The sequence below is a fragment of the Lottia gigantea genome (genome assembly GCF_000327385.1).
Source record: "Lottia gigantea unplaced genomic scaffold LOTGIsca_230, whole genome shotgun sequence".
NCBI classification, from domain to species: domain Eukaryota; kingdom Metazoa; phylum Mollusca; class Gastropoda; family Lottiidae; genus Lottia; species Lottia gigantea.
In genome coordinates, this window is record NW_008708646.1 from 43,194 (window position 1) to 102,524 (window position 59,331).

General features: G+C 34.9%; 10 protein-coding genes across 10 annotated transcripts; 4 read left to right on the forward strand and 6 right to left on the reverse strand.

Annotated features, from left to right (window-relative positions):
* Window positions 1-11,330: 11,330 nt before the first annotated feature.
* On the forward strand, window positions 11,331-12,858 carry LOTGIDRAFT_174973 (hypothetical protein; the record flags this gene model as incomplete). The annotated part of the gene is made up of 2 exons (XM_009055065.1): window positions 11,331-12,122; window positions 12,265-12,858. 2 exons carry the CDS (start codon window positions 11,331-11,333, stop codon window positions 12,856-12,858), a joined length of 1,386 nt encoding a protein of 461 aa, XP_009053313.1.
* A 912-nt stretch (window positions 12,859-13,770) lies between these two features.
* On the forward strand, window positions 13,771-14,598 carry LOTGIDRAFT_174974 (hypothetical protein; the record flags this gene model as incomplete). Its single annotated transcript, XM_009055066.1, has 1 exon — window positions 13,771-14,598. One exon carries the CDS (start codon window positions 13,771-13,773, stop codon window positions 14,596-14,598), a length of 828 nt encoding a protein of 275 aa, XP_009053314.1.
* Window positions 14,599-15,595: 997 nt separating this feature from the next.
* On the forward strand, window positions 15,596-16,102 carry LOTGIDRAFT_174975 (hypothetical protein; the record flags this gene model as incomplete). Its single annotated transcript, XM_009055067.1, has 1 exon — window positions 15,596-16,102. One exon carries the CDS (start codon window positions 15,596-15,598, stop codon window positions 16,100-16,102), a length of 507 nt encoding a protein of 168 aa, XP_009053315.1.
* A 2,561-nt stretch (window positions 16,103-18,663) lies between these two features.
* On the reverse strand, window positions 18,664-19,248 carry LOTGIDRAFT_144286 (hypothetical protein; the record flags this gene model as incomplete). Its single annotated transcript, XM_009055068.1, has 1 exon — window positions 18,664-19,248. The coding sequence occupies one exon, from the start codon at window positions 19,246-19,248 to the stop codon at window positions 18,664-18,666; it is 585 nt and encodes a 194-aa protein (XP_009053316.1).
* An 11-nt stretch (window positions 19,249-19,259) lies between these two features.
* Window positions 19,260-19,754, reverse strand: LOTGIDRAFT_174976 (hypothetical protein; the record flags this gene model as incomplete). Its single annotated transcript, XM_009055069.1, has 1 exon — window positions 19,260-19,754. The coding sequence occupies one exon, from the start codon at window positions 19,752-19,754 to the stop codon at window positions 19,260-19,262; it is 495 nt and encodes a 164-aa protein (XP_009053317.1).
* Window positions 19,755-20,105: 351 nt separating this feature from the next.
* LOTGIDRAFT_174977 (hypothetical protein) lies at window positions 20,106-21,133 on the reverse strand (the record flags this gene model as incomplete). Its single annotated transcript, XM_009055070.1, has 2 exons — window positions 20,106-20,144; window positions 20,276-21,133. 2 exons carry the CDS (start codon window positions 21,131-21,133, stop codon window positions 20,106-20,108), a joined length of 897 nt encoding a protein of 298 aa, XP_009053318.1.
* Window positions 21,134-21,595: 462 nt separating this feature from the next.
* LOTGIDRAFT_174978 (hypothetical protein) lies at window positions 21,596-22,786 on the reverse strand (the record flags this gene model as incomplete). Its single annotated transcript, XM_009055071.1, has 1 exon — window positions 21,596-22,786. One exon carries the CDS (start codon window positions 22,784-22,786, stop codon window positions 21,596-21,598), a length of 1,191 nt encoding a protein of 396 aa, XP_009053319.1.
* Window positions 22,787-31,891: 9,105 nt separating this feature from the next.
* On the reverse strand, window positions 31,892-32,554 carry LOTGIDRAFT_174979 (hypothetical protein; the record flags this gene model as incomplete). Its single annotated transcript, XM_009055072.1, has 1 exon — window positions 31,892-32,554. One exon carries the CDS (start codon window positions 32,552-32,554, stop codon window positions 31,892-31,894), a length of 663 nt encoding a protein of 220 aa, XP_009053320.1.
* Window positions 32,555-42,710: 10,156 nt separating this feature from the next.
* LOTGIDRAFT_174980 (hypothetical protein) lies at window positions 42,711-46,515 on the forward strand (the record flags this gene model as incomplete). Its single annotated transcript, XM_009055073.1, has 2 exons — window positions 42,711-43,919; window positions 46,207-46,515. The coding sequence occupies 2 exons, from the start codon at window positions 42,711-42,713 to the stop codon at window positions 46,513-46,515; spliced, it is 1,518 nt and encodes a 505-aa protein (XP_009053321.1).
* Window positions 46,516-57,492: 10,977 nt separating this feature from the next.
* Window positions 57,493-58,146, reverse strand: LOTGIDRAFT_65733 (hypothetical protein; the record flags this gene model as incomplete). The annotated part of the gene is made up of 1 exon (XM_009055074.1): window positions 57,493-58,146. A coding segment is annotated over one exon (654 nt), but the record flags the coding sequence as incomplete, so codon positions are not given.
* Window positions 58,147-59,331: the final 1,185 nt, after the last annotated feature.

Here is a 59,331-nt window from a genome sequence, read left to right on the forward strand (position 1 = left end):
ATCGTTTGTAACATCGCTACAACACCACCAAAGACTGTCCGCGTAGTAATCGTCCAAGAGTTACCGCACACAGTCAAGACCGGTACATGATACGCCAACATCTGCAGAACTGATTCCGAATGGCCACTGGAACAGCAGACCATTGGTAAGCACGAATGTGCCATCACTGATCGTACAGTCCGACCTGGCCTCACTGCCAACAACATCTTCTGCCACCACCACCAACGTGATTTGTATTTATATTAGCATTCTGTCTATATCCTGTAAATTTCTGATCGATCCATTAATTAGCTAGAAAATTTCCATATTTTTCATGCAAATATTTTCTCCATAAAAGATTTCAAAATTGTAACTTTTGCCTAATTGCATCCGATACAGCTTGTTGCAAAGAAAATAAAAAAAAGAAACCCGAGGTAAATCTGTCAACACTTGAACTCTGCAGCTTCCAAATCAAATTTGTGCACATTATGCAATATATCACTTCCGGCTGAGCACAATTGTCAATTAGGATTCCAGCCAATTAAAAAATCTTTGGTCAAAACAAAGAAACTTTACCATTTTCAGTTTATGGTAGAGAGAGATGTTTCTGAAAAAGGAATCGATTGCATAACAAACCATGACAAATCAATGTTTATTATCAGTTTGCATTGTTATGATTAATCCTGTAATTTGGTGTTAATTAATTACTTAAGAAGGAACTGTAATTAAAATTACAGAATGCCAATATACGGGGACACAATATTATTTCTTTTTATGATTATCATTATCTTAATGACCGAAGTTGACTTGAAATGATTGGTTTTGATAATATACTAATTATGTGGTTTCAAGTAAAGCAGTGAACAAATAGTATGCAGCAAATGTCATATCGCATTTGTGTCTGCGGGTTTTAAATCTTAGGGCAACGCAAATCCCCCTGAGTGAGCTTCAACTATTATGTATGATGTCTCACTTACATTGCAAATTGAACATTGATATATAGTCTGAATGCACACCATGAGGCTTCGTATTCATAAGAGACGCCTTTCACTCCATGTTCAACAAAGCCATGAACACAAAGCGGTGTCGTCTTTCGAGTATTTGTTACAAGGCTGTGTTACATTTTGATGATGAAAATGCTTATAGGAGCCTGTAGTCGAATACGTTATTAATACGTGGGAAACGGCAAATGCATAGACATACGTAAATATGCTTTTCATACATAACATAGTTATGTTTCACGTTGCGCACACCTAAAGTAATTAAGCGGCGATTGCGTGATTCAACATAAACCAGCATGCTTCAGTGGGCTTTTATCTTAACAGAAAAACGTTGCCAAATCGCCAGGGTGTGACAAGACTTTAAGGGGCAGAATGCAAAAAGGCCTTATTTTGAAGTGAAAATTAAGCTCTCGAATTGTTAAAATTCATCTCAGATTATCTACAATCCGCATGTAATATATTCGGAGGGGCATATGCCCACCCGTAGATACGGGCTCGTCAATAATTAGTATTACTTTTTAATATCAAACCAAAGGAATAGCCATACCCAACATCTTTGATAAGATAAAAGTCATCACATTCAGTGGCGTTTCTAGGAAACATCAGATAAGGGGGTCGAGCAGGGGCCATGCCACGTATTTAATATTTGCTGTGTTACACTTATTTGCTGAACCCTTACCACGGATATTTAAAAAATTTCACACTCTTACAATGCATAGCCTGTTATATAATATGTTTTCTCTATATTTCTACGTCATGCTTTTTACCCTATCATATCAGTGTCCGTCATTTATTGAACTTGCTCATCGATAGGAATATGTCTATGTAAATTTATTTTTCATGTCACAATCTAACAGGAAATACAAAATGTTGAAGATCAAATGTCATTAAGAAAAAAAATAACTTACCGTGTATAATTATAAATAAAAATATCAGTTTTTTGTCCATATTTAAAGAGTAGATTATCGTGGGGAAACTGTTGTCACCCTTCAAAATTTAACCTGACATATTTATCTCTTTTATTGTTCATAGTCACGTGATCGTCTTAGGTAAACAATTTTACCTGACTTATTTATTTATTTTATTAAAGGAGAGTAAGGATATTTATAATAATAAGTTATATGAAGAAGACTCGCTATAAATTTTTTCTTAGGATTTTAAGAACAGGATGTTTAGTGTAGAAATGCACGTTGTCACTACAAAATATCGACTTTGCTATGTTTGTAAATACTCTTTCAGCGATACATCCGTATTGTTAACGTTTTTAATCGAATGAATGTCGCAATTTCAATGTAAAATATAACAAAGGAGGAAACATGTACAGAAAAGAACACTCAACGTGAAATAAATTATGAAATATTTCTGTTGTTCCATAACCGTGAGTGTATTCATGACTTTGACTTTCTAATAATGGTTTTCGAACTATTGCCCTTGACTTAGCTGATACACGTTACATTTAGATATATATAAGCTGCAATGACTAGGACCAGAAATATGAATTTTCTTGCTACGCGCTATCACAAACTAATCATGAGTCATTTTTTTAAATGTTCATATTTTGAGTTATTGTACATACGCTTTTTATCGGAATTTCTAGTGTCGACATTCATTTTTTTAATTTCTTTTTTACGTTTTAAAATGTCACTTATTGTTGTTAAACCTAAACTATAATTAGCAGATAATGTTTGCTGCGTATAGGGCACGGAATTTTTTCAGTCTGACACATGAAATGAAATATCGAAGCTCTTGCAAAAAAATGGGGGCGCGGTAATTAGGTCACAGGAAATTCGGTCACCGGAACTTTGGTCACAGTAAAAAGGTCACACGGTAATTTGGTCACAGTAATAAGGTCACATGGTAATTTGGTCACAGTAATAAGGTCACATAGTAATTTGGTCACAGTAAAAAGGTCACACGGTAATTTGGTCACAGTAAAAGGGTCACACGGTGATTTGGTCACAGTAAAATGGTCACATGGTAATTTGGTCACAGTAATACGGTCACACGGTAATTTGGTCACAGTAAAAAAGTCACACGGTAATTTGGTCACAGTAAAAGGGTCACATGGTAATTTGGTCACAGTAATACGGTCACACGGTAATTTGGTCACAGTACTAAGGTCACACGGTAATTTGGTCACAGTAATATGGTCGCACAGTGATCTGGTCAAGGCAAAACTAGTAAAATGAAATTACTGGTAACTGGTGTAGTGATATTTATTTCATAATGCATAATATAGGGTTCTGCTTGCCCTCTGCCAGAGATGGATGGACCTTGTAGGGCCCTGAACGGTCGAACAGTATTTGGTATACCTGTCAATCTGCAGCTGTATAGTTATTGCTGATACAACCCGCCACCGGTCTGCCTTTTAAGCTTGCAAGCCATACCACCGTTTAACTTTTGCCGACTCTCACCATTCCAAATTACAGAATTCTCACTCACTGAATGCAGCCTGTGAAATCATCCAGTATTGACTTCATCAATGAAGTTGATTTAATATGTGTTTTATATATAGTCTCCACTACTCATAAATTTCCGTGCCTGTACCAATAACGTGAGCGTTTCAAAGCAGATTCTTTTCGATTTTCGGGTGGGGGTAGGGTGAGATGCTTCGCACGTATCTCACGTATCTGAAGGGCACCCATCTCAGCCTACCCGAAAATTGAAAAACGCTCAGGTCATTGGGACAGGCGTGGATATTTACGAGCAACGGTGCTAATATATACGAGCGGACGCCCACAAGGCTATACGCCAACCAGCAGCAAATCTCATCGCGGCTTTCGCCTTTTTAATAGCATCACTACTTCCATGTAGCCAATATACACAGGTGAACTAGGTTTCAATCGAATCAGAAAAATAAATTTCAATTAAAAGTCAATTTCAATAAATTTTGTGCTAAGTCGGGAGCCATAACTCGGAAGAGGTCAACGAAATCGGACATACATCAGTGGGTATTGAGATGCTACCAATATACACAAGCATGCCAAGTTTCAATCAAATCCGATAAAAATTGTAGTTTCTATCTTCTTAAGCCAATTTTAACGAATTTTGCGCTAAGTCAAGGGCAATAACCCGGAACAGGTCGGCGGAATCGGACATACATCTGTGTGTAGTGAGATGCTACCAATATACACAAGCATACCAAGTTTCAGCCAAATTCGATAATAATTGTAGTTTCTATCTTCTTAAAAAGCCAATTTTAACGCATTTTGCGCAAAGTCAAGGGCAAAGTCACGAACCTACTTAAGTTGTGACATTGCCCGTCCTCCACCATTTATTGAATCTAGTTATCAACTACAAGCGGTTGATGTGAATAAGATGACCAACACCACTGCAAATGGGTAATTTTACTGTGACCAAATTACCGTGTGACTTTTTTACTGTGACCAAATTACCGTGTGACCTTTTTACTGTGACCAAATTACCGTGTGACCTTATTACTGTGACCAAATTACCATGTGACCTTTTTACTGTGACCAAAATACCATGTGACCTTTTTACTGTGACCAAATTACCGTGTGACCCTTTTACTGTGACCTGACCAAATTACCGTGTGACCTTATTACTGTGACCAAATTACCATGTGACCGTATAACTGTGACCAAATTACCGTGTGACCTTTTTACTGTGATCAAATTACCGTGTGACCTTATTACTGTGACCAAATTACCGTGTGACCTTTTTACTGTGACCAAATTTCCGGTGACCGATTTACCTGTGACCTAATTACCTACATTCAAAAAATGATGTCTCTTTCATTTCAATTGTTATATCATTTCAGGCTCTTATTGCCTGTACACAAATACCAATGACTGGTGCATTAGGCTACAGCTTTGCTTTGTTGATAACTAGATTATAAAATGTGTGTTCTTTTAATTTTTAACGGAAACACGGTAAACTAAATCCTTTACAGTTCAAGTCGAGGTGGTTTTGGTACGGGGTGAAACATTTGAATTTTTTTATTTTGAAGATGCAATGTGAAAATAAAATAATGATTGACATTGCAAACGTACAATTAGGTTTAAGGTTGGTCAAGAGCGCTGATCATTTCATTTCAATAGATAAAAATTTTAATCTTGAAATTAAAGTCTTATTTTCGTCTTATTAACATGAATTAAATGATAATAGAATAAAATATTTTTTTTTTATTTATCATGGCCCAAGGACGCTTCCGTACCTTTCATTTCAATTAAAAATTGCACATATCTTGAAATTAACGTCTTACTATTTAACTACTTCCTTATAAACAAATATAAAATGAAAATAGAAGAAATTTTTTTTTCATATATCATGACCTCAGGACGGTTCCGCAGCAAAGACTGCCCTTTCCCGAATTATTATTATTTTTTATTGTGTTATAGTCACTGTATTCTTTCATGTTACAAATAAATAAAAAAGCAGTGCGTTCGATAAACTGCAATTAAATACTATTTTTATCCAGATAATATCAGATACCCTGGTTCCGTACTTTTTTAATTGGCTTTGCGCTAATTTCTTCTCTAAGGAAAAAAAGGAAAATAAACTTTGTGTGCCTTAAACTGTGCATTGCAACAAGATAAAGATACCTCAATAGTTAGAAATAAAGATAGCTTGCCAGGCAAGATAATATACGCCCACTAGCAGCTTTGATTTTAAATAAAGATAGCTTGCCAGGCAAGGTAATATGCACCCACTAGCAGCTCTGATTTTAAATAAAAATATTTGACAGTACAGTATAACATTTACCAGTATGAAATATTCAACCTTCAGACATACTTTTGAACTTTTTGAGGCGATACTGAATAATGTTACCAAGTTTCATCAAAATCTATCAAGAATTGGATCTTCTAGAGTGTTTACAGGAGAAAACTTGAAAGTGTTTTTAAGAACAAGGACAATAACTCATGCTAAATATTTTTCATATTTGGGTGATTACATACACTCACAACAAGTTTGTCAAAATCCACCAAGAATTCTGCCTCCTAGATTGTTTACGTGCTACAAATTGAATGCATTTTCAAGTACAAGGGGCAATAACTCATACTAATTATTTTTCGATTTTTCTGATTTTTAATAGGGCTCATCCTTAGGCGACAACAAACAGACACACCAAGTTCCGTCAAAATCTGTCAATAATTGAACCTTCTAGAGCGTTTACGAGTTAAAAATTGAACACGTTTTCAAAAACAAGGGCAATAACTCATACTAATTATTTTTCGATTCTACAGATTTTCAATAGAGTTCTCATTGGGTGATAACAAACACTTACACCAAGTTTCATCGAAATCAGTCGAGAATTGCGCCTTCTAGAGTGTTTACGAGCATTTCAAGAACAATATTAATATTAGTTTCAACGAAATCAGTCCACGATTGTGCCTTCCTACAAGCTTACAAGCAACTTTGGACGGACGGATGAAATGGGTGACAGAAATATACGCCCCCATTTTACATTGCCGATGTCCAGGAAAAATTTCCTTAATTACAGATAGCACCATGAGCTCAGTCAGGTGCAGGGAGTATAGGACAAAGCTTTCGTCAACCGGAAATGAAATGCATTATGGTGTATCAGCACCAAAACGGTTTATAGCACCTAAACATGTAAGATTAACTATGTAGAATTATAATGGAACAAAATCAAGAGACAAAATACAAGGCTGCAAAACATAGCACAGTCAACTGTAAAAGTTGGAACCAGGAAGCAAAAAAAAAAACAAAAAAGTCATAATTACCCACTAATCTGGCTCGCAACAAATAGAAATTCGGAGCCGTTTGTAATTGCCAAAATTCATCTTCAGCTAGTTTTCTCTGTCGTTGAGCATAGCATATACTTAAACTCTTTAAGGGATAGTTGCGCCATTTTGAGGGGTTTGATATCAGTCTTGAATATATGTAAATAGTCTTCATAAGTACTAGAAATGTACGAAAATCGCATATTTCCTTCAAAAATATCAAACTATAGGAATTTTAATCACTATTTCTATATATGCACAGAGTATCTTAAAATGACGAGTCGTCAACGAGTCGCCAATTCTGGCCACACATGCAATTTCGACGGGAACTGTTAACACTATTACTGCTTGCCTTAGCTAAAAAATCCCATTTTTAAAGTATGAATGGTGAAAAAGAATGGCGCACCAGTCCCTTTGAGAATGTTCTTTAAATTGTCCCATCATACCAGTGGTTCAGTCTCAGTGGTACAAGGGGTATGCTGCAGATGATTTTATCATGTTACGGATTTTAAAGCAATACCCAGGGTCTTTTAGAGAAGAATTATTGAATACCCAAACACCCGATCCTTTCTTATAATTTCAAAATTCAAAATTACACTAATAAAACTATGGTCACTAGAACTGTTATGCGAGACAAAACAATAAAAGAGTGTTTCACTACAACGCAAGATAAAAATAGTCGTTTCGTGATTGTTTTAATTTGCCTTGAACAAGTTTTTTACGCTTCCAGGTCACACAATGAATGATCAATTTTTAAAGTTAGCGAAAGTACTATCACTTTTGCCATAACATGACATATTTTCTGATTGATCAGTGAAGGGATTCAGAATATCATTAAAATCACAACAACATTTTCTGAAAGAAGTAATCGATCAGCAACGGACCGAAAAAAATTCACGAAGCCCTGTTTCATCATTCGGCGCATAAATACCAAACAATAGCATTGCAATCCAGAACTTTACCGTTCTGATCAGCATATACTACCTTGAAGCTACAATCGCTATTACTGTCTAAAACTCACCATCCCATAAGTGATAATAAGATTCAATAAAACAGCTAGAGCCACCCATGGCACAGGGTGGGAGTTTGCCAATGTGCCAATTTACAAGGGAATCTGAAAAAAATCAACCTTCTAGGCTTATTAGATAACGTGCTAAAGCAGTCAAAATTTTTCCAAAAAAGTGTCTTTTTGGAAGGTTGTGAAACGGGAAGTATACGCCAGAATCCCGATAGTATCAGCACTCAGATATACAGGGATTATACCATCACAGATTTTCCCTGTTGCTCTCTACGGTTTCCTATTTACAAAGTTAAGATATAAAAAGTTATATAAAAGATGGTGCGACTTAACCTTGTGAATGTTACAATATGACCGTATTGTTAGTTCTTATTAAAATTTAGAATGTTTAAAATTAATCGAAATTAGGAGAGCAAATCATCACTTTGAGCCTGGTATCGGGTTCGATTCCCGGCCGACGCAAGATAATTTTTGATCTTTGAATATGTGCACGGCTTGTTTTCAAGCTTCCTTCAGTTTTCTTTCGCCGAAAATACATCAAAAAACATCCTGCAAAATTTTTTTATCCGTGGTATGATCCCACTACATTTCGAACATTTTAAATAATTCTGTCACTGTATCTAAAACCCGGCGTGGCAAAAGCGATGTACGGTCCATTAACCCCCATCGGCGAATCTCTCGAACAGGAAATTTGTCATAAATTTTGAAATGTATACCGATTACATGAGACAGTGGCGCATTCAGTCGCATGAAACAACCCGTTGGAACAGTTGGGGTTATTGTTCAATAGAAAACAGAAGGAAAATTATTTGTCAGAAGTGGGGGTGAATGGCAGCGAAGGAAGATATCCTTGAATCTGGCGCCTTTTTTATATCTTATTTTATCACAGGAACAATATAATCACAAAATACAAGTTATGAAAAGTTATAAAATATTGCACACAAAGTTAGAACGTAAAAAATCAGAAAAAAAAAATTATTTATTTAAAATTGACATTTACAGTGTCACTAGTTATTTTTAGATATGGATTAGAAACAAAAGTCAACATGAATTTATTGGCATAACCTCTGGATTTCAAAATTTGTTGTATATATTTGATTTGATTGGTAAACATAGTTTTGAACAAACCTACTACATTGATTAGTTTCCCTGACTTAACATACATATCTCTCCTCTTCATAATAGCCAATATAACAGTTAAAAACACTAAAATAAGTAATAAATTGTCAGAGGTATATTTAACAGGATACCCAAATAATAACCACGTATGGAAATCATGGTTGTTATAACCAGTTGATTGCAAAAAAAAAACTTCAATCAAAGCTGATATTAGATTTAACAATTCAATTATGGATGGACAAAGAATGAATATATGTTGAATTCTTTCTTCCTGAATACCTATATAATAATGTCTTATAAAGTGTTGATGTTTTCAAATCATCAACCTCAAAGAAAAGTTTTACATTAACCTCATTCCATTCCATTTCATTTCATGGGAAAAATCCAACCAATCTATGAACTCCCAAAAAAACAAGACCTAAATTCCCTACATTTCATAAATTCCCTACATTTCATAAATTCTTACAGCAAAACACCCTACATTTCATAAAACATCCTAAATTCCATACATTTCATACACTAAAAACATCTTCAATCAATATCCTACATTCCATCAAAGAAAAAGTATATTAAAAATACCCTTATATAAAATAACATAACATTTTTAATAGCCTCGTTTTAAGTAATGTTATTTTTAGTCTAGAAACTTTTAGAAGGGAGATAACTTTTTTTGGATAAAAAACAGACTAAATTAATTCATTTAAAAATAGGATGAGTTTAATTCTAAAACACGAACAACACAGATTCGAAGATTATTCGGGCGACGGTATCTTTTCTTCATTATTTTCTCTAGGTAAAACAATAATTCCAAAAGTAGCTAGCTTTGTTTCAAAAAACAAATCACTCATTTCAAGCGGAGCGAAAGCCGTCGACTCAATCGCTGAAGCGGGAAAGAGTATAAGCGACACAGTGAAACAATCTAACGAGTTGAAAGAATTAGAGCTAATAAGAGAAATTCGAAACAGGAGATTAGAAGAAAGGAAAGGAAAAGGTTTTAAAGTTATAGGATAAAAAATGATTGTCGCTCACGCTCCAAAAACTTATTTCGGTTCAGGAGATATACAAAAATCATTGGGTTCTCTTCCTGGATTTCCATGGGCGAAATATCCCGGAGAAAAACATCTCCCAGGGCACAATTATACAGGTCCCGGCACGAGATTAGATCTGCGATTAGACGAAAACGATAAACCCAAACCAGGGGAAGAACCAGTCAATAGAGTAATATTCCAAATCCAACTTTCAAAGAGAGAATGGAAAGAGCATTAATCATTAAACTGTTAAAAGCAAAGATGAAATTAGGTATGGGATTGGCGGATGAAATTCATAAAGAATTTAGAAAAACTAAAAACTTTTTAAAAGTCAAAGTGTTTGAAAAAGATGAAATATGGTCAGCCGATTTAATTCATATGCCAGTCGAAAGAGGATTTAAATATTGTTTAACAGTTATAGATTTATATACGAGATATGTATGGGTTATTCCTTTGAAAAACAAAACGGGATTATCAGTCAAACACTCATTTGAAACAATTATGTAACAATCTAACCGTCATCCAGAAAAACTATGGGTAGATAAAGGAAGTGAATTTTATAACAAAAATATGAAATCTCTGGGATTTGAAATTTACAGTACTCATAACGAAGGTAAAGCTGTAGTTATTGAAAGATTTAACAGGACTCTAAAAAATAAATTATTCAAAAAATTCACTGAATTAAAATCCGAAAAATGGCTTAAAATATTACCAGATGTTGTAGATGAATACAATAACAAAATTCATTCATCTATAGGTGTCACACCAACACAAGCCTCGAGTAATCCAAATATTATAAAGTCAATTAACGCGCATCATAACTACGAAAATGAAATAAAGAATTTAAATATCAAACCCAAATTTAAAGTTGGAGATCGAGTTCGTATTTTCAAATATAAAAGTAAATTTGAAAAAGGTTACGTTGGATACTGGACGAACGAAATATTCATCGTTGATAAAGTAAACACCACATCACCTCCAACATATGAATTAATCGATCAAGACAAAGAACAAATCATAGGAAGGTTTTATCAAAACGAGCTTCAAAAAACCGACTTTTAAAAATGAATGAATTTCTCGATAAATATGGAACCGATACAACCACAAACTTTCAACTTATGAGATGGGCGAATGAGTTAAATATATCACCGTTTTATTATTGTATGAGAGATGAAATAAATAATCTGAAATATAAGAAAGGTAAATTTTACGCTATAACAAATATACATACTTCCGATCAAAAAGGAGTTCATCATTCTGCTTTGTATAAAGACTCTGACTTTTATTTCTTCGATTCTTATGGATTAGAACCCACTGAAGAGATAATCCAATTGACTAATAAACCAATCAAATGTTCAACATTTCAAATTCAATTACCGGGACAAAAGTTTTGTGGTCAACTTTCACTTTGGGTTTTATATCAGTTGAGTTTAGGAAAACAGTTTGAAGAAATTGTAATAAATTTAACTCAATAAAAATGGCGAATAAGTTTGGATTAGGTTCTTTATCTTTAGAAACTAAAAAACCTAACACTACAGCGTGGATAAATAAAGCAAAACCTTACTTTGTGGATCAAATCGGAGACACTCTTCAAGGTGATTTAGATATGAACAATTTTAGCATAACTAATTTAAAGTCTCCGGAAAACGATAATGCCATTCACAAGAAATATTTAATGGAACAATTAAATTTAATTGAAGTAAATAAAGACCATTTAAAAGAAAGAATAAATGATGTGAAAAGATTCTTCAAACGACAAATGAAAAATAAAGATTTTATTGATGATACTAAATTACAACAAGAAGTAACAAGTTTAAAAAGTTTTATTGAAGAACAATTAGTCAACGTAACGAATAAAACTGAGTTACAAAATTTAATTTCATTAATATCTAAATTAGAGGATAAGATTACAAAACAAAAATTAGACATTCAACAATTGATAGATAACATTCCAGATGAAAATACGTTTCAACAGGAATTAAATGCTCTGGAAACTAAACTTAACAGTGAATTACAAAAAGAATTAACAAATATTCAACAACAAATACAGAACATTGATGATAGTGTTATTCAACAACAGATAACCACTATTAATAACCTAGTTTTAAAACAGGACAAAAATATACTCACATTAGAAAAGCAACTCAAGCAAGAAAATAAATCATATTATTTCAATCTTCCATTTAGAAGTTTGAGACAATACGTTACTTCTATTACTGATAATATTGATAAACCAAAAGACTATGAATATAAAAATTATGGATTTACAGTAAATATTAGAGTATATTCTGTTCCAAATTATACTATTCATCCCATAAATATTTTTGTTCTAGATGATGATGTACCTCAACAACCAATATATTTTAGATTTCGAGGAAAAAATTACAATTGAAATAACTTTTCCTTTTCAGGTAAAAGTTGATTCAATATTCTTCAGACAAAACTCACATACATTTAAAAAATTTAACGCTCGCAAAGTTCTTCAGTTTATCAATGGTACAAAAAATGTAGAAACTAAAGAATTAGAAATTAACGATGAAAACACCAAGAGAGATCACTTATATGAAATTAAAACGAGTGGAAAATATATAGATAGGTTAATCATACCAGATAATGAAGAAGAAGATCTTTCATTGAGTGATTTTGATATGATATTGGAAACGGAAACTCCACCATCAACGAATATTATTAAAAATCCAGAACCGAAAAAAGTAAGAAACAATTATGAGTTTTTACGAGCAACAGACTTTGAATACGTAAAACTATATTTTGTTGATAATGATGCATTTACCTCAATTGATATTCATAAAAGTCAACAACAACAAATTTTTTTAATAAGAGATGATGTGTATTTTTTTATATTAATCTCTATTGAAAAACCAAAATTTTCAGTTCATCTGAATAAGATTAATGATTCGAAAGAACAAATATCGTTAGTATCTGTAAAACTTTTTTTTGAAGATAGTAAACACGAAGTAGCTTTATCAGAAATTCACTTAATTTAATTACCTAAAAATGGAACTCGAAAGTAGACAAAACTACATGATAGAAAAACAAAATGAACTAAAAGAAAAACTAAAACAATTCAACAAATGCAGAAAAACATGGAGTAGAATTGATTCTGTTTTCAAAACATTAAGTACAGTTTTAACAATAGGGATAACAGTGGCAACAGCCATAACCGGTGGATTAATGCTTCCAATAATTGTCCCAACTGTATTAGCCGCGTTCAACGCCGTTCAAACTTCATCTTGTGGTTTGATTACTTTAGGTTTTACATCAAAACAGAAAGCTCATTATAAAAGGAAAACAGAAATTTTAAATACATATCTAAATAAATTGTTTATATTTTTCGAAAGATCGAGAGAGGATAAGAACATAACCATTGAAGAATTAGAAGAATTCAATGAAATTTTTGATAAATTTGATGTAGAAATATCATCAATAAAAGTTAAAAATTCCTAGTTAAAAATAGTTGCTTTAAAAATATGAATAAAATTGAATTTATATCAAGTGAACTTTTTATCCAATGTTATTGAGCATATCGCTGACGAATTTTTATCATTTAACGGACAAATTGAAATTGAGATGGAAAGATAACTCAAGATGGAAAATACAAACAAGACATAAAATTTGTAGGTTTTGATACCATGACTTTTGTCAATTTCTTCATTGCGCTGGATAATAAATTGAATGCCTCCGATTGGTATTTCACAGGAAAAATGATTTTCCGTAAAAAAAATTTCAAAGAAATAAAAAAGGGTAGTGGTGATCTTGTGGATTGATCACTTTAGGTTTTTTACATCAAAGCTCATTATAAAAGGAAATTTTAAATACATATCTTAATAAATTATTCATTTTTTTCGAGACAAGAACAGTTAAAAAATTCCTAGTTAAAAATAGATACTTAAAAAAGAATGGATAAAATTGGAAATTTAAACGAACCATTATCTAAAACATATTTTTCATTGATATTCAATTCAATACCTAATATATTTTCAACCAAATTTAGTGAAAAAGATACAGAAGAATTTGAATATATAATTGATGATGTAGCTGAAGTTTTTGAAAAAGAGGAGAATGAAATTAAAATATCAACCTCAATTATGCTTTTTTCAGAATTAGTCAAGAGAATAACTATTCTATTTAAGGATTATAAAATTAAAGGCCAAATTGAAATAAATGGTCAAATAAATCAAAAAGGAAAACACAAACAAGACATGAGATTATCTGGATTCAATGCTCAAACTTTCCAGATTATTTATCCAAAGATGCATGAAACCTCTGATACATCTGATTGGTATTTTACAGGAGAGATTATTTTGCGCAAAAATAATTTTAGAATAGTAGAAAGATCAAAAAAGGGAAGTGGGGTTAACCTACTTAAAAAGATAAATGAATACATAGGAAAAAATTGTTACATACCAACCGATTGTTATTGTTTTATAAAGTGTGTAAATTACATCACGAACACGGATTTAACAAGGGAATTTCAAGATTTCATCAACAGTTTTCAAAAATCAAACAGAAAAGGAGTTATGACAACTGCTAGAATTTCTAAATTCAATAAGAAATTTAATACTAATTTTCAAATCTATAACCCTAAAGACAGTCATTTTCAACCAAAGAAAGTAACCGAAGAATTAGATTGGGTTTTTTATTTACACAAAGAACATTTCTGTATTAAAGAAATAGAAGATAATTACGATGAAAATGTATGGAGAACTTGTAAAGATGATGTGTAATGTGTTTCGCACAGTTAAAACTAAACGTTTTTTCGAACATATCCGATAACTGTTTATACGCGTGGGATTGCGAAACCTATTGCGAAAAAGAAACGAATAAATCCATTCCTTATTGTTGTACTTTAGTCAATTTGGAAAAACTGAGGAAAAGATTAGATGATTATAATAATTATTTAAGTGATTTAAGTGAGACTCTAGATTTTAAGCCGTCAGATCCCATTTCAGAAGAATATTACAACATACTCATGACTAATATAGTAGAAATATTTGTAGGTACAGATTGTATAGATCAAATGTTACAACGTTTAGGAAAAGTAGATGAAAAGAGATTAACATTGATTTCTCATAACGGTAGCGGTTTTTAAACTGGATTGCACTTCAAAGCGTTAAAAAACTAACACAATGTCCACTAGTAGTAGATAATAAAATTCTTTCTCTTCCTTTATCTAATCCATATACAGAAGAAAGATTGCAGAAAAAATGGAAAAGACCGAAAGAAATAATGAGTAACTCTAACTATTTACAAAATATATATCTTTCACTTGTTCATTTAAACATCAAAGCACTAGTTTGGCGGCATGGGGAAATTCATCTAATCTACCGATGAATTTGAGAAATATCACCGATATTAATATTGCAAAATTCACCAAAGAAACCTGGGAATCTTTAAGACCCGAATGGGAAACTTACGCTAAAAGAGATACATTGTGTCTCGGAGCTTGCTTGATAAAATACAATCAAGCCATGAAAAAAACTGTCTTCCAAAACGATTCCAATAATCTAACGGCTCCTTCTTTATCTTTAAAGGGTTGGTATTATTTATATCATTACAATAAAGAAATGGTATGAAACTACTAGAATGGTTCCGAAACATACGGAAAAACAAAACGTAGAAAAAGTTTACTCACATACTCAACCTTTTATAAGATATTTTATCAGACAAAGTATTAAAGGAGGGAGAGTCTCTGCTAACAGAAAATCATTTGAAACGGATAAAATGAATGAGATCTGCGCCATATTAAAAGAATACAATGAAAGTGACACTGAAGGAATAATAGATTTATTCAAAGAATACAGTGTTAACCCAAAAGATAAAATGGAAGTTCACGCTAAACTCAAAGAACTGGACTATTCTAAACTGATGACATTTGACGCTAATGGGTTGTACGCTTCCGCCATGACAGAAGGTGAATATCCTAAAGCGGAAAGTGCAAGAGCGTTTCTACCAGAAGAAGAAAAAGAATTTGTAAAACTCTTCAATAAACAAAAATTCAGACCTAGAACTGCTATTTTAAAAGTCTGGTTTGAATATCCCAAAAACATGTTCTTTCACCCCATACCAGCTAAAGATAAAATAACTTTTACGAATAGAATAGGTAAGAAGGAAACTGGGAGTAAAATCAGGTTCAGAAATGGTTTCTGTCACGACGTTTTAACATCAGTTGATATTCAAGAAATAGTGAAATCCGGTGGTAAAATTATTAGAATATCAGAAATGGTATAGTATACGAAGAAAATTTTAAAACTCCACCATACAGAGATTATATTTTAATTTTGAAGGAATTAAGGAATAAATACAAAAATAATTGCATGAAATTATTAGGTAATTCCTTATACGGTAAATCTATTTAGAAGGATATAAATACATCGAGACATCTATGGAGTGAAGCGACTTTTAAAGCCAACTATGATTCACACGTCAAAAGTTATGAAAAAGTAAATGAGACCCAATATATCGTTCAGATTAAATACGAAGTAAAAGAGTTTGTTCCTCCAAAGGATTTTACTAGATTAACACCCACTCATTTAGGTGCATTTATATTATCTCACAGTAAAAAAATAATGAACAATTTCATTCACGTAATAGATGGATTTTTAAGCCGGAAATATACTATACAGATACTGATAGTTTATACATTTTGTCTAGCAATTGGGATAAATTAAATGAAGCTGGGTTGGTGTCTGAAAACGAAAGGGAAGAATGATTACGGTGATGGTGGAATTATATTTGGTTTATATTTAGCGCCAAAAATAAAATACAATATCATTCTAACTTCCGACGGTATTCTAAAAGAAAAGGAAAACGTTTAAGGGTTACTCTAACTATAAGATTAAGGTAGAAGACTACATTCAATTAGCTAGTGGACATGACGTAACGAATGAATTTGATAAACCTTGGGTAAAAAGTTTTACTGATGGAATAGTTATTCCCAATGAAAAACAAAAGAAAGTTTTCAGAAGTTATCTGAATCTCGTTAAGAGAAAAGCACCAAACAGTGAAGGAATTATGTATCCTTACAGCAATAAAGATAAGATGTGTTTGGATGATGATTATGTATTTGATGATTTTGATTATTTTACAAATGAATCTAATGATGATCCATCAGAATAAATTTAGTTCTTTTGTTTTAAATGAAGTTGAATAACAATTTCCTCGTTACCAAAATCTATAACCCTATTTTTACCATCTTTGATTTCCAGATTTATATCTTTAATCATAAAGGAATTAAATGGTAAATACGTCGTTTGAAATGTTTTCTCTATAATTCTATATCCAATAGGAACAGTGAATGTTGGAAGACTGTAAATAATCTGACGTTTGTATTTATTGAAAAATCCACCGTTTATTAAATTGCAATGTATATTTATCACATCGATATCATTCTCGATATTAGCTTTGTGTGGTGCTAAAGTGGATTGGGTGTATATTTTTTTTAAAGCCTAGTAAAGTATTCAATGAATTTTCTACGTTGAAATCAACTTGACTATTATCTCTTAATATCAATTTTATTTTGTTTAGATTCAAATTACCTTCGAATTCAATATTGTTTTTACCATTGACGCTTCCTGCGTATTCAGATAAGTATTCGTTAATGGCTAGACGTATGGTTTTGAACGTAACTCCGTTATCTGTTGATATTTTTATTCGGTTATTTTTTTCGTTGATATTTCTAATGGAATTGTAAACAGAGAAATACTTTAATCCCTATTCATATTCTTGATTGCGATCGAGTTCATACTCATAATCTAGAGATAATTTAATGTCTGATTTATTCGAGGTGATGACGAATAGTTGTTCTTTATTTGACATTTTTAATCACGCTTTTATAATCATTTTTATCTATGATACCTTTTTCTATGAGTCTTTTTAATATACAATTCACTTCATTATATTGTGCGATCGATGTCCTTCCTTCATGGCCGCTAATATTACTCGTAATCTATTAAGTAGTTCCTCGTTGTTGTCGGATAAAAACGTTATACCTTCTCCAGATACCATATCTTCGAATTCGTCTATTTCTTGTGTGATTGGTGGATAATCACCTAACTCCTCTTCATCACGTTCAATTACTCTTTTATATATTTTAACTTCTTTTGATCTTCTTGTTTCGGGTCCTGACTTTCTTATTGCATCTAGAAATTTTGAGTATGCTACTAAATCCTTGTAATCGGCAATTTCAACATCCTCGTTATTCATTAAATCTATTAATCCTTTCGTTAATGTGTATATATAATCTTTTGTATCGATTATAAATTCGGGGGTATTTGCCCTAAATCTTATTCTAAATCCATTAAACCGTAACCCTGCTTCATCAATGATTGGTGAATGCTCTTTGGTAAATCTGGGTCAGGGTTTGAAAAATAATGTTTTACATCATCTACTGTCCTAATTATAATACCATGATATTCAATCGCTTTGGGAGGTTCTATAGGAGGTGTAAGTTCTATAGAAGATTTATATTCTAATTTCCTTTTAATATCCTCTTGAGATTTTAATATGGGTTGAAATAGAGTTTGTAGATTTTCCGTTAATCCGAGTTGTTGTTATCTGTTATTTTCAACTTGGGTCTTTATTTTATTCTTAGCTTTGATATATTCTCTATTTCTTTTTTAAATATTATTCCAATCGCTACTCATTTTTAAAAAAATAAAATTAACATATATCGTTCATAACTCTTTCACCCGCAGGTTTTCTAGTATTTACAAATACATATCCATAATCATCTGGATTTCTCCATTGAGCTTTACAAACTTTTTTGAATGTATCTCTGTCCATTCCGTGATTTATCGATTGAACGATTTGAGATAAATCTTTGTCGTTTCAAATAATAAAAAATAATTCGCATTTTTTCTAATGAACATAGAATCCATCCCGTAAAAAGATTGGGATTGGTATATGCAGTGACAGTTGTGATGTCTTCCTTTCGTGAAGAATTCTTGTTGAACGGCTTGATTTCTTTGCGCTACGCAGTCGTCAAACACTAGTAAGTTCTTTCGCTCGCTATCAATTTGAGACAAATCTAGATCATTAACATTTTTCGTAAGAAAAACTTTTATATCCGTTGGTTTCTTTCCTTCGATGTAATTATCTATGAAATCTTTTAATTCCACTTCTTCTTCGTTTTCTTTGTAATATTGAAATAGGTCTTGAACATCTTTCTTTGGTAGATATTCTAAAGCTTTGAGAAATTGATAATACGATTGCTCTGGTGTTGTTGTGTAGATACACAAAGAATCGAAATCTAAAAGGTTTGGTGTTGTCAACATGTTAAAAGTGAGATGAGTTTTCCCAGAACCGGAACTACCGCATATACACATGAGCATTGGGTTATTAGGAAATATTTGTGAATGATTAATTTTTTTACCCATTTATTATTATTTTAATTTGTTCCAAAAATAACTCCTTCTCCTTTATACTTCGAAAGATATATTCCTTCTCCGGTGTGTATATTTTTTAAAAATATTCCATTACCCTTATGTTTGACTTTGATTTCTCCTGTGTCAATACTATCTACTAATTTATTTAATCCTTGTTTAACAGTTATCTTGGTTTCTTCACTAAATCTTTTTCCAAATTCTTTCATTGTGCCTATCATTTCTCCCACTCCTGAACCTTTCTTTTCCGTTTTAGGTTTTTTAACCTCTGCTGCCAACTTTTCCATTTTTAAATTATGTCTATGTTCTTCGGCTGCTGTTACTGCAGCTGCTATCTTTTCGTTGGCAACGCTTACTCCACCAGCTGTAGCACCAGCTATTGTACCGGCTGCAATAAGTCCACTAAATATTAAAGGAAGGGAAAATATAAATCCACCTTTAGTTGGTGAAGCTGTTTCTATAGCTTCTATTATTTTCTTGACTAAAGTTTCTGGTTTCATTTTTAAAGGTGTATTTTTTACTCAATTCTTATCATTCTTCTATCTGCTATTTTAATTAAATGTTTTGCTTCTTCCAATAATAAACAATAACCTGTTACATCTCCTTGTGTTTTTTCAATATGAATATTTATGTTCACTCCTGTTTTGAAAAGATCTTCTTGGTGAGCTGATAGATCAAAACAGAAGATTGGATGATTAAGTGCAAAATCTACATATTCAAACTGAGGTAGATTTCAAAATAATTCACACATATTTTTATAGTTTCTATACAATTCATTATAATCCTTTGTGGTTGGATTAATTGTTAAAGGTTGGTTAGGATAATTATCGTTGTTTAATCTTACTTGAACTTTATGGATTAAAGGATCTTGAGTTTGGTTCATTGCCACTCTAAAGACAATATTGTTATTCGTTTGAGAATCTGGTAAGTTCTTGAAACCAACTATTAAATATCTTGCTGGTTTAATAGTGTTAGTGATTGGCCATGTGGTGGATTCTCTAGTTAAAGTCATGCTACCTACCGTGTTACGATGAAGAAAAGCTATTTCAATATCTTTAGTTAACGAGTTGAATATTCTCGTTTCTACTTCAATTGATGGTGTTATTACTGGTATGAAAAGTTGGAGATTCGTTATTTCTAATTTTGCATCTGAACCATTCTCTCCAAAGAATATCTTATCGTCGTTTATTTCTCTTTGTAGATGAATTTTATATGGTAAGCCTATGGAAACTTTTTTATGTTCCAACAGACCGAATAAAGGATATAATTTCCAATTTACGTAATTACCCCACCTATTATTCTCAACAACATTATTATACTGTAATACTCGTTTTTCGAATCCATGATTAACTGCTCGCCCTACTCTTTCTATCGTGTTTCGAGCAACAACTCTCACTCTAGCTAAATCGGCATCATTTGCAAGATTTCTTATCGGTTCCTTTAAAATACTTCCATCTCCAACATCGGGTATCCAACCTGAGACTGAATCGAAATCTTTAGGATATAAAACTGTTTTCAACATTGTGTTGAATTCCCCAGGATGTTTGATTGTTTCTATCGGATTTGAACCAGCTTCCAAAACCATCTCGGTAAATAAAGATGGAAAGAAATTGTTTTCTAACGTTGTATTTGTTTGTGGAACACGATTTTCATTGGGAGTTCCATCTTTAATTTTGAAATCGCATCTGTAATAAGCATCGGAAAGAAGCAACCAATTCGATAATGAATTTATTTCGAAGGTAATTCTACCACCATCATTCAATTGGGATTTAGAACCAACAGTGGGTGAGATGATAATATAATCCTCTTTTTTCTTGTTAAATGAATAACAAATTGGATCGTATAATCTAAAGATTGGATCTAGTATTTTATTTGCCATTTTAAGGTTTAAAATTTGAGTAGAAAATTTCAAAAAAAGAGTTATTTTAATATGCTTTTTTGATGGAATGTAGGATATTGATTGAAGGTGTTTTTTGGTGTATGCAATGTATGGTGTTTAGGATGTTTTATGAAATGTAGGGTGTTTTGCTGTAAGAATTTATGAAATGTAGGGAATTTATGAAATGTAGGGAATTTAGGTCTTGTTTTTTTTTGGGAATTCATAGATTGGTTGGATTTTTCCCATAAAATGAAATGGAATGTGGAAAAATCCGAACAATCTATGAGCTCTTATACTACTGTTTATATGAGGCCATAAAGTTGGCATCCCAATGTGTCTCTTGAACACACAGAATATCTAATTGTTTAACTCCAATGTCAGCGATCAATCCATTTATATTTAAAGTGGCTACTTTGACCATTATATTTATATATAGTAAATATAGACGTATAAAGTACATAGTTAGAAAGATTTATTTTTAACAGGAGTTAAATTTTTCACCGATTTATCAGATTTTTTACCGACCGTTTTCTTGAATTGTGAAATCGATTGACTATTCCGCAGTTTCATAACTGACTCACTAATAATGGCACCTGATACTTTTTTACGCTTTGGATTTTTAAACTCAGTCATTTGACCTTCTTTATTAATACCACTGTTATCTGTCTCCATCTCATTGACATCATCAAAAACAATTGAAGTTACATCTTTCCTCTCATCCACACCAGATATTTGATCAATGGGATCAGAAATTAAAATAATAGGCAAACTTTGTGCAGCACTTTCTGCACTCTCATCAACAGGAATTTCAATATCAATACTATTTTCCACATGTAATTTATCAACAACGGACTCCTGAAATTTATCAACAACAGGCTTATTCACACCACTACTGTTATCAGTGACTGGCTCATTGCCAACACCAAAGGTACCTTTACCGTTAGTGCTCGTGCTGGCCTCTTCACCTACACCAGTTGTTATTTCAAACACCGCATCTGCACCACTTGCGACGCACTCACATTTCCAGTCATACAAAGAACACCTCGGACACAAAACTGCAACACATGACCTCTTCCCATGACCAGGTTGTTGGCATTTAAAACATTTTAACTCTGGACATTGAGAAATAATATGACCCGGCTGTAAACAAACGAAGCAAACTTTTTCTTGATCATTGTGTCGAATTGAATACGACAAACCATCAAAATTAGTCGCATAAGGCAAACTGGATTTAGTCGGAGGAAATTCCACCTTAAGAAAGCGAGTACCATCATACTTTCTTTTCCCATTAAAATCTGCCGTTTTCCTGGTAAGTGGGCCTGCTGGCTTGACACCCCATGAATCTAATTTAGCAAAGATTTCTGCATCATTAACATATACAGGAATATGCATAAATGACACGACCTTAATTCGAGAATCTACAAATTTACAATGTAAACCATCATCACCATTAATTAGCCCTTCATTGACTAATTGACTCGCAATTGTTTTATTGATTAATGTCACATCATAAGAGTTGTTACAAGCCAAAACCGAGTGCGTGCCAAGTTTATTTTCAACCAGTTCAATGATGTCACACGCTCTATATTTCTTACTGTCTTGTATAAACACCTTGACAGTGTTGTCCTTCAACAACATGCCAACACCTGCCATCTTGGAAAGTTTGTATTCAGTAAATGGATAAAACAGGGCCGAAGCCCTCAAACGGCTAAAACTAACCAGAAAACAAGAAAAAGTTACCTCAAAAACACACAAAAGCAACCTTAATTGTCTTCTGTACCAAATAAAACGAACAAACACTTCGATTAAATGCGATTTTCATAGAATTAGTAAAACACGTCTACATCCTATCAAAATCAAAACGGAAGTCCACTCTAGCCACTGAGCTATGGAGGTTTGAGAGCGACAGCTGTCTCAGGGTTTTGTGCGGTCATTGCATCACATACAACATTCTCTAGGTTATTTAATGGATAGATAAAGATTTTACTGGTTTTGAATAATAATAAATGATTGCTTACTTTGAAAAATATCTGCCCCGAGTGAGGATCGAACTCACGACCTTCAGATTGCTCTTCTCTTGAGTGGATTATGAGACTGACGCGCTGCCTACTGCGCTATCAAGGCATGGAAAGGTAAGGCTGTTACATGAAAGTCATTCGTTTATTTTCTCTCTCTCAATTTTATATTACTCGACACCCTCCCCTTCAAGCGAGCGAGACAATGATAGTTTACTGCAGTGTTATTCGGGGGTGGAACGGTACCATATTAACATTGCTGGATATGCTTAAGTCGATTCATTTATACTTGTCAAAACATGGATTAGGTTTTTATAACGAGTAAAACAAGCCCTTTTGTCGGCGTCGGTGGTGTAAAGGTTAGCATGGTTGCCTTCCAAGCAATCGATCCGGGTTTGATTCCCGGCCGACGCAAGATAATTTTTGATCTTTGAATACATGCACGGCTTGTTTTCAAGCTTCCTTCAGTTTTCTTTCGCCGAAAATACATCAAAAAATATCCTGCAAAATTTTTATCCGTGGTATGATCCCACTACCTTTCGAACATTTTAAATAATTTTGTCACTGTATCTAAAACCCGACGTGGCAAAAGCGGTGTACGGTCCATTTACCCCCATCGACGAATCTCTCGAACAGGAAATTTGTCATAAATGATGAAAAGTATACCCATCAATTGACACAGCCTCAAGGGAGGTTCGAACTCCCGACCCCTGGTTTACGAGTCCAGTGCTCTAACCACTGAGCTATTGAGGCACCGTTCGCAGTAGAAAACTGCATCTGTGGCGAAAATCCTGCATGTGTTGAATTGATCCCATGCAAGAAAAACTGTGCGCCGCCCGGGAATCGAACCCGGGTCGCAAGAATGGGAATCTTGTATGATACCACTACACCAGCGGTAGGGTAGGTAAGAACCAGCTCTTTTCAAAGGTGAAAACACAGTTTTCAGATTGAAAATATCTCAATTAGCTCAAAAGTTATGGCAGTTTGAAGTCGAAAAATCGGGGGTCTTTTTGTCTAAAATGCTCCTTCTTTGGTTCAACAAAAAGGTCAAAGGTTAACGGCACAAAAAGTGAGAGTTTTAATGAAATAAAACACACTTAAATGCAAATAACTTTTTTAATTTTCGAAATATTTACAAAATTTTTTCAGTTTCGTAAAATTTTGGACCATTTGCAACGAAATCGACTACAAAAAAAATTTCCGCGGAATTTAAAGCGGCCATTTTGTTTCTAAAAGGCGTAAAAATTACTGTTCTTCATAATTATTCCCACTTTAATTCATATTTTGATGTTGTATTTAACATTAAATGTCGAAATTCCAAGACAATTTAGAGAAATTACCATTTTAAGATTAAAATGTACATGCTTCGTTTCCATGGCAACTATTTTCATTCAAAATGGCCGCCACTTCGACGCGATGATGCAAATAGTTCCTAAAAATGAACAAAAAATTTTTCATTCACTTAATATACACTTGTAATATATCATTTTAAAGCTCTTTTTTACAGGATTCTAATGGTACCAGAATTAATCACATCGAACCTTGCTGTGTAATATTAGAACCCCTGAAAGAATTCAAAGAAAAAAATATATAAAAAAATTGAAAAAAAATTAAAACAATATATTAAAGTCCTAAAAACTAACTTGGTCACAGGAAATTGTCTCCCTTTGACCACAAATTGAATTGAAGTCACATATCACTTTATAATCAAAACTTAGAACCTCTCAAAAATTTCGATCAAAAAAATACATTAAAATAATCATAATAATTCTCAAAAAATATTTAATAAATTTCTTGAAATTAAAAAAAAAGATTTTTAGGCAGTGAATTCTACCTTGGTCAAAGACAGCGCTGCAAATTTGACTCTATGTCAAGTTGACCTGTATTTACATATCACTGAGCAGTCCAAAACATAGCACTCCTGAAATGATAATAAAAAAAAAAAATTAAAAAGTTTTAAAATTTTGGGTGCTAACCCGAAACCTAACCTAGGCTTAACAAATTATCTCCCTTTGACCACAAGCTAATTACAGAAGTCAACTGAAGAAAATATTTCAAAATATGCAAGTGAAAAATTTTTTTTTTTAATTTGTCAATTCAACCTCCACAATCGGTGAACAATTTTTTGAAACAATATTTACCTTATTCTTGATGCTTTACACTGTTTTCTGTTTTTCCTTCTCCATCTACAAAATAAAGAAAATGAGGTTTTGAGTAGCCTACATAAGATGTTAAAAATCTATGGGGAACCTATTTCATTTAATCGTTACCGGTATCAATAAAATATGTTTCCCTTATTCATGTGGGTTTTATTTTGAATTAAGCTTAGGTCGACTAAACTAGATCTACTGTCACTTATGATATTTAATTCTGTCCCATTAAAAAATTCACTTACCTTCACATCTGAGAACTGATTATTTAATTAATATCACATAAAACATTGATTTTCTGCATCTGTAATAAAATAAAGAAAATCATCAAAATAATTCCATGTAGATTATATGTCTAAGTAAAGGCCCCAAATATTTGAATGGTAATATCTCAGATTTTCTAGTTTTAGAGTAGATCAAACTAAGCCTATCCTATGCATATGGACTTTAATGATGTCCAACCAACTCCCTACACTGATGTTGGAAAGAAAAATTGGAAAATATGATATAAATGTGCCAAGAATGATGTCGATTGCTTGATAAGATGATCTTATTCAATTCAAAGAAAAGGTTGAGAGTGAGAGAAATGAAAGTAAACATTCGTGAATCAATTCAAATATTTCTGGAGGAGGAACTATAAAAATCTGGACATTTGAATGCGAATGTTGAATTACATTTATTGCAATGACTAAGCAACTAAATTTTAGCAATATTCACGATGATTTTTGAATGTTATTTATCCAATTTTAAACGAAAAATAACTTTACCGTTAATTTTCTGAGACTGCGGTTGAAAGGTCAAAGTTTTTAGTCAAAGTTATCCAGACGTGTCGAGTCATTAACCACACCACTGCCATTTACGTCTTATTGATCAAACATTATTGTGTGTACACATGCGTATCACGTGACACGCAAGTTTTTCGGCGTAGTTGAAAGGATTTTGATTCTGCAACACCCTACCTATTTTCAAATCAATTTCCGGGAGAACTGGCTGAACGAAATTAAAAAACACAAAAACTGGGATTTGGTGGAATAAACATAGAAATATAATCTGAGTGAAATAATTTTTTTGCGCCTCGGAAAATACAAAATTTTTTGAGGTTTTCCAGGAAATTCGGCACTATTTTCACAAAAATTAAAAAAAAAAATCATTTCACCTAGATTCATAAAATTTATCTATCTGGCTATCCAACAATACCAATTTTGTCAAAATTGGCCCAGCCAATTCTCCCGGAAATTCATTTAAAAAAAGCATCCATTTTCGCGAAAAGTTGTGCCATGAGCGAGAAGATGGCCGCCGGCCGAAAATTCGACTTCAACTTACAATTTCTCGAGATAGCACCGATACAAAAAATAATTACAATTATTGTTAAAAAGCTTATTCAATTCCACTTTTAGTGATGTATAACATATCTGGTTAAAAAATTGTGGAATTAGATGATGATCTGTTAAAGACGTGAAGGTGGCGATTTCGCCATTTTAGACAAGATTGCGTGACGTCACTGAACACCCTACCAGCGGCGCATTCAGTCGCATGAAACAACCCGTTGGAACAATTGGGGTCATTGTTCAATAGAAAACAGAAGCAAAATTATTTGTCAGAAGTGGGATTCGAACCCACGCCTACATTCGTAGACCAGAACGCTCATTTCGATTAATGGCAGCGAAGGAAGATGTCCTTGAGTCTGGCGCCTTAGACCGCTCGGCCATCCTGACATACCCGTGCATGAAGGATTACTCCAAGCGCTCATTATGACGTATTTGCATTGTTTGGTATATGAATTGTTCCAGTGTGCTATAACGTAAAGGGTTACATTTTTCTGCATTTTCCAAAGAAAAAAAAGGGTCTGCCGCCAGAGTTCAGCACTCCTGCCGAAACCCGGGATCGAACCAGGGACCTTTAGATCTTCAGTCTAACGCTCTCCCAACTGAGCTATTTCGGCTGACATCAGCCGTTGTGAAATAAGGTTGGGCATTGAAGCACTGCAGTGGATGGATTAAGGATTAGGAAGGGCTTGAGATGTGATTAATTCACAGGACTAGAGAACGTTGAATGAATACAAAAATACATTTCGACGAGGATGGGATTCGAACCCACGCGAGGAGACCCCAATGGATTAGCAGTCCATCGCCTTAACCACTCGGCCACCTCGTCACATGCCTTCCGCATGTCCAATGCGTTTTGTTTCTCAGGCAATTGGATCGAATATTATTCATTCCGTTAAAACAAAAAGTGTCTGCCGCCAGAGTTCAGCACTCCTGCCGAAACCCGGGATCGAACCAGGGACCTGTAGATCTTCAGTCTAACGCTCTCCCAACTGAGCTATTTCGGCTGACATCAACCGTAGTGAAATAAGGTTGGGCATTGAAGCACTGCAGTGGATGGAATAAGGATTAGGAAGGGCTTGAGATGTGATTAATTCACAGGACTAGAGAACGTTGACTGAGGTCGAGAATTCGGAAACAGGTATTTCTACAGAACGGATCACAAAAAATACATTTCGACGAGGATGGGATTCGAACCCACGCGAGGAGACCCCAATGGATTAGCAGTCCATGGCCTTTTTTTTTTTTTAACTTGTTTTATTAAAACAAAACCATTACAAAGTACAAAATATCACAATTGTTAACTCCATTAAAATATTAAATAAAATATTTTTATCAAACTTACTAAAATACATAAGTTTGGCACTTATGTGATAAATATTATGAAAAAGATATGAAATATTGAATTTAATTTAAAAGGTAAGAAACTATCTATTAAAAGTTACATAAACTACGTTATCTTTGATATCTATGTAAGGATTAAAAACAAAATTAAGACGAAATTTGACTTCAAAACCTCCTGATTTATACTTGAAATACAAAAGATTCAAATGATTTATCAACATAGTTTTGAAAATTTTAATAAGATTCACTTATACCTTGGATTTTAAAAATAAAAGTCTTCTCTTAACTAAAGCTAGTCTTAATATACTGAACATAATTACCAGGAACAGATTATCTGCAGTTTTCTTAATCGGATATCCTAGCAGTATCCATTTGTGAAATTCTGAAAGAGTAAACCCAGATTCTTGGTGAAACACTTATATCATATCAGAATTTAAAGTTATTAAATATGAAATTGAATAATGAATGAATAAGGAGATGCTGTAAGGTTTCTGGTTCATTACAAAATACACACTTTGGACTTTCTAGTTTGCCAATACAGTACAACTTGGAGTTTGTCCAAATAATATTGTGTACCACACGGAAATCATTATCTATCTGTTCAGCCGATTTAACTGATAGAAAAACTGATCGACAAACATCAAGCCACTTTAATTCAAAACCATTAGTTTCCCAAAAGTTAATGCAAGCAGGTGGCTTAGAGTTATGATCCCGTAACAAACAATAAATTACATAAGTCTTAAATTCAGTTACAGACAGAGATAAGTCTACAAAAACTAACTTTAAATTGGTTTCATTGCTTACTATATGTCTTTCAGAAGATACCATCACCTTCCAGCTCAACGGAAGACAATCAAGTATTAACTGATATTGGTTAATTATCTTTGCTCGGCTTAAATCTGGATATAAATCTTGAACTATTTCTACAATTATATGATAAAAATCCTGGTATTCCGATGTAACAAAAATCATAGATCTTAATAATACCTGCTTCAATAAAATCACTACAATATAACAATTTAGAGTTATGACAAATATTGAGATTATCAAATAAGGGTTGGTTAAATACATCATTGTAATCTAATATCTCTAATGGCTCATTTCCACAAAGCAGATTCCAAGAATTAAGCATAGATCTGTAAAAGGGAGGTTCAAATGATAAGGATACAAACAACAGTTCAAAAGTACAGTTCATTTTCTTATATTTCATTAAGAAATATGACATTAGATGCTTCCATATTTGGTCATCTGAACATTTTAGATACTGTGAAAGCAAAACTAATCTGAAAGAAGCCATCTTTAGCCTGATAACATTGACATTTAATCCCCCTTCATCAAAAGCAGCACAAAGAGAGGTAGCTTTGATAAGAGGCGGCTTTCCATACCAAATAAAACTCCTTATTATAGAATTGAGCTTTTGTACTGCCCACTCTGGTATCAACAACACGAAGCATATACCAAACAGATGAAAGACATAACACATTTACAACTAAACATCTTCCTTTCAGATTTAGTTCTCTCTGTTTCCACATGTTTAATACCTTTTGAATTTTGGCAACCTTTGATTCCCAATTCAGAATCTGACATCTGGCTTTATCTGGGCCTAAATACACACCTAGAATTTTGGTACTGTCAGTAACAACTTTAACACCTAATAAATCTCTATGGGTGTCATCAATAGCAGCAGTACCAACTACTAGTAATTCTGATTTACTGGCATTGATTTTAGCCCCAGATGCAGAACAATACAAATTAAGGGTTGACATAGTTTGGAAAACAGAATCTAAATCACCAACTGTAACAGTGGTATCGTCAGCATGTTGATATATAAGAGAGGATGCATCAGCACCAGGTATTCTAATACCATTGATACTACGGTTTGCTTTTAATAATAAATTCAAAGGTTCAGCAGAAAGTACATATAAAATGGCAGAAATCGGACATCCCTGTCTCACAGATCTATGTATTGGAAAAGAATTAGATATATACCCATTTACTTTCACCGAACTCTTGATTCCATTATAAAGTAATTTTATACGATTAATAAATGCCTGACCAAACCCAAAACTTTCCAAAAGAGTAAACATGTATGGGTGGGAGACTCTATCAAAGGCTTTCTCTGCGTCTAATTTAAGTAAGTATAAAGGAATATCTTCCATATCTACATAATCAATCAAATCTCTTAAATTGTGAATATTTGTAGCAATATCTCTACCAGGGATACATGAAGATTGATCACAGGAAACAATAGATGTCAAAGTGGTCTTTAGCCTAAGTGCAAGTAACCTAGAATATATCTTATAATCTACATTTAGTAGACTTATGGGCCTCCAGTTCTTAAGGGATTCTCTGTCACCCCTGTTTTTGTAGAAGAGGGAAATTACACCCATTTTCATCGACCTTGACATTTCACCAAGTCGTTCTATTTCATAAATAACTTGCAAAAACAGAGGTCCTAAAACATCCCAAAAGTGCTGATAAAACTCCACGGTTAAACCATCACGACCAGGCGATTTGTTTCTCTTCATCCCTTTGAGTGATGCAAAAAGATCATCCAAAGTTATATCAGAGTCACAAAAGTCCCGATCGGCTTTATCAATTTTATTGTCAATAAGATCAAAAAGAGTATCCTTATTCTCCAAATTGATTGATTCTTCTGCATATAGGTTTGAATAAAATGTTGCAGTTTCGCTAAGAATACCCATAGTTTCATAAACAGAATCGCCACCTTGGGTAACCAAAGACTTAATGGAGCATGATTCCTGCTTATGCCTTTCTAGGTTAATAAAATACTTCGAGCATTTGTCTGTTTCAAAAGCTATATCCGCTTTCGATCGTAAAATTGCTCCATCACATTTTGATTTCTCATGAATCTTAAGCTTTTCTTCAAGCTCAAAAATTTTATCATTATTAGCATTTGACAAATCACCAGCTTTACAATAATAATAATTAAGCTGTTTCTGAATACTCCAAAACTCCTCCTTTTGGCGCTTTCTAAATTTCTTAGCAAACAAAATGGAATACTGTTTTAATCTATATTTAAGGTTATCCCACCATATTAAGGGTTCTTCCTTCATAAGTGGACTCTGTATAGCTTGATTGATTTCATTCTTAATCTGAACATTATAATCAAAATTCTGTAAATAAGAATTATTCAAGACCCAGAGACCAGGTCCTCTGTCAAAATTGTTAAAATTCAGAATCAAAGTAACAAAACTGTGATCAGTTAAACTTGTGTGTGTGATAAAACAATAAGAGCATAATAAAAGAATTTGAGAGCTTACAAGAATATAATCAAGACGAGATTGTTTACAAACCCCTTTAACAATTTGTTGCCTCGTGAACATCTTTTTATCGGGGTTTTTCCTTCTCCAAATATCAAAGAGAGTTAAGGAGGACACAAAATCATTAAGCAATTTTGATTTAGCACCAAAAGAAACCAAACTCTTCGATCGATCCATGAAAGAATCAATAACATCATTAAAGTCACCGCAGATAATCACATCCTTTACATCTTTGATTTTGGCAGAAACACTCTCTAAAAATCTTTTTCGCGCCTGTTCTTCATTTGGCGCATACAGACAAACAATTTTTGTTTCAGTATCACATATAGTCAAAGCAATTTCTATAAGTCTCCCATCATTATCTGAATAAACCTCCTTACAATTGTCGGAAAATTTTTTACTCACAAAAATAGCACAGCCTTTATGACCATTTTGACCAATAGAATAAAAAATCTTGCCATCCCACAAATATTTAAAGGATGAAATAAAATCAATATTCCAATGCGTTTCTTGTACACAAACGATATCAAGATTTTTAATTTTAAGATCCGATACAAATAACTGAAATTTATTGACACTCCTTAGACCATTGATGTTAATTGTAGCAATTTTAGCCATTTTTTCTGTTACTTAATAAAATTTATTTAGGCAACTCAGATTCAACAACATGTTTAAAACTGCTCTTGCGTTTTGACTCTTTCTTTTTCTTTTTAGATAAAACAGTCGCACGATCACGCACACATTTCAATACAGTTTCCTTATTAGGAGCTGTTACTAATTTATGACGCCTAGGATTTATCCCAGAGTTGCTACTGCTACGGGAAACCTGAGAAAAATCATCACATTCCATAATATTATCCGATTCTTCATCCAAAGAAATGATTTCATCCGATTTATCACCATCTCTGGCATCACATTCATCCTCTGGGGCCACAACAAATTCAATAACCTTTTGTTTATCTGAAGACACACCAGTAGCTCCATTTGAAACAGAAGATTTTATATCCACAGGTATATTTTCAGCAACAGATTTAATTTCAACAACGGAGCCATTTTCTACAGCGGACCTTTTTTCTCCAACTGACCAATTTTCTACTCTGAGATTATCTTCTTTATTATCATTTTCAGCAATTGACCTATTATCATTTTCGGATCTGCTTTCATTTTCAGACCTATTTTCACTTATAGACTCACTTTTGGCAGAAATAACATTTTCACAAACTGAATCACTTTCAGGAACTATACCAATCATTCCTGATTTCACAGAATTTTCGCAAGAAGGAAAGCTTTCTGGCAAAACCATATCTCCAAACACCGAAGTGTCTCGATCTTGAATGCAGTTGCACTCCCATTTATATCGCCTACATCGCTTGCAAAATTCAGCTTTGCAAGAGCGTTTCCCATGACCATGCTGTTTGCACCGAAAACATTTAAAATCAGGACAATTAGCCATCACATGATCACACTTGAGACAAACATAACAGACTTTGCCTTGGTCATTATGTCTGACAGAATATGAAGATCCAAAAAAAGTTGTTGCAAACGGCAGACTAGAAACTGAATCAGGAAATTCAACTTTGAGATAACGAGTTCCGTCATATTTAAGCTTGCCATTGATGTCAATACACTTTCTTTCAATCTCAGAGACATGAGTTACGCCCCAAAATTTTAATTTAGACAAGATTTCATTATCAGAAACATAAACGGGTATGTGCATGAAAGAGACAACTTTAATTCTGGTATCTACAAAGGTACACTTAAACCGCGCCTCATCATCACCATCAGGCGCAATCTTTCAGTGAATATACTGCCGAGGTTGGCGATTTGACTATTGCAACAACTGTATCTTCACCAAGTTTATCCTCAACCAAATTTATTAAATCCGCATGTGAATAGTGTTGATTATCATTCACCTCTAAATAAACAGTGTTTTCTTTACACAATAAAGATACATCAGGTCTGACCGACATTTTAAGTTTTTGCTGGCTTCACAAAAGCCGGGCCAAAATGGCCCAATCAATTACTAAATTCACTATAATTTAAATTACAATACTCACAAAGTGTATATGAACAAATATATCATAAATTCGTAGGGTATGAACCCAAGGAATGTCAGGATTACAATCGATTAGAAGAGAAACATGTAAACACGTCTATCTCCTACAAAAAACCGTCCATCAACTCAACCACTCCTCCACCTCGTCACATGCCTTCCGCATGTCCAATGCGTTTTGTTTCTCAGGCAATTGGATCGAATATTATTCATTCCGTTAAAACAAAAAGTGTTGATAATTCACCACAGCATGAAATATTGAGTACTGAGATTAGAATTGAGAAAAAAAAGTTCTCAGCCCCCAGGGAGGATTGAACTCCCGACCCCTGGTTTACAAGACCAGTGCTCTAGCTACTGAGCTATGGAGGCTTGAGAGCGACAGCTGTCTCAGGGTTTTGTACGGTCATTGCATCACATACAACATTCTCTAGGTTATTTAATGGATCTATAAAGATTTTACTGGTTTTGAATAATAATAAATGATTTCTTACTTTGAAAAAATATCTGCCCCGAGTGAGGAACGAACTCACGACCTTCAGATTGCTCTTCTCTTGAGTGGTTTATGAGACTGACGCGCTGCCTACTGCGCTATCGAGGCATGGAAAGGTCAGGCTATTACATGAAAGTCATTCGTTTATTTTCTCTCTCTCAATTTTATATTACTCGACACCCTCCTCTTCAAGCGAGCGAGACAATGATAGTTTACTGCAGTGTTATTCGGGGGTGGAGCGGTACCATATTAACATTGCTGGATATGCTGTCTCAGGGTTTTGTACGGTCATTGCATCACATACAACATTCTCTAGGTTATTTAATGGATCGATAAAGATTTTACTGGTTTTGAATAATAATAAATGATTTCTTACTTTGAAAAAATATCTGCCCCGAGTGAGGATCGAACTCACGACCTTCAGATTGCTCTTCTCTTGAGTGGATTATGAGACTGACGCGCTGCCTACTGCGCTATCGAGGCATGGAAAGTTCAGGCTATTACATGAAAGTCATTCGTTTATTTTCTCTCTCTCAATTTTATATTACTCGACACCCTCCTCTTCAAGCGAGCGAGACAATGATAGTTTACTGCAGTGTTATTCGGGGGTGGAGCGGTACCATATTAACATTGCTGGATATGCTTAAGTCGATTCATTTATACTTGTCAAAACATGGATTAGGTTTTTATAACGAGTAAAACAAGGCCCTTTGTCGGCGTCGGTGGTGTAAAGGTTAGCATGGTTGCCTTCCAAGCCATCAATCCGGGTTCGATTCCCGGCCGACGCAAGATAATTTTTGATCTTTGAATACATGCACGGCTTGTTTTCAAGCTTCCTTCAGTTTTCTTTCGCCGAAAATACATCAAAAAATATCCTGCAAAATTTTTATCCGTGGTATGATCCCACTACATTTCGAACATTTTAAATAATTTTGTCACTGTATCTAAAACCCGACGTGGCAAAAGCGGTGTACGGTCCATTTACCCCCATCGACGAATCTCTCGAACAGGAAATTTGTCATAAATGATGAAAAGTATACCCATCAATTGACACAGCCTCAAGGGAGGTTCGAACTCCCGAACCATGGTTTAGGAGACCAGTGCTCTAACCACTGAGCTATTGAGGTACCGTTCGCAGTAGAAAACTGCATCTGTGGCGAAAATCCTGCATGTGTTGAATTGATCCCATGCAAGAAAAATGTTGGTTAAAGTGTGCGCCGCCCGGGAATCGAACCCGGGTCGCAAGAATGGGAATCTTGCATGATACCACTACACCAGCGGCGCATTCAGTCGCATGAAACAACCTGTTGGAACAATTGGGGTCATTGTTCAATAGAAAACAGAAGGAAAATTATTTGTCAGAAGTGGGATTCGAACCCACGCCTACATTCGTAGACCAGAACGCTCACTTCGCTGAATGGCAGCGAAGGAAGATATCCTTGAGTCTGGCGCCTTAGACCGCTCGGCCATCCTGACATACCCGTGCATGAAGGATTACTCCAAGCGCTCATTATGACGTATTTGCATTGTTTGGTATATGAATTGTTCCAGTGTGCTATAACGTAAAGGGTTACATTCTTCTGCATTTTCCAGAGTTGCCGCCAGAGTTCAGCACTCCTGCCGAAACCCGGGATCGAACCAGGGACCTTTAGATCTTCAGTCTAACGCTCTCCCAACTGAGCTATTTCGGCTGACATCAACCGTTGTGAAATAAGGTTGGGCATTGAAGCACTGCAGTGGATGGATTAAGGATTAGGAAGGGCTTGAGATGTGATTAATTCACAGGACTAGAGAACGTTGACTGAGGTCGAGAATTCGGAAACAGGTATTTCTACAGAACGGATTACAAAAAATACATTTCGACGAGGATGGGATTCGAACCCACGCGGGGAGACTCCAATGGATTAGCAGTCCATCGCCTTAACCACTCGGCACCCTCGTCACATGCCTTCCGCATGTCCAATGCGTTTTGTTTCTCAGGCAATTGGATCGAATATTATTCATTCCGTTAAAACAAAAAGTGTCTGCCGCCAGAGTTCAGAACTCCTGCCGAAACCCGGGATCGAACCAGGGACCTTTAGATCTTCAGTCTAACGCTCTCCCAACTGAGCTATTTCGGCCGACAAAAGATATGTTTTCATCTTGTGATTCATTTTAGCATTTCCTCTCTGTACATATCAGGTAAATATCCTGATTTTTTTGGGTATTATATAACAAATCAACCAAGAGCCCGACGATAGCTCAGTTGGTAGAGCGGAGGACTGTAGTGTTGTGTAGTTATCTGTTATCCTTAGGTCGATGGTTCAAATCCGTCTCGTCGGATATTCGTTTTTCTTTCCATTCATGCTAGTATTGATAATTCACCAGAACATGAAATATTGAGTACTGAGATTAGAATTGAGAAAAAAAAGTTCTCAGCCCCCAGGGAGGATCGAACTCCCGACCCCTGGTTTACAAGACCAGTGCTCCTTTTTTTTTTTTTTTTTTTTTTAATTAATAATACTTATTCAATAAAACATACATACAATTATATCCATACAGAAATAATGTTAGGCCCTCTATATACAATTGTACAAAATTAAAAACTTGTTTATATATTTTTCAAAAGTTTTAATTTTAGAGTGGACTATGGTACAGAAGATTAAAAGGGATAAAAGATTTTTTTTTTTTTTTTCTTTTTCTTAATTACAAGTTAAAAGCATAGCCTCTTAATAACAGTATGTACATTGATAGTCAATGATTTGTTACAAATTATATATAATAATGTAATATTGCATATAAGTAAACAAAGGCTTTTAGACACCTCATAATATTACACTAGGAAGGGTCTTGGGATCCAAAATGAAGCAGTGAAATGAGGGGAAAAAAAGTTTAAAATGATCGAATATAGCCAAATCCATTATATTTGGTGTTATTGATTAAATTGATAGAAATATAAATGAAAGTTTTGCTTAAAATCAGTCTTTGGAGTATTAAAGGATGCCAAAATAAAAAACAATAGAGCCAGTTTGGTATGAAGTGGCTTGATAAAGGAGGCTACAGTGTAGTATTGATATTTAGTAACAGTAGAGATGATCACGTGATTAGTATGGACAGTAGGGTGTGTTTATAACGGTGAAGAAGGAGTATTACAAGATCACATGGTTTCATGAGCCGTTAGTTAACGGTAGTGTAGTCAAAGGAATCACGTGACAAGAATACAGACAGTCCCATATAAGGTCACTATTACTACGTTGTTATTGAATATAAAGTAGGTCAGGTTAAGATCGTCTGCTAGAGACTATAAAGAAATAGGCAGGTACATCAAGTCAATATGGTTCAGGGAGCAAAATTTTGAATGTGTAATGAATTAAATAGGTCATATTGTACTGAAAGGTTTCTTTAGCATGATTTTACTACAAATTTAATTTTAAAGGGGTATATTATGAGGTATTTGAAGCACATATTATTATGGTTATTAGAATTTCTTACATAATAAGGGTTTTTCCATCAGGCTAAGTGATGTTGAGGGTGGGTTCTAAATTGATAACATCAATATAGGAAGGGTAAGCTAGGAGAGCTTTAAACGATGAATCACTATACAAATGATACAAATATTTCAAATGAGTATTTAACAATTTTAAGAATAAAGGTTTGACATCCATGTAACGGTTTGTCTTAACAAATAAGTTTCTGCGTTTAATGATGGCAAGTCTAACAAAGGATAAAATGAGATTCAAGATCTTATTGACTTTCTTACAAGATGAAAGTTTGTATGCTAGAATAACAAAGGATTGGAATTCTAATTGTGAAAAACCATTTGGGAAAAAATCAATGAGTAAATTGCGAGCAGTTTCAAGAAGTTCTTGAATTTGGGGGCATTTAAAAAGAAGGTGTTTCATATCTTCTATGCTATTGGAGTTGCACATATTGCATATAGGACTATCAATCATATCATATTTACAAAGTTTTTCATTGGTAAAAATTACATTGTGAGCAATCTTAAAGTCATTTAATATACAATCACTACTTTTAAGGGATGTGGAGATATTAGGCCATACTAAATCAAAATGAATATGGGGAAAATTGTATTCCAAAATGCAGTAGATGTAGGTGGTTCTGATTTTTGGGATCTTAAATAATCATAAAATATTTTCGAGGAGCAGTTAAGGACGTTGACCCTGGCATTATCTTCATCTATTAGCTCTAGGTATGGAATGTTGTCATAGGCATGGCTTGTGGTGTTGATGCATTAAGTTTGGGGGTATATCAACTGCAGTGCCTAAGGGAAGTAATTCAGACTTTTCTGGGTTAAAAAGAGCACCTGATGCTGTGCAATAAATTTCTAATTCTTTGAATGTAGCTTGGACAGATTCTAAATTGGATAAAGTTAGGGTGCAGTCGTCAGCATGTTGGTATAGCAATGAGGATGGGGCAGTGGGGGATAGAAATTCCTTTAATAATATTTGATGAGATGATAATGTCGTGAATGGGCTGAGCCGTAAGGGCATATAGCATGGCACTGATAGGGCAACCTTGCCTGGTTCCTCTTGATACCGGAAAATACAGAGACATATGTCCATTTACTTTGACACAACTTTTAACATTGAAATATAAAATACATATAAACTGAATAAAATATTGGCCAAAATTGAAACTTTTTAAGATTTCAAAAAGATAGTCGAAACGTAATCTGTCGTACGCTTTCAAAGCGTCTAAACGTAAAATAAAGGCTGTTTCATGTGTATAACGGGTAAAATCAATGACATCTCTAATGGAATTTATGTTATTAGCTATATCTCTAGATGGGATGCCAGTTTGGGTTTCTGAAACAATATTTGAGATAACAGTTTTTAATCTAAGGGCAAGAACACGGGATAAAATTTTATAATCGACATAAAGTAATGTTATTGGTCTATAATTCTTGAGGTTGCGTTTATCACCTTTATTTTTGTAAAAAATGCTAATTATGCCACATTTCATGGAATTACTTAAGGAATTTTTCTTAAAAAAATAGTGAAGAATTTGTATATAGAGAGGCGCTGATCCGGGTGATTTTCCTAGTTTCATGCCATTTAGTGCTCTATGTGCCTCCTGTGGTGTGATAGGGCCCTCGCGCTTTAACCTGTCTGAATCATCCAGGCGTGTACGAATCATGTCACACACTGTCCGTTGTTTATTTCTCACTTCGTTAGTTTCCAGTTCGTTTGTAAATAGATCTTTATAATAGTCCGTACACGCCTGGATGATATCAGGCGGGTTAGTTACAGGGACATTATAATTGTTTAATACATTATCAATGAGGTGGCTCTCCTGAATTCTTTTTTCTAGACCTAGAAAGTAGGCTGTGCATCGATCTGACTCAAGGGCGTCCTGCGATTTCGATCTTAAAATGGCTCCTTGGCATTTGATTCTTTCGTATTCTGCAAGCCTGCTTTCTAGGTCTAGAATAAGATTGGCATCATAACTTAGATTTCTGCTTGCCTTCTGTCGTTCTTGAAAGAGTTGGTTGCAAATATTCCAGAAGTCCCTCTTCGCCTTTTGGGTATCTAAAGGAATATATTAAATTGTTGTCAATTAAAAACTTATTAAAATAATTGGAGCTTATATTTACAGTATGCATATTAAAACCTCTATCTACATCTTTATCAATTACGTCATTAAAATCACCACCAATTATAACATCTTTGGTATTGTTTATGAAATAATCTGAAATGTACTTTAGAAATATTATGCGATCTTTATAAATATTAGGAGCATAAATAGACAGGATATCAATATCTTTATCCTGTAGGGTAATATTGACTTTAGCAATTCTTCCATTGTCGTCAGTGTTCACGTTGGTGATTAATTTACTAATTGTCGGGTTAGTCAAAATGGCGACTCCTTTTCTACCGTCTGGAGAATTGCTACAGACAATATTACCTTTCCAGAGGGTTTTACAAAAATCAGTAGTTTCCACGTCCCAAAACGTCTCTTGTAGAAGCACTATATCAAAATTGAAAACCACAAAAAGTCCAAAAAGGTTCGGAATGTTCTCGTGTTTCTTGAGACCATTTGCATTGAAGGATGCTACTTTCATTGTTATTGCTAAGTTGGGGGGGGGGGGGGGGGTCTTCTTTAAACTAGGTTTTCCTTGTCCTTAAAGTAGGTTCTCAAACGGGCGGGGCTAATACTTATTTTCGTCGAATTGGTTTGAAACCTTGATTTCGATCTGTCACACGATCGTGAATAGTCGCGTTTATTATTCACGTAATTCAAAAGTTCTGTTTTTTAAAAATCTCTTTTAGTAAGTGCATTTTTAATATTGTCCAGGGATTTGTCCAAAACCGTAACGCGAGCGTCTATATTTTGTGGGTTTTCATTTGTTGTAAGTAGGTTTTCAGTTATGGGGTTAGCATTTTCTGGGGGATGGGTATCTATGTCTGAATTAGAAATAACTAAGATTGAGTCAGCTTCTTCTGTTTGGTCGGGGTTATGGCTAGGGTTGGAGTCTTTTGTTGTGATGACATTTTTTCCTTTCTTATTATCAAATTTGGGGGGTGTTATTATTTCAATTTGGGTTCTTTTCCTTTGTCTCGAGCGTTCGCGTTCTGTACTGCTGTGACTGGATTTATTAGCAATGGGAGTAGTTTCATCAATCGGTTTGTTTTTGGCAAGGTCGGCGTTCAATAGTTCATCGTTAGAAGTGTTCACAGGGACGTTCATCGGCTGAGCCTTTCACTGGGCGAGTCAGACTGGTCTACAATATCATCTTTATGTAAACATGAGCACTTATAATCAAAATTATCACACTGTACACATACTTTAGTTTTACACACACGTTTAACATGGCATTGCATTTATAGTTCGGGCAGTCTGCTTTCAAGTGGTTGCTACTAAGGCAAATGAAGCACACCTTTCCCTGATTGCGGTGTTGCAATTTAAAATATTCGTAGCCATCAATTGTTTCGAAACCCACAGAGAAAGGTAGTGAGGATACGCCTGTTGGGAATATCACTTCCATAAAACGAGTGCCATCTGCACAGCCCGTAGTGGGGTCGATGCGCTCATGAATCTTGCCTTCAAGCTTAACGTTCCATTTTGTCAGTTTCTCTATTATTGCCCTATCTTCAATGTAATATGGGAGGTTTAAAAATCGAACATATCTTACTTTTCTATCAATTCTGAAGCATTGTAGTCTCTCGTTGTCAAGTTGTATTCCACTTTCCGAAATAAGTTCTAAATCTTTGTGATCCACCATTGTAACTTCGTATTTCCCTTCTCTTTCAACACAGGCTTGTATAGAATCTTCACCAGTGCTCTAGCCACTGAGCTATGGAGGCTTGAAAGCGACAGCTGTCTCAGGGTTTTGTACGGTCATTGCATCACATACAACATTCTCTAGGTTATTTAATGGATCGATAAAGATTTTACTGGTTTTGAATAATAATAAATGATTTCTTACTTTGAAAAAATATCTGCCCCGAGTGAGGATCGAACTCACGACCTTCAGATTGCTCTTCTCTTGAGTGGATTATGAGACTGACGCGCTTCCTACTGCACTATCGAGGCATGGAAAGGTCAGGCAAGTCATTCGTTTATTTTCTCACTCTCAATTTTATTACTCGACACCCTCCTCTTCAAGCGAGCGAGACAATGATAGTTTACTGCAGTGTTATTCGGGGGTGGAGCGGTACCATATTAACATTGCTGGATATGCTTAAGTCGATTCATTTATACTTGTCAAAACATGGATTAGGTTTTTATAACGAGTAAAACAAGGCCCTTTATCGGCGTCGGTGGTGTAAAGGTTAGCATGGTTGCCTTCCAAGCAATCGATCCGGGTTCGATTCCCGGCCGACGCAAGATAACCGCGGTTGAAATTATCTTCCACCACGGTTGAAATTATTTACCACCGCGGTTGAAATAATTTCAACCGCGGTGGTAATTAATTTCAACATTGGTGGTAATACATTTCAACCGCGGTTGAAATTAATTTTTGCGATTTCACTATTTTTACGATTTTGTGTACTCATTCTGTGCCCTATTATTCTCAATGGATCTTTTTATACGCCCACACATTAATGTCTGTCTGTCCACAATTGTTTGTTGACACGATAGAGAGCTGGGTTCTTGATGGATGGAACTTGGTGTGGATCTTTGTAATCACCCAAGGATGAAGCCTATTGAAAATCAGACGAATAGAGAGCTGGGTTCTTGATGGATGGAACTTGGTGTGGGTCTTTGTAATCACCCAAGGATCACAGAGCCTGATGAAGACTGTATAGTCGAAATGCGCATCGCTCCCTCCCTACTTTAACCTTACCCATTACCCCTTTTTCGTATGTTACTATATTTTGGATTAATATTTTTTGTGTTATATTTGGATCTCGTTTTGTAAGTTTTACACTTTTTTTATTTTTTTATTTGTTACATATTTACATATTTGAATTATCATTTATGTATTAAAATTTTAAATTTAAATAACTCTTATCTATCTGGACGATATTGTATAATCTACCATGGCTAGGAATACCCGTCATTTAGGTCCTAGACACTATCCAGGGTCTAATTTTGCTTTTCCTCCGGTCCACCCTCCCTATCATTCCCATCCTCACTGGAATCATTTCAACTCCGCTCCTCAGTTTAATAGGCACCAGAATTCTCAACAAAATTGGAATCACTCTAGAAACAACCATTACACTCAGCAAAATTGGAATCACTCTGGAAATTACCATTACTCTCAGCATAATAGGAACCCTCTAGCCATCAGCAATATCCATCAAATCCTCAACATCGAGTTAGCCAGAATGCTGAAGCACCAATAATACGAATGTTTTATCAGGTCTTGCAAGCTCTTCATCACCTATCGGTTATCAAAACTCAGCTTGAAGGTCGTCCACTAAAAACTTTTATCATAAAATCAAGGAGCTAAACCACTTCATAAAACCAGCTATGAGAAACGACGTGATTTCTAGAATAATCAACACTATCAACCATTCATGGGCTAAAGATATTCTCACCTCTTTAAAAGACCATTATGAATCCATGCTGATCCAGAAAATCAATGGCATAAAATCTCGCTCTTTTTCCGATTCTCGCATTAAAGAATTTTCTGCTAAGGCTATCAACTGGGCCAAAACCATCTACAGACATAAACTGTCCGACGAATCTTTGAAAAAATATTCCGACATCATACGTAACATAGGTATTCCTGACGATTCCATGGAAGTCACAGAAACCATTGCAGCCGCTACTACAAACCGTTACAGTATCCCAAATAATGTCAGCCAAACTCCCACTCGCAAACGTCGCCCTTCAGCCTCTTCTCCAGACGCAGTCCAAGGTACACCAAGAAAGACTTCAAAGATTTCACCAACCACTAAACCTGTCCCACTTATGTCCCTAACATTGCCTTCTTCTTCCATGCCCTCTACCAGTTTCTCTTCTTCCACTCATCGTACTACCAATTTCTCAGTAACCCCATCATTTGCCTTTGCCTCCAATCCACAAACTAGTGTAATTACTCCTTCTACCAGTTCGTCTGTAACACCCTTCACCTGTTCATCGTCTACGACCTCTATAAGTTCTTCAACTATACCCTCTACTACTTCGTCTACCATTACCCCTAGTTGTTCATGTACTACCACCCCTACTAGTTCGTCTGCTATAATCTCTACTACCACAACCTCCGTTATTCTATCAACTAAACCCACCACAAGTTCATCCACCCTTCCCTCTAATAGTTCTTCCTCAAAATCTATCTCTAAGTCTCCCAATCTGGCTATTCCATCTTCGAGTATTTCCCAACAATCTTCTTCTCAGCCAAGTTCATCTCCTTTAACCTCTTCACCATCTCCTTCTCGACAATCAACTTCGCAGAATTCTAAATCTTCCCGACGCAAGATCGATTATGATCCTAAGCAACTACCAAGTCGTCATGCCAACCAAAATAAAGAATCATGGTCATTACCTGCTGTTACCAAATCAAATTTGATATTGGGATCATCTAATCTGAACAGAATCGACAGATCCAAAATAAACTCAAACACTCAAGTTGAATCATACCCAGGAGCCAAAATAGACCATATCATCCAAATTCTTAAAAAACACCAGCAGCAACCAGCATCGAATAGCATTGATCCTGACAACATTATTTTTCATGTGGGCCTCAACAATAGAGGTGAAGCGGCAGATATTATCTTCAAAAAATAACCAATCTTGTTTCTTTAGCTTCTTCCGTGTTTCCTAATTCCCGTATCTTCATCACCCATATACCCACTGCTCATACTTTCCAACTGAAGAATAAAGTCGACAGTAAAAATTTAGAGAAATTCAATGCCTTGATAATCAACAGTCCTCCACCAAATACAACCATTATTTCAGCAGTAGATACTATCATTAAAGTAAGAGGAGACGACATTCATTGGACTCCAATGACTGCCAAAGCCATCTACGACCATTGGATGAACTTTGTCACAGTTTCCACAGCACCTTTAAACTAGGAGCGGGGGGTCCCAATGTTTGTCTTCAGCTTGGAAAAACAGTTGTTAATTTAAGCTCTAGAGTTCTCTCTCCAAGTAAACAAAAAGTTTTAGATAAAGGGCTTAAATTTATACCTACCAAGAAACCTTTGTCACACACTCCACTAATTGAAGCCACAAAGAGATTCCAGAGAAATTTAAGGTTAAACTATTTCTACAGAAACACGCCTTCTCGTGGTCCGATCACCAAGTTTGTTGAAAAATCGAAATTCACACCCGTGGATAGTTGTATAAACAAAAGCATTTTGGATACCTTTCAGGAAATGAATGATGAAATATCTCGTTTGCCTATAGTAACCGAGAAAGACAACCTTTCGCACGCGGAACGTACTGCTTTGAACGCTCTAAAACATGACAAGAATATTGTTATCAAGAAAAGCGACAAGGGCAGTTGTTGTGTGATCTTAAAGAGGCAGGATTATGTTAAAGAAGTCGAATCTCAATTAAGCAATCCTGAACATTACACTCGTTTGCAGGACCCGATCTACAAAGAAACTTCTAAATTAATAACAAATATTTTGAAAAATTTACTTCAGAAAGACTACATTAAGCAAAAACAATTTGATTATTTAAAGCCAAAAAAAGAACCACGTCAGAGACATCTTTATACCTTCCCAAAAATACACAAAAATCCTGAAACTGAGTGGTTCTCTCCAAATAAAATCCCAAAAGGTCGCCCAATTATTTCCGATTGTGGAAGCGAATCGTACAGGGTATCAGAATACATTGATCACTTTTTACTGCCTCTTGCCTCAAAACATCCTGCCTATATCAAAGACACCAACGACTTTGTGGAAAAGGTAAAATAACTCGTGATCCCAGAAAATGCCCTTTTAGTCTCTTTAGACGTTCAAAGCATGTATACTAAAATTGACAATGATTCTGGATTACGCGCTGTAAAGCAGGCATTCGAGCAAAAGCCCGATCCTGATAGACCAGATAAAGAAATTCTTGAACTTTTGGAAATTTGTTTAAAACGTAATGACTTTACTTTCAATGAAAATATTTATCTTCAGGCTTCAGGAACTGCCATGGGAAAATGCTTTGCGCCCTCTTATGCAAACATTTTCATGGCAGAATGGGAAAGAGAAGTTTCACTCCTCTGTCCCAAACTACCAATTTATGTAAGATTTCTTGATGATATTTTCTTAATTTGGACTCATACAATAGATGAATTTTGGGAATATTTTGATACTCTCAATAGCCACCACCCTTCTGTAAAATTAACTTCTAATATTAGCGACAAACAGATTGATTTTCTAGACACCACAGTTTTTAAAGATACCAATTTTCATGAAACCAATCAATTAGATATTAAAGTTTTTTTTAAGCCCACTGATACTCACCAACTTTTATTCAAATCATCTTTTCATCCTAAACATACCTTTTCTGGCATTATAAAGTCGCAGATCTTGAGATTTCACCGAATTTGTACGCGCAAGAAGGACTTCGAGGAGGCTTGTTCAATTGTTTTCCAAAAATTGCGCGAGCGTGGATATTCTAGAAGGTTCTTGAGAGGTATTAAAAGCTCAACAGTTGCTGAAATCTCTGCTAAAAATAATTCGATTCTTTTGCCAATACCAAATTCTTCAGTTTATCCTTGTAACAACCCTCGCTGTCAAACCTGTCCCTTCATTTTACCAACAAATTCTTTCCAAAATAGACGCACAGATTCCATATTTCAAGTAAATGAAAAACTCAACTGCAACAGCAAAAATATTATTTATCTCATTTCTTGCACAAAATGTGAAGAACAATACGTTGGGGAGACAAAAAATTCGTTAAGGGTCCGTTTCAACCATCATAAGTCTGATATCAACTTAAAAAAAATTAATAAAACCGTTTCAAAACACTTCAATCAACCCGATCACCAATTAACAGACCTGAAAATCATTCCCATTGAACAGATATACAAACAACCTGGCATTGATACAAAGAAAATTCGACTCATTCGCGAAAATTATTGGATAAACAAATTACAAACCATGCATCCTTTAGGAATGAACATCCAAGTTGATTTCCAAATTATACCTTTTGTTATTCAATACAACAACACAGCTGGTCAAGTTCCCCGAATAATTATCCGTCTTTACAAAGAATTGCAGGAAAAATTTCCAACAGTCTTTACAAATGATTTAGTTATCGCCTATACCCGTAATAAAAATCTAAATGGTATCTTAGTCCGTGGTAGATTACCCCCCATCCCCGTTCCATAGGTTTAGTACATTTCCTTTAATTAATAATTCTTATTTATGATAACTTGCATTGAAGAGTTTCCTCGCAAAAATATCATACATGTATACTATTTTCACTTAATAAATTATATATATTTTTTTATATGAAATACGCATTTTCCTTTTCATTTAATATAGGACAATTCCTCAGTTTCACCTGCAGTAAAAATATTTATCATGATTTCCATGGTTATTAATGTTCCTGTTGGAACCAGTATTCTTCTTATATATTTCAGATTCAGAAGATAATGGATTTGCATTTCAAATATTCTATATCATTCTTTTAAACTAACTTCACAAACATTGCTCTATCACTAGAGGTTACGCCTACATGCCTGTGCCTGTGCTTTCGTAACATTGCTTAACCGCAATATTACAACCTTAAATTCCAAGGATGAAGCCTATTGAAAATCAGACGAATCGAAAAATATTTACTATGAGTTATTGCCCTTGTTCTTGAATTGTTTGTGGACACGTAAGAGAGCTGGTTTCTTGATGGATTTTGACGAAACTTGGTGTGAGTGTTTATAATCACTCAAGGATGAACCCTTTTGAAAATCAGACCAAGCGAAAAAAAATTACTATGAGTTATTGCCCTTGTTCTTGAATTGTTTGTGGACACGATAGAGAGCTGGTTTCTGGATGGATTTTGACGAAACTTGGTGTGAGTGTTTGTAATCACTTCAGGATGAACCCTATTGAAAATCAGACCAATCGAAAAATATTTATTATGAGTTATTGCCCTTGTTCTTGAATTCATTGTGGACACGATAGATAGCTGGTTTCTTGATGGATTTTGACGAAACTTGGTGTGAGTGTTTGTAACCATTCATGGATGAACCCAATTGAAAATCAGACAAATCGGAAAATATTTTATATGAGTTGTTGCCCTTGTTCTTCAGAACCCGTTCAATTTTTAGTTTGTAAACACTCTGGAAGGCACAATTCTTGATGGATTTTTATGAAACTTGGTGAAATTGTTTATTATCACCCAAGGTTGAATCCTGTCCAAAATTAGAATAATCGAAAATTATTTTATATGAGTTATTGCCTTTTTCTTGAGAATGCGTTTAATTTTTAGTTTGTAAACACTCTAGGAGGCACAATTCTTGATGGATTTTGATGACACTTGGTGAAATTGTTTAATATCATCCAATGATGAACCCTATCCAAAATGAAAACAATCAAACATTATTTTATATGAATTGATGCCCTTGTTTTTGAAAACGCGTTCAATTTTTAACTTGTAGTTGTAAACACTCAAAAATCGTTCAATTTTGTAAACATTCTTGATGGCACGGTTTTCGACAGATGTTTCATTTACTGATAGTTCTTGTCGACCTCCCGGACGACTTGGCTGCCATTACAAAAGTGGGCGTATTACGATGGGGCATCGTTATTTTTCAATTTTGGTATGTATTTAAATGTCAACATAGAGTGCGTACTACGAAAGCCTATTAGGGCCAAATTCATTGATAATATTTTTTATTTTAAAGTTGTAATTACAAGTTGTAAAGGTGTAATTACAAGTTGTAAAGGTGTAATAACAAGTTGTAAAGGTGTAATAACAAGTTTCTAAAGGTGTAATTACAAGTTGTAAAGATGTAATTACAAGTTTGTAAAGTTGTAATAGCAAGTTTATAAAGTTGTAATTACAAGTTTATAAAGGTGTAATTACAAGTTTCTAAAGGTGTAATTACAAGTTGTAAAGGTATAATTACTAGTTTGTACAGTTGTAATTATGGAGTGTAGTGACAGAGTGTGTAGATACATGGAGTGTAGCGACAGAGTGTGTAAATACATGGAGTGTAGCGACAGAGTGTGTAGATACATGTAGTGTAGTGACAGAGTGTGTAGATACATGGACTGTAGTGACAGAGTGTGTAGATACATGGAGTGTAGTGACTACACTCACGTAACTTCACAGTCACTTCACAGTCATTTCACTCAGTGTAGTGACAGAGTGTGTAGATACACGGAGTGTTGTGACAGTGTGGGTAGATACATGGTTTGTAGTGACAGAGAGTAGAGAGTGGGTGTATTTGTAGTTACAAAAGGTGTAGTGACAGAGATTGTAGTACATGTAACAGAGTGTGTAGTGAGAGATTGTGCAGTGACAGAGAGTGTGGTGAGAGTGTAGTTAGATAGTGTTGTGGCAGAGACTGTAGAGACACGGAGAGTAGTGACAGAGTGTAGATGCAGTGGCAGAATGTGTAGTAACAGAAAGTGTAGTGGCAGAGAGTGTAGTGCCAGCGAGTGTAGTGACATGGAGTATAGTAATAGTCAGTATAGCGACGGATAGTGTAGTAAGCTGGTATTGTGGCAGAGAGTGTATAGTGACAGGGGGGTAGTAACAGATAACACCTTTATAAACTTGTAATTACAACTTTACAAACTAGTAATTACAACTTTACAAACTAGTAATTACCCCTTTACAACTTGTAATTACTTCTACAAACTTGTAATTACACCTTTATAAACTTGTTATTACAACTTTACAAACTTGTAATTACATCTTTACAACATGTAATTACACCTTTAGAAACTTGTTATTACACCTTTACAACTTGTTATTACACCTTTACAACTTGTAATTACACCTTTACAACTTGTAATTACAACTTTAAAATAAAAAATATTATCAATGAATTTGGCCCTAATAGGCTTTCGTAGTACGCACACTATGTTGACATTTAAATACATACCAAAATTTAAAAATAGCGATGCCCCATCGTAATACGCCCACTTTTGTAATGGCAGCCAAGTCGTCCGGGAGGTCGACAAGAATTGTGCCTCCTAGAGTGTTTACAAACTAAAAATTAAACGCATTCTCAAGAAAAAGGGCAATAACTCATATAAAAATAATTTTCGATTATTCTAATTTTGGACAGGATTCAACCTTGGGTGATAATAAACAATTTCACCAAGTTTCATAAAAATCCATTAAGAATTGTGCCTTCCAGAGTGTTTACAAACTAAAAATTGAACGGGTTCTGAAGAACAAGGGCAATAACTCATATCAAATATTTTCCGATTTGTCTGATTTTCAATTGGGTTCATCCTTGAATGGTTACAAACACTCACACCAAGTTTCGTCAAAATCCACCAAGAAACCTGCTCTCTATCGTGTCCACAATGAATTCAAGAACAAGGGCAATAACTCATAATAAATATTTTTCGATTGGTCTGGTTTTCAATAGGGTTCATCCTGAAGTGATTACAAACACTCACACCAAGTTTCGTCAAAATCCATAAAGAAACCAGCTCTCTTACGTGTCCACAAACAATTCAAGAACAAGGGCAATAACTCATAGTAAATATTTTTCGATTCGTCTGATTTTCAATAGGCTTCATCCTTCGGTGATTACAAAGACCCACACCAAGTTCCATCCATCAAGAACCCAGCTCTCTATCGTGTCAACAAACAATTGTGGACAGACAGACATTAATGTGTGGGCGTATAAAAAGATCCATTGAGAATAATAGGGCACAGAATGAGTACACAAAATCGTAAAAATAGTGAAAACATGAAAAATTAATTTTTTCCAAAGTATTATGAAAAACACAAAAAATTCAGTGTGAAATTTTGATTAATTATTGTTTTTATGAATTTTTGTGATTTTTATGTATTTTGTGTCATCGTTCTAATTAAAGTTTCTCTATTTTCCTCCATTCCTTCTATTTTTTGTCGGTTTCTCGAATTTTCACAATTTCAATTCCTGTTTTCTGCAGTTCTTCTGCTCTCAAACCACTGAGAAACGTCGAAAAATAAAAAATTGCAAATGTCCCCAATGGGCCATGGTACACTACCTTTCGAACATTTTGTCACTGTATCTAAAACCCGACGTGGCAAAAGCGGTGTACGGTCCATTTACCCCCATCGACGAATCTCTCGAACAGGAAATTTGTCATAAATGATGAAAAGTATACCCATCAATTGACACAGCCTCAAGGGAGGTTCGAACTCCCGACCCCTGGTTTACGAGACCAGTGCTCTAACCACTGAGCTATTGAGGCACCGTTCGCATTAGAAACCTGCATCTGTGGTGAAAATCCTGCATGTGTTGAATTGATCCCATGCAAGAAAAATGTTGGTTAAAGTGTGCGTCGCCCGGGAATCGAACCCGGGTCGTAAGAATGGGAATCTTGCATGATACCACTATACCAGCGGCGCATTCAGTCGCATGAAACAACCCGTTGGAACAATTGGGGTCATTGTTCAATAGAAAACAGAAGGAAAATTATTTGTCAGAAGTGGGATTCGAACCCACGCCTACATTCGTAGACCAGAACGCTCATTTCGCTGAATGGCAGCGAAGGAAGATATCCTTGAGTCTGGCGCCTTAGACCGCTCGGCCATCCTGACATACCCGTGCATGAAGGATTACTCCAAGCGCTCATTATGACGTATTTGCATTGTTTGGTATATGAATTGTTCCAGTGTGCTATAACGTAAAGGGTTACATTCTTCTGCATTTTCCAGAGTTGCCGCCAGAGTTCAGCACTCCTGCCGAAACCCGGGATCGAACCAGGGACCTTTAGATCTTCAGTCTAACGCTCTCCCAACTGAGCTATTTCGGCTGACATCAACCGTTGTGAAATAAGGTTGGGCATTGAAGCACTGCAGTGGATGGATTAAGGATTAGGAAGGGCTTGAGATGTGATTAATTCACAGGACTAGAGAACGTTGACTGAGGTCGAGAATTCGGAAACAGGTATTTCTACAGAACGGATTACAAAAAATACATTTCGACGAGGATGGGATTCGAACCCACGCGGGGAGACCCCAATTGATTAGCAGTCCATCGCCTTAACCACTCGGCCACCTCGTCACATGCCTTCCGCATGTCCAATGCGTTTTGTTTCTCAGGCAATTGGATCGAATATTATTCATTCCGTTAAAACAAAAAGTGTCTGCCGCCAGAGTTCAGAACTCCTGCCGAAACCCGGGATCGAACCAGGGACCTTTAGATCTTCAGTCTAACGCTCTCCCAACTGAGCTATTTCGGCCGACCACAGCATGAAATATTGAGTACTGAGATTAGAATTGAGAAAAAAAAGTTCTCAGCCCCCAGGGAGGATCGAACTCCCGACCCCTGGTTTACAAGACCAGTGCTCTAGCCACTGAGCTATGGAGGCTTGAGAGCGACAGCTGTCTCAGGGTTTTGTACGGTCATTGCATCACATACAACATTCTCTAGGTTATTTAATGGATCGATACAGATTTTACTGGTTTTGAATAATAATAAATGATTTCTTACTTTGAAAAAATATCTGCCCCGAGTGAGGATCGAACTCACGACCTTCAGATTGCTTTTCTCTTGAGTGGATTATGAGACTGACGCGCTGCCTACTGCGCTATCGAGGCATGGAATGGTCAGGCTATTACATGAAAGTCATTCGTTTATTTTCTCTCTCTCAATTTTATATTACTCGACACCCTCCTCTTCAAGCGAGCGAGACAATGATAGTTTACTGCAGTGTTATTCGGGGGTGGAGCGGTACCATATTAACATTGCTGGATATGCTTAAGTCGATTCATTTATACTTGTCAAAACATGGATTAGGTTTTTATAACGAGTAAAACAAGGCCCTTTGTCGGCGTCGGTGGTGTAAAGGTTAGCATGGTTGCCTTCCAAGCAATCGATCCGGGTTCGATTCCCGGCCGACGCAAAATAATTTTTGATCTTTGAATACATGCACGGCTTGTTTTCAAGCTTCCTTCAGTTTTCTTTCGCCGAAAATACATCAAAAAATATCCTGCAAAATTTTTATCCGTGGTATGATCCCACTCCTTCTATTTTTTGTCGGTTTCTCGAATTTTCACAATTTCAATTCCTGTTTTCTGCAGTTCTTCTGCTCTCAAACCACTGAAAAACGTCGAAAAATAAAAAATTGCAAATGTCCCCAATGGGCCATGGTACACTACCTTTCGAACATTTTAAATAATTTTGTCACTGTATCTAAAACCCGACGTGGCAAAAGCGGTGTACGGTCCATTTACCCCCATCGACGAATCTCTCGAACAGGAAATTTGTCATAAATGATGAAAAGTATACCTATCAATTTACACAGCCTCAAGGGAGGTTCGAACTCCCGACCCCTGGTTTACGAGACCAGTGCTCTAACCACTGAGCTATTGAGGCAGTAGAAAACTGCATCTGTGGCGAAAATCCTGCATGTGTTGAATTGATCCCATGCAAGAAAAATGTTGGTTAAAGTGTGCGCCGCCCGGGAATCGAACCCGGGTCGCAAGAATGGGAATCTTGCATGATACCACTACACCAGCGGCGCATTCAGTCGCATGAAACAACCCGTTGGAACAATTGGGGTCATTGTTCAATAGAAAACAGAAGGAAAATTATTTGTCAGAAGTGGGATTCGAACCCACGCCTACATTCGTAGACCAGAACGCTCATTTCGCTGAATGGCAGCGAAGGAAGATATCCTTGAGTCTGGCGCCTTTTTTTTTTTTTTTTTTTTTCTTCTTCTCTTTCTTTTTTTTTCTTTCTTTTTCTTCTTTAAAGGTGGGTATCCACATAAAATATATTGATAAAATAAATAATAATATACATTATAAAAACTATTTAAATTCAATATTAATTGAATCATCTAGTTGTATATTGATAAAGCATGAAGGTAAAATAAATTTCTGTATAAAAACATGTTTAGGGAAAAGTTGCTTAAGATAAATTAAGGCACTTGCTAAAATATTCTTGTATAAAATAACTAAATCAATATGACTATTAGGTTTATCGATATATACATTTCTTGTAATAAAAATAGTTTACCTTGCACATGATAAAATAATATTTAAAAGCTCTGAGGGAACAGATTTGTTAATAATAAAAAACATTTAAAATCAAAATCCGTAAAAGAAAAAGGTAAAATATCCCTTAACATTTGATGCAAAAGGTAAATAAAAAAACTTAAATCGAGACAATCTACAAAGAGGTGCTCAATAGTTTCTGGCTCGTCACCACACACCGGACAAAGGTCACTTTCAACTTTCCCAATGCGTTTTAATTTTTCCATGGTCCATATAACATTATGTGCTATTCTAAAATCCAAGTCTATCATTTTAGGTGATTTATAAAACTTAAAAATATTGTTATATGTAAGTGGCCAATTGACTTCCAAATTCTGTTTCTGCCAATAGTGTGTAGCAGTTGGTGTTGTATCCTTGAGCTTTAATAATATTTTATAACAATAATTTGGAGGTCAATTGGTCACTTGGCACTCTATTATTGTCAAGATCGAAGAAATTTTCCCCGGGATGAACGACAAAAGAGCTGGCATCAATGATTTTCCTCCACTCGGATGGGACCGAGGTTTTAATATGATCATAAGTTTTAATCATTTTGTCTTCATCCAAATCAGGGAATTTTTCTTCAATCATGTCAACAATAGAGTGATTTTGCAGGAAACCTGGTATTACATAATATAAAATATCATAGAATGTTAAAATTTCTGCCTGTATAAAATATTTGTATGCTAAAACTTTATTATTGTGATTAAGTAAAATATTATTAAAAATAGGTTGTATAGCAATATCATTTAAAATACAGGGTTCCATTCTAGAATTATTATTTACAGTATTCCAGGCTACTAAAAGTTGTTTATAAAAACATGGTAATCCATTTAAAAGCTTGTGGTTAAAATGAATTTTAAAAATATCCTTGTCTAGACCATAAGAACCATATAAATTTAAAAAATAAGTCATAGTATGCTTCCAAAATGTATTATTTACAGGGTTAAAATATTGTTTAAGCCATTTTAATAAAAGTGATTGCCCTTTTAATTTAATGTCTATCAACCCAATGCCTCCATCTGACTTGGCTTGTGTCATGACATTATACTTGATTAAAGGTGGTTTTCCATGCCATAAGAAATTAGTAATTAGTGTCTTTATTTGTTGTTGTATATGGTCAGGCATGGGGATGATAGACATAGTATAATAAAATTTAGATAATAAAAGTGCGTTTATTACAGTGACCTTACCTAGGAGAGTGAGTTGCCCCTTTCTCCAAAAGTTTAATAAATTTTGCACCTTAAAAACTTTGGATTCCCAATTAGACTTCACACATTCCTTAACATTATTGCCAAAATAAACACCCAAAATCAAGATTATGTCATATACAATAGTTAAAGGTAGATTTATATTGATGGTTTTATTTACTGCAGATCCAAATGGCATAATCTTTGATTTTTGGATGTTTATTTTGGCCCCTGAAGCATTACAATATTTATTTATACATTTAAAAACCTCTTGCACAGAATTAATGTTGGCCAGTGTCAGGGTTGTATCATCCGCATGCTGATAAATCAATGACCGAGCCTCAGAATTTTTTTTATATGTATACCTTGTGCCGGGGAATGCTTTATTAGTTGATTCAGAGGCTCGGCGCATATGACATATAGCAATGCGGATAATGGTTGATTCAGAGGCTCGGCGCATATGACATATAGCAATGCGGATAATGGTCAACCCTGACGTACTGACCGCTTAATGGGAAAATAAGGCGACAGGTGACCATTTACTTTAACAGTGCTCTTAACATCAGTATATAGAATTTTAATCCATTTTCTAAAAACTGGGCCAAAACCAAAGCATTTTAGAATATGTTGCAGGTATTCGAATGACACACGGTCGAAAGCTTTTTCCGCGTCTAATTGGCACAGCCACATATCTTCGTTTTCGTGATTAACATAATCTATCACATCTCGAATACCTGCAACATTTTCTAAAATGCTTCGGCCTGGAACAGAACAAGACTGTTCAGGGGAGATAATCGACTCTAAAACATTTTTTAACCTTAGTGCTAAAAAAAGAAATAGGTCTAAAAATTTTTAAAAGTGTCTTATCTCCCTTGTCTTTGTAGACTAAAACTATAACTCCTCTTTTCATTGATTTGGATAAAATACTATGATTAAAAATATGGTTTAAAACATCTAAAAAAAGGGGCATTAAAATTTCTTTAAAATATAAATAAAATTCAGATGTTAAACCATCTAAGCCAGGACTTTTTCCCTTGGACATAGATTGTAACGCATTAATAACTTCTTCTAAAATAATGGGGGCATCTAAAATATCTCTATCCACAGAGGAAATGGTAGAGTCTAAAATATTACCAACATCATGTATAGTATTAAAATCATCAGGATTTTCTGGAGCATATAACTTTGAATAAAAATTAGAACATTCATATAAAATAGAATTAGTTTGATTTAAAATTTCCCCTTGGTCACTTTTTAACTCCTTAATTACATTTTTATCTGTCTTTGCTTTTCTAGAGACAAAAAAAAGAGGTACACCTGTCACCCTGGGTAGCATTTTGGAATTTGCTTCTTATAATGGCCCCTTTACATTTATTATCTTCCAATTCTTGTAGTTTTAATTCTAGTTCTTTGATAAGAGTGAGATCAGGGGCCATTTTCTGAGATAATCTGTCATATTCCCTAGAGATCCTATTTTGGAGGGACCAAAATTTTTCTTTCTCTTCTTTCTTTTTCTTTTTAGAATACCATTGTGAAAAGTTTTTAAGTTTGTATTTAAGATTATCCCACCAAACTAGTATCTCTGAGGAATATAACAGACTATCTTTTTCCTTGTTAATTATATTTCTTATAGTACTGGTAAAATATTCATCTTTTAAAAGTAAATTATTAAAAATATATATACCCGGACCTCTTTCACAATCATTAAATCAATAAAAATATTAACTGGATTATGATCCGATAATAATGTATATGTAATAAAAACTTTAAAAACATGGTGTATAAATTTATGAGGTATAAAAATGTAGTCTAAACGACTAGCCTTTAAAACATTATTAAGATAATTGGTCCGGGTATATTGCCTTTTATCAGGGTTTCTACGTCTAAAAATATCACAGAGATTATGTTGTAAAATAAAATTGTTAAAAATAGATATGCTCTTTTTGTTAAAATGCATGTCCTTTGCTCTGTCTAAAAAAGGGTCTAAAATGTTATTAAAATCTCCACATAAGATAGAAGTTGGGGTTAAAAAATGTAAAATTGAGTTAAAAAATTCGTCCCTATCCCCGTCTTTGTTGGGAGCATATATATTTAAAACATTAAAATATACATCATCAATTAAAAAATCAACTTTTAAAATCCGTCCTTCGCTATCTTTAAAATTACCTAGGATAGAATCTTTCAAATTGTTTTTACATAGTATGGCTACTCCCCGCCGATTATTAACAAAATTACTAGTGAATATTGGTCCATCCCATAGTTTTTCCACAGTGCCTAATAATTCGTCAGTCCAAAAAGTTTCCTGAAGTGCAATTACATCCGCACTGCTTTCTTGCAATTGACCAATTACTTTTTCCAGTTTTTTCATCTCACGTAAGCCATTCACGTTCCAGGTTGTGATTTTTGGCATGAAAAACGTTAAAAGGGTTGAATAAAATATAAAAGTTAAAACAGGCATAAGGGATAAAAATGTAATAAAACTACTTCTTAAGAGTGTTAATTTTTGGCAGGGGGGGTGGATTCCATAGGCACATCCTTTCTAGAGTTAAATTTACTAAGTTTGTTGGGGGAGGTTTTTCCTGTAGCAATTGCCGTACGTTTGAGTTTGCCGTCACTGCCCTTTTTTACTGTTAGTTTAACATCCAGTTTGTCACAATTCGATTGGGGATCACCGGCTGTAAGATTTGAATCATGTGGAATTTCGGCCGTTTCGGTGTTACGCGGATTATCTATTGGGCTCTCGATTACGGAAAATTCGTTAAGAAAGGAATGGGGGTCATTGCGGGTTGATTCAGTGGGCGGGCGTTGTTCGCCATTAGAGTCTTTTCGCTGCTTTTTGTCCAGATATTCGTCGTCTGTGGATACACTTAGGTCTCGCTTTGCCTGTGTCAACTTAGTAGACTTATTACTGTTTACATCCTCTATATTAACTTCTCCTTCGTTTGTATCATAGAACTCCTCACACGTGCATTGAGTTAAATACCTGTCACATTTGTCACATTTCTCATTTTTACAGTTGAAAGCCATGTGTCCGAAAATCTTGCATTTACGGCATTGTATTTTGGGGCATTCTTTTTTTTCGTGTTCGGGAGATAAACATTCGAAGCACACCTTACTTTGATTATTATGTACAACTTTAAAGGTTTGGGGGCCATCGGGGGTATCAAACTGCATGGCCCATGGAAGCGAGTGAAAATTCGGGGGGAATTTGCATTTGACATGGCGTGTTCCGTCGGCACTATCTGGTCTTTGCTTGTAATAATGGCGCACTACATTTTCTACAATTTCAATCTTATATTGCTCTAGTTTATTTGTTATAACTTCATCATCAATATGACTCGGGAGATTAAATATTGACACGACAGTATTTTTAGAAAAGCATAATTCAACTGAAAAGTGTTCATCGTGAATGTTCAAACCTTCATCACATAATTTTATAGCATTTTCTACGGAATTTAATGTTATCTCTATATTACTAGGTGGTCTGGGAACACATGCATACACTGTGCCCTCTCCTATACATCTTTCAGCTTCTTCGATAAAATCAATCATAAATACCTTTTTTAAGTCAACATTTGTAACCTTTACGGTGTTTTCTTTGGCGTATCGTCGTCCTGACGTCGCCATTTTATATCCAGAAAAGCACCACCGCTATCCTATGCGGGGTGGAGAATATCACAAAAAAGGTTATCACAGTAGATTATCACAGAATATATTATCACAGTCAAAAATATCACAGTTATTGGAACAAAAGGCCCCTAAAAACGTAGTTTATGTACAAATATACACTAAATATAAAGTTACTATATATACGAAATCTATTTACAAATCCTCACTGAGTTTTACTGAAAACTCTCTCGCTTGGTTAAACTTCAGAGCTAAGGAAAACACGTCCTTTCGCAATGAAAACAGAAGCCAGACTGACGCCTTAGACCGCTCGGCCATCCTGACATACCCGTGCATGAAGGATTACTCCAAGCGCTCATTATGACGTATTTGCATTGTTTGGTATATGAATTGTTCCAGTGTGCTATAACGTAAAGGGTTACATTCTTCTGCATTTTCCAAAGAAAAAAAAGGGTCTGCCGCCAGAGATCAGCACTCCTGCCGAAACCCGGGATCGAACCAGGGACCTTTAGATCTTCAGTATAACGCTCTCCCAACTGAGCTATTTCGGCTGACATCAACCGTTGTGAAATAAGGTTGGGCATTGAAGCACTGCAGTGGATGGATTAAGGATTAGGAAGGGCTTGAGATGTGATTAATTCACAGGGCTAGAGAACGTTGACTGAGGTCGAGAATTCGGAAACAGGTATTTCTACAGAACGGATTACAAAAAATACATTTCGACGAGGATGGGATTCGAACCCACGCGGGGAGACCCCAATGGATTAGCAGTCCATCGCCTTAACCACTCTAGGTTATTTAATGGATCGATAAAGATTTTACTGGTTTTGAATAATAATAAATGATTTCTTACTTTGAAAAAATATCTGCCCCGAGTGAGGATCGAACTCACGACCTTCAGATTGCTCTTCTCTTGAGTGGATTATGAGACTGACGCGCTGCCTACTGCGCTATCGAGGCATGGAAAGGTCAGGCTATTACATGAAAGTCATTCGTTTATTTTCTCTCTCTCAATTTTATATCACTCGACACCCTCCTCTTCAAGCGAGCGAGACAATGATAGTTTACTGCAGTGTTATTCGGGGTGGAGCGGTACCATATTAACATTGCTGGATATGCTTAAGTCGATTCATTTATACTTGTCAAGACATGGATTAGGTTTTATAACGAGTA